Source organism: Perognathus longimembris, chromosome 12, assembly GCF_023159225.1.
Source record: "Perognathus longimembris pacificus isolate PPM17 chromosome 12, ASM2315922v1, whole genome shotgun sequence".
NCBI classification, from domain to species: domain Eukaryota; kingdom Metazoa; phylum Chordata; class Mammalia; order Rodentia; family Heteromyidae; genus Perognathus; species Perognathus longimembris.
In genome coordinates this window covers 15933461-16005549 of record NC_063172.1, presented here as the reverse complement: position 1 = coordinate 16005549, position 72089 = coordinate 15933461, and the positions used below count along the sequence as shown (strand labels likewise).

Below are 72089 nucleotides of genomic sequence, written 5' to 3'. Positions count from 1 at the left end.
ACAAATTGTTTAGCTATAGTTATCTGTATTTTTTAATAAAAGTTGGAAAACATCCTGGGTTTCAAATTTTATTACGTTGAAAGAGTAGATGACATTTAGTGAACCACACAATGATACTGCTATTGTTGGAGCTATTCTTTCTGCAGTACTGAGGTTGGAGCATAAGGCCTTGTACTCATTGAGCTAGTACTCGGCCATTTGAACCACACCACTAGTCCTGATTTTTGCTGGTTAATTGAAGATGGAGTCTCTAAGACTTCTCTCCAGTCTGTTCCTGGATCATGATTCCCCAAATTTCAGCTTCCCAAATAACTAGGATTTATTAGCATGAGCTACTGGCACCTGGCTGTTGTTGTTCTTGGAATTTTTACCTTGATCTTTAAATCTTTTGAAAAATGCAATCTAAAAGTACGTGTTCGCTGAGTACTGGTGGCTGAGGCCTTTAATCCTAGCTATTCAGGAGGCTGAGATCTGAGGATGGAGATTCATAGCCAGCTCAGGCAGAAAAGTCCCCACAGGACTCTAATTTCCAGTTAACACCCAAAAGCTAGAAGTGATACTGTGGCTCAAGTGGTAGAGCACTAGTTTTGAGCACAATGAGATTCAGGGACAATTCCCAGGCCCTGAGTTCAAGCCCCATGACAGACCAAAAACAAAACACAACAATCCATTTATATATTTTTCAACCAGCCTATTTGATATCTACACACTCTGTAAGAGCTACAATTACATGCAGCCAGTTGAAATCAGAGGACTAGATTTATAACATGGAGAAGTTGAATTTTTGTTGCTTATTTTAATGCAATTTTATTGCCAAGGTGATATACTGAGGGCTTACAGTTACATACCTAAGATAGTAAATTTCTTATTGAGTGTTAACCCCTCCCTCATTGTTGCTATTTGTGTGTAAAAGGTTTTTCTTGTTCATTAGCTGCTTTTGTCCACAGGTAGGCAGTATAAATTAAGGCCTCTTACACAAGGATTTCTTTTCCCTTTTGATGGCTTCATTTGTCAAAACACAAGTTTGATAAAAGCTAAAAGGTGAAAAGTATAATATGATAATATTTTCAGCCATCCATTCTAAAGTATATGAAGTCTTCCTGTGTTCATGCATCATATATGTATATGCACATAAGCATGTACACACTGACCTGTGACAGAATGCATATGCATGCCTTTGAGGGCAGGGGGTAGAAGGCTCTAAATAGAATGCTTAAATGGCATAGATCCACACTTGCCTGATTGACACCGGAGAGGAGAAATGATATTTTAAATATAGGCACTTTTTTCACTTTATTTTCAGAGAAATAGAGGAGGCCTCATACAAATCTGACTTATAAAAAGAGAATGAAATAGATTATCTCACATCCACGTTTTCAGAGTACAAGTTAAAGCTCCTACAATCCTTCAAAGAATGATATAAGATTTATCCGTTTCTCACATTACTCTTACTTAACCAAAGTGGTCTGGGAAAGATAATAGACATGGAATTCCCTCCAGCTGGTTAGAGCAAGTTGGAAATTTACATGAGTTATCATAATGAATAAAAGACCTTACTTTCTGTAAGACATTCATCAATTCCAGTAATACATTTGCATATACATAGTACCATTTTTCAAAGCCCCATCTCCACTCCAATCTGCAATCTAGTCCTTGCAGGATGTTGAAATTGACTGCAGGGGCATGCATTTGATCTTTGCTGTCCAAAGCTAAACGACAAGAAAGTGATACTGAAGTATCTGGCAATTCAATCGACTAAGTGGAAAATCTGAAGTGTCCCAGTCTTCAACATTTACTTTCAGATTTAACCACCGTGATTATTTTTTTAAAGTGTTAGCTGCTATTGCCTCTATTACATAATGCTTGCAACTACACTCTACTAAGAATAAATAAGCACAGAAGAACACCAGCACCTCAAACATGGGCTCCACACTTTGTGGGTTTGTGGGGAACATTCTCTGGTTAATCCCACTGGGCCACCCATCACTGTGGTCGTAGGTCAAGAACTTCTTACCTGAATCAGTTCTTGGTGTTTATCATGGTGCAATGGCAGAACAAGCCCCAGGAAAATCTTCCATTTTCTTAAAACCAATATGGGGGACATGGGCACAAAGTGTCTAAGCATGAATGTTGACTGCATCATAGCAGGAGATTTCAAAACTCCGTTTGACAACTTCCAGAGATTGAGAAGGAAGAAAATACGATCTGAATGAACTCAGTTGCAGGTTTAAGAGTTACCACAAGAGCTGGGAATATGGCCTAGTGGCAAGAGTGATTACCTCCTATACATGAAGCCCTAGGTTCGATTTCACAGCACCACATATATAGAAAATGGCCAGAAGTGGCGCTGTGGCTCAAGTGGCAGAGTACTAGCCTTGAGCAAAAAGAAGCCAGGGACAGAGCTCAGACCCTGAGTCCAAGGCCCAGGACTGGCAAAAAAAAAAAGAGTTACCACAAATTGTATCACTTAGATTCTCTGTGTATATGCAGCAAGTATAGCCACAACTCACCCTTGACAGATGGAGTCATTGGTAAACACCAAGACCCCATCTAAGATCTGAAAGACAAGCTGGTTGACAGCAAGGTTTGTAATCACTCCAACCACTCTTCACCTCTATACTCTCACTTTCCATTGGCCCAGAAGCATGCAATGTTGTCATTCATGCCTGCAGCATGGCATGTTAAGAGAACTCAACTAGACTGTTCCTACCCCTTCTCACCAAAGCCAGCAGAGATGGTTTTTTTGCCCTTGTGCCACTGAATCTTCTTCAGGACTTCATGAGGTTGACCTGTTCCTGCTTTGTGGAACATTCTACTCCCTTGATGTTGGCAGCACCAGGTTTGACACCTCAGTCCTCTTCCTTGTAAGTGGATTTGTGTTAGATGACTTTTGAACAAGTATCAAGAGGTAGGTGTCATTGTTTGTCCATTTTTGATGTGAGGAAACTATACAGAAGAGTTTTTCAATCATGGCTGTTGCAAATAACTTATCTGCGTTCAATGTTATCGCTGCCACTTGGTGGCTGTTCAGGATAGGGTTCTCAGAGAGCACACTCTGAAATAGAGATCAGTTTGTAGACTGTTTATTAAGTAGTCCTCTTGAAATAAACACCAGAGGGATTGAAGGAGGGGGTTGGGAAAGAGAGATAAATAGGCTATGAGCGCTCAACAAAGCAAGCTGAGGTGGCATTTCTGCATTATCTGTGTTTTTGTAATGTTTTATGCATTGATCATTGGCTGTAGGCTGTCCCAGAAAGAGTGGACTGAGTTTGGACAATATGTTTTCTCCCTCCGTTACTGGGGCTGAAAGCTGAGGTCTATCATGGGACACTCAGACACTCAAATGGATCCTGGTCCTAAACAGAAAAGGGAATATCACAATTTCGATTACTTTAGCTCTGTGTGCTTGGGAAAATTAGTCTTTCTACACTTTATTTTCCAAGTTATCAATAAAAATAGTAATACTATATACCACAAGGGTTACTTATGATTATTCAACAATCTCGCATATATTAAATGTCCAGAAAAATCAGTTACTATTCTATGTGTTAGACAATGAAGACATCTACAGAAATAAGAGTGTGATATGGGACTAAGTTGAACAAGTTGTCAATTGTTATTTTGGACTCATGGTCCCCTCACATTCAGTTCATAAATTTAATTCGTTCTATCCATTATCTGTTTTATTAATGACCTCTTCTTTAGGGTTAATGATTTTCCCCAATTATGATTCTTATATATTGCTACATGGCTATATTTTTGCATCATGTCTTTCTCCCTTATAAATAATCCTAAGGGAACAGTTAGCAATCTTTTATGCAAATTGAGATCTGATCATCTGTCTCTTCCTGAACATTTCGTTGACAAGAAGACAAAAGGAATGTTTCTTAGAAAAGGGAAAAGCCCTTTCATCTTGTGCCACATCTTTATAATAGCTAAGTCACTCAAAATAGATAATTGCATTGAATTCATTTTATCATAGTCTTCACTTGCTTTGCGACCTTGACCAACTGTTTGGTGAGTTCAACTTCTCTCTGCATCTAAAATATCTTCTCTTCTACAAGGCCAGAGGACAAATGTACCCAGACCTTCAGTTCTCTGCCTGTGAAGAACTCAGTCTCTCTTTTTCTTTATTTCCATGTGTCCTTGGTGATGATGTCTTTATGCTGATTCTTATATCACCTAGCACATGGCATCATCATTTGGTATGGTGGCCTCTAAAATGGAAGGTTCCTGGGTTTAAATCCTGTCTCAATTGTTAATGGAATAACCGTGGACTAATTGCACCCTTGATTTTCTCATTTTAGTTGGAAGATCTATGCCAGGATTAAATGAAAGCATACATACAAAGCTCACAACACACATAGGCAACTCTTAACAGGAATAGAAGAAGTATATGTCTCCTGTTATCCCCATTAAGTACAAGCTTTTCAAGAGAAGTAGTCTTGTTTTATGTATCTCTGTTTCTTGACATGTAGAAGAATGTCTGGCACAATAAATGAATAACTGCTAGATTACAGCTAAAGAAAGGTTTGATAAGTGTCATATATCAAACTGAAATTGCACAGTAGTATAAAGGACAGCTTTTATAAAAGTATGAAATGTCAAGTGTATAGGTGCAGAAACTTGGAGAATTATTATCTGAATGTTTTATAAGGTAAATGATAACCAATACAGGATTGTATCCTTTCAAGGAGGTAAACATTATTTTTCCATGACAAAATCATAATATATAGTTACTGGTTATGTGGAATTGATTCACTCACAAATTGTTTCTAAATCATCTACTAAATATTAATTGGAATAGGTGCAAGCAATTTGAAGATTAGCACACATAAATGTGATGCTGCTGCCCTCATGAAGCCAGTGGCCTCGTTAGGAAGATAATGGTTACAGCAATGATCAATATCAGTCAAGGTGGTAAGGCCTCTCATAGGAAATGTACTGACTTTATTGACTAACCAATTGGAGGCTGTCCATGGAGAGGAGAGTATGGTAGCATATGATTTCGAACACAGTATTCTTAAGGGACGGTGTGAACTGTATTGATCCTTTAGACATTACACAGGGGTAATCTATAGGCTTAAACAGAAAACATAATCAGTAAGGCAAGAACATCCATCAAATTTCAACTTTAGAAAGACAACTCCTACTATGAAATAGATATTGGATTTAAAGGAGAGAAACTGTAGTCAGAAAGATCATCTGAGAAGGCACAGCAGTCTGACCAATGAGAACTTCAGTCTTTGGCACTGGATTTCTGTTCAGCATTCGCTTTGGTTGTTGTTGTTGTTTTGCCTTTCAAGTCACATTGATTATGGCTTATGGTTTTATGAAAATGAGGAGTGAATATCATTGGTAGTAAGACAGTAAGAATCATTCAGGCTTTAAAAATACTTAATACTTAAAGTGTTAAGGAACTTGTGGAATTCATCTTGTCCATTATTCTTTCTTTGGGGTGGAGAAGTTAGGTGAGTATCTTACCTGAGTTCTACTCACTGAGACCTATTTGTGTGCATAGGATTATGTGTGCTCTTAAGGTAACAGATAAGAAATAGGAGACTTACTACTAATTCCAAAAAATGTACCTTAGCTGGAGAAAATAATTTTATCCAGAGTGTCTGGAAGCAAGGATGAAAATTAATCTAAGACTAATTATGTTTCTACTGTCATAACTATTTTTCAGGCCCTTACTGCTTGCTGAGAAAAAAAATTAAAGTTTCTTTAGCTCTGAACAAACCTATGCAAATCCATAGCTACCAATAGGAGTTCACCAGGAAGCCTGAAATTTTCATATCTAAAGAAATATTAAAATTCCCTCTGAGTTATAGGTATTCTTTGCAGTAATGGGAAGGGGATAGGAATTTATTCCCACTCATATTCTGGTCCTGTGTTGGGCCCAAGTCCCATTTAGATGGTAGTGTTTTTGAAGTCACTTGTCTTGTTTCCTTGACAGAGTACAGGCAGCCTGACCATGAACATGTCAGAAGACCCCATCCTAACAGAAAAAGCTGAGCGAGGTGTCATATATCTATTATCCCAACTATGACAGAAAGCATCAGAGGATTATAGTCCAAGCTAGGCCCAGGCAAAAAGCAAGATAGTATCTCAAAAGTAACCATTGCAAAAAGTGTTGGAGTCATGGCTTAATGATGAGGTACTTTCCCAGTACCCAAGTCCCAGTACCATCCAAAACATGCTTTATGAAGCATAGATATACTCTTACTTTCATAGTATATCAACAACAATCCAGTATTTTAAGGTACTTCGAATGCCTCATAGCTAAAAATCACATAATACAAAATATAAGAACATATTGGTAGTTCATAATAGTTTTCTCTGGAGTTTGAATCCTGGTTCTACTGCTGACTATCTGTGTGAACAAGTTACCAATTCTCAATTTTCACTGTTGTGATAGAGGTAATGATAGTATCCATGCCATTGTGTTTGTTGGGAAGATTATACGAATAAATGTGCATAATGAGCTTAGAGTAAAATTTGGCATATAAGCAGTGCTTAGATACAGTTTTGAAACAATTTAACAAAATGTGATTTGGGAACATAGAAAATATACTAGTGGAATTCATCGTATTTCATATTAAAGATAACTACTACTCAAACCTCTCACCTATATTTCTGAGGTATTATATGGGGAAATATTCACAATGACTAGTCCTGTGTTTTGTTGGAAGATTTTAAAGTATCACTGACTTTGGTATGGAGAGATGGAGGAAAGCTATCTAAATGTGATACCCAATGGAGCTCTACCCCAGATGAAAACCATATCTAATGGTCCAACATTTTCTTTGGAAGGAAATATGTAGCATAGTGGCAGTATTCCATCCCATTCCTTACCAGATTAAAGGTCTCTGAAGTTGTGGTTGTACACATCCTTTTCTATGCTTGTTGGAACACATTCTTCTACCAAACACAATTGAAGATTTCTCCAAAGATCCACGTCTGAAGTAAGGTGAATAAATAAATTACAACTAAGATTAATAGTCACAAGATTCTGGAAGTTCTCCATTTATTAAAACAAAGTTAGTGAGCTTATACTATCTTCCAGATATTAGGACAACTGGAAAACAAACTAAAGATAACATCAGTAGTCTGGTTAAGAAATTTCTAATCAATGGAGGATAGGGGCAAGTAAGATATTTCTTACACAGTATGATAGAGGTATACAATGAAAGGGATGAGGGATGGAAGAAGTTAATGTTAGGCATAAAGGAAGCTATCAAGAATCAAATGGATGGATTTGAGCTGAGCTGAGTCTTAAAAAACACAAATAGAAGTTAACAAACAAGACAAAGTCACAAAAGGAGAACTGTAGTTCTGACAAGTACATCAGCTGATGAATTAGGCTGATGACCATTAAAGTAGAATAAACAGATCAGTCAGCTAGATACAAAAGACTTTGCCATCCTTGGCAAAGAATGAGCCTCACAATGAGGCTTTTTGTGTTGTATTTTCTTAAATTTGGTAGTCTTTTTGCCTATGAAGTTATTCTCCCAAATATGAGGGCAAGAGTGAAAGATGAGACAATTTACAAAGGCAACTTCTTTTTTTAATTAATTAAATTTTGTTGACAAGGTGTTGTGCAAAAGGGGTACAGTTACATAATAGGGTAGTGTGTACATTTCTTGTGATATCTTACACAAGGCAACTTCTTATTCCCCTTAATTCATTGTGAATGTTTATCCTGAATTTCCATAATAGGAGGGAGAATTAATTCAGATTTGTTTAACTTAATTCAACATGCAATGAAAATGGAGCCTTCATTGAGAGGGTAATTGTAACTTTGAATATTTGTGTATATCATCACATCTTAGAGAATAGTACACTATTTGAAAAGTATTGCATTCATAATAATTAATGTTAATTTAATCTTTATTGTATACTAACCCCCGATAAGTTCTTTACAGACATTATCTTACTTAAATGTGATAGCAAATTTATGTAATAAATACCATCACTGCCTCCATTTGACAGATACAAATGTTAAGAGGGTAGCCATGACTTTATACAGGATCTTCATATGTTGTGAAAAGAGCGGGGAGCTGGAAATCCATGAGTCTGTTTAGGAGTCCTAATGTAGCTTTTTATAGGCAAGATGATAGCCACAACACTCTTCTTCATCTGTAAAATAAAAGTTCAGGTGTGGACTCCTAAGGCAGGAAATAATTGAAAAAGTTGAAAGAAAAGAGCTTTTCAGCCCTGTTAAGCTTTGAGACTCTGCAGACAGGTACATAAAGAGTGTTTGCTCTGGTAGCATCTTTCCATGAAAAGATATGGTGACTGATCTATACAGTATACTGTAAGAATAGAAAACATAATTTAGCAATGACAAATGGCGCTGCAATGAACACTGTTGTGCTGGTGGCTTTAGTGTGGTCTTGCTTGTAATCTTTTGGGTAGATGCCCAAAAGTGGGTCTGCTGGATTGTAAGAGAGCTCTATGTTTAGCTTCCTGAGGAACCTCCATACCACTTTCCAGAGTGGTTGAACAAGTTTACATTCCTACCAACCACATAGTAGGGTTCCCTTTTGGCCACATTCCCTCCAGCATTTGTTATTATTAGTTTTCCAGATAATGGATGTTCTTACTGGGGTGAAGTGGAATCTCAGTGTTGTTTTGATTTGCATTTCTTTTATGGCCAGTGATACAGAGCACTTCTTCATGTGTCTGAGTGGATCAGGAAAATGTGGTACATATACAAAATGGAATTCTATGCCTCTATCAGGGAGAACAACACTGCTCCATTCTTAAGGAAATGGAAGGACTTGGAAAAAATCATACTTCACGTCAGTGAGCCAGACCCAAAGAAACATGGATGCTACGGTTTCCCCCATATGGAATAACTAGTACATGTTTAGGTTAGTCATAGCAGAAGATCACAATAGCCCAATAGCTATGCTCTTATGAACACATAAGATGATGCTAAGTGAAACGAACTTCACGTTATGGAAACAAATGATATATCATTGTTGTATTTATGTTGAGCATGCCATGTGAAACAGTACCCTTTTTTCACTCTCATATACCCTTCCCATGGTTTTACCCCTCCTTCCCATGGTTTTACCCCTGCCATCACTGTATCTGATCTTAGTACCCTGGATACTGTATATACGTGTACTAGAACTAGGGAAAAGCAAGGGAATACCAAAATCGAGAGACAAAGGATAAAAAGACAAACCATTCCAAAAGCAATACTTAAAAAACGATTTAGTGTAAACAACTGAACAACTCATGGCGGGGAGGGGAAGAAGTAAAGGGGGAGGGCGAGGCAGGGAAAAATGAGGGAGGAGGTAACAAGATGGATAAGAAATGTACTCACTGCCTTACATATGGAACTGTAACCCCTCTGTACAGCACTTTGACAATACAGGGCGGGGGAAAGAATAGAAAACACCCAAAGGAACACAGACACCATCCAACTAGTATGGTCATTAGTGCCTGAGTGTGGCATGGCTTTATGTATACATCAACTATACTTTTGTATACTTTCAGGAATATCTACTCTCTGTGGTTGGTTGTAAAATTTATGGGAAATCTAACACAAGGAAAAGAAATAGAAGACTATGCTGGATGATAAGATCACACCTGCCATAAGAACAGCATAGGAATATACTTTGCAGGAAAAAAAAATGGCTGACCCAGCTAAGCTCACATATCTGTATACATGGGAATGCTAATTTTCAGCAAAAATCCTTAAGTGGATGCCAACACATTCTGGGAAATAGTTTTATTACATAGACTCCTTCTCTGAGGTCTTTGATGTCTAAAGGGAAACCCTTCCTGAAATGACAATTATTTTCTTCTTTGGCTCAGGTTTAAGGATTGCTTCAGTTGAGTCATTTTGTATCCAAAGACCACCACATAGTTCAGAGAGTGTAGGAGGGACCTTCCTTTTAAATTCTGGGTAGAACATTTGCATTTTCCAAAAGTTGCTTGACAATTACATGGTTGGGGACTTCCAGTTATAATTGTATGGCAAAAACAAAATAATAAGAGAGGAAACAAGCAGAGGTTATGTTAACAGGCCTCTGGTGGCTCTCAGTGACCTGTGGTTCAGCCTTTGATTTCAGATTCAATAGATTTCCATTGAACTTAGTGGACTGTAACACTCCCATTTCAGGTTTCACAAGTGAAATTGTTTCACGGACTGATTTTCTTATAAATTTGTTTCAAGGGTTGTCTCTCTCTCTCTCTTCTCTCTCTCTCTCGTCATTAATATTTTGGAATTTGAAAATCCTTCATTTGACTAAGCAAAATAGGAGTTGGAGAGTATATCTGTATTTATTTCAATTTTTATAATAAAATTATTTGAGCACATGGTTTATAAAAATAAACATAGAAAATTAAAATAGCTCAAGGGAGTAAATTCTTTACTCTAGAATCTCTCACCAAATCATTATTTAAATGATTACATTTGTGTTTGCTTGACTTTATTAAATATAAATTTTTGTTGTCCAACTACCTGTCTTTTTATTATGGTATTCATGAGCATGGTTTAGCACATAATACTGGTGCAATAGATAAAAGCTGAATTTATGCAGGAGTACCATTCTTTTTTTTTTCCTACCCTGTGTCAAAGACAACCCAAGTCTCTGGAGATGGAGTAAACAAAAAGTCAGTTCTCACTCTTTTATGCAGTTGAACAAAGAGCATGAAAAGCACATGCAAGGACAGTTGTAAACTTGGGCTTTGACACAAAACTATCATGGCCTCACATCACAGCTTTGCCATTTGTACCTTGACAAGCTTCAATATAATTCAACTTCTGTGAGGTTTCCAGAAAAATATAATGGTATGGTGTACAAAATATTAGCTTCTCTTTAATTCAAAGTGAACTTCAGACTTTGATGAAGGAATATGTCCTACAGGGAAGGTATTACATCCATGCCTTCTCTCTCTGCAGCATGTAGGCGGAAGGAGGCTAGCCCAAAGAAACGCATATAATAAAATATGAATTCTGGGAGTTTCTCCTTATTGCAATACATAATGAAATTATTTGCACAAATATGGAATATGTCGTTCAGAAAGATATGCATTCACAAATTTGAGGGGGGAAAGTTGAACGTAAAGTTCATTTTATACAACTTTATGGGAAAGATAAAAGGAGTCAGCAAAAGACAGTAAAGGAAAAGCAATTCTCAACTGAAAAGGTAAGACCAGGAAATGTGCCTGTTCATAGAGCAAAGATCTGTTGTCAAAACTGTAGCTTTGCAAGATAAGCATGTTGAGAAATACCAGAGCACTCCTGCATCCTGACCCTCATATCTAATTGTTGCTGCTTGCTTATTTCATAATCTAATCTGGAAGTCAGAGGGTGAGTGAGACTGGGAGAGGAGTCAATGAGGACAGTGCCTCTGGGGAAAAGGTCAGCACAGAGGGAGAATGACTAAGGCAGTGTGATACCCAAACACAGAGAATTGTAGTTCATGGCCCTAGCCAGAGCACATTGCCTACACAGGCCTGGATGGACCATCCATCTAGGTGATAGCAGGTCAAAGGAGAACACACAACCATGTCTAACCTACTTCTGGGAATCCTGCCAGACACAGGAATGGAGCTAGGTCTCAAACCTATTTCACTTTTCTCACTCTAGTGCATATGTTGTGTTTACTGGGCAATGTTGGGTTTTGATGTTAAATACTCAGCAAAAAATCCAGCCAAGCACAAATTCTTTTCTGATATGATTCATGAATGATTGTCATGTAGTACTGAAAAGCCAACTTTAGCTGAAGTTCTTTTATGTAAAAAAAATTATATGTCAAAGCTGAGTCCCAGTGGCTGAAACCTATAATCCTAGATATTTCGGCATCTGAGAGAAGAAAGATTTCTGTGTGAGATCAGTGAGGGCACAAAAGACCATGTAATGTCACCTAAAAATAACAGAAAATGGGGCTGGATCTATGGCTCTAGTGTAGGAAAGGTGAAATCCTGACTTCAAACCTTAGTACAAAAGACAAAATAAATACTTCAGCTAGTATACCAGTTGAGTAACAAAACACTATCAGATTGTATTTTAGATTTATGAAATTGGTCAGAGACAAAGAATACTATGTATCAGAATTGCTAAACACTAGTTAGTTGAAAATCTTTTTTTCTTTTTTAAACCACATTCAACATCAGTCTCAAATTCAAACCTGTGCCTTTCTAAAGACTGCAAAACACAATTATTTCATCTTATTTTCCACAGTGATGAAGTTGGGATGAAATACTTGTTCTGAAGTTGTTTGTATTGAATGATCTCACACCCCCAAAGTGCTTAGAAGATACTTGATATATTTTCAATATTAGGAACTCAATAAATGTTATTATTAAGTGACTGGCTTAGCAAAAGAAACCATCTGCTTTTATTCAATAAACCTTAATTAAAAATCCATATTAGGGAATGATATACATGCATATATTTCCTGTGTACTAAGAAAAACTAGAATTGGATAGGAAAAGCTGTCTAATCCATAGAGACTAGCCCACAATAGGACAGAAGAAATCAGGAATCACAGAGTTGTGGGCTCTATGAACAATCTTAATTTATTGGGGTTGTTGCAAATTCAGACTAGCCTGGTGTAGATAGGGATGTGAAGAAGGAAGGTCCTGGAACAAAGCATTTGTTTCATGAACTCTCCAGCATTTGTAAATAGTCCAGCAATTTTGCTTTACTTATGATTGAATATGCTTTCAACTTTTATTTCTTTGGGATTGCATCATTTTTTCCAGCATTAAAAAAAATCAATCTCTCTATTTGGAGATTTGCTTTAAGCATCCCAAAGACATGGGTGCAGGCCTTCGTGTACCTCTTGCTGACTTTGTCATGCTAAGTGGTCCTCCTCCATACTTTGATTTCTCAGTAGTGAAGTCAGTCTAGAACATATCCTCATGCTACTCCCCTTATTGAGTTTCATGGGGCCCAAATGTGCCCAATGAATATTTTAGTAAGAGTTTAATACCTGGAAAATTCTATGCAGCATACTCCGTAGTATGCCCCAAAGGTAGCAAACCACAGTTAAGAACACAGATTTTAGATTTCAGGAACACCTAGGTTTGAGTCCTGGCTCTAGTACTTACTAATTGAGCAAATTGGACTAAATGATAAGCCCTCCTAGACCTGAAACTCTTCATCTGGGTGATGGAAATATTTAAAACTATCCTCAAAAGGTTACTTTGAAGATTAGTTTAGATTGTATATGTAAAATCTATGGATAAGCTTGTTTTTAAACTATTATTTTGACTGCAGCTGTAGGAGGGACATATCACAGAAATCAAATGCAAATGCCATCCTGCCTCTAAAGTTTACAATATGAAGTCCAACAGGAAAAAAAAGCCATACGTGTTTCTATTTTCCTCTATGCCTCAGCCAGATGACTGGAGGAAGTTTTGAAATGTGAGAGTTAGAAAGGCAGTATGGAAAGCCAAGGAATCCACCCCAAGTTGTGCCTATAACATATGCAGAAAGCAGATAAGGTTTATCACTTATAATTTAAAAGTGGGGATTTATTAAACAGATATGGATCTGGAGTTTATGATGAATTCTACTTGTTTCTTAGCCAACTGCTTTTATGTTTTTTAATAATTCATACCTTTGTAGTTTCACAGGCTTTGTAGCTCTCTTTTATCTTCCAGTCTTTCCTTTCGGAAGACTCATAAAAAGCTTACAAGAACATGCAGACACACAGAAACAATAGCAGGAAGACCAAGAATTTTCCTAAAAACTGAAAGTGAGTCAAATAGGAAGAGTCTTTGAAACCAAGAGCAACCAGACAGCGTCTGGTTGAGACTTTGCCACATAAGAGACCATGGTACAACACCTAAGTCACCAGAATTTCAAAGCTGTAGAGATTTGCTAAATATACCCTTCAGGAAGAAAAACAAAACCATTTCCTATCTGTCACTAACTGCCAAGGAACTATAATGTTATGTTTCTGGGTGTGACTTTCAACATAGATCAACCATTTTGCTTTCTTTTCTAAGATAGCACTATCAACATTACATTCCAGACTCAAAAGCTGATTACTATTGATGTTTGGTATTTATTGGTATTTATTTCTTTTTTCATCATTTACCTGAATGTTTTATATATACACGTGGATATGTATGTATACATGAAAGTACATATACAACCCTCTCACGCACACACACTACATGTAAATTTGGAAGCCATGAAAATCCTGATCCATTAGGACTAGAAGAAAGTTTAATGTGATTTTGCCCAACATTTATGCTAATAGTTGCAAATATTGAATCCAAGGAAAGAAAATGATTTGCTGAAAGTCTTACAATTAAAAGTAGGATTTGAGTCTTTTTATTTCCTTTTATTTTTCCAATACCTTTCCACTCTATCAGAATGCCCTTTAGCTCAGGGTAAAGAAAAAATGTACAATTTAACAAACAAATTTTTTTTAAATCAATGCAGCATTCAAAAATCTACAAAATAGAGAAACATGAATACTTGAATATAGGAGATTAATTAATATTTTAGAGAGACAATCTAAAGCTAGGGAGATATATTTCCTAGTTTGTTGAAATTAATTTAAGTTTATATCCTATTATAATAGCTGTCCTATTATAATAGTAAAAACTCCCCTTTGCCCCTAAATGTTCTTGTTTGGAAAATATGTTACATGTCCATTGCAATTCAAGTACATTTTTTCAGTATTGAAGGTCAAGGATCCTATTTTACTTGCAAAGAACATAAAACATATTCTAAACATTGTTTTTGTTAAGGAAGTATGTGAATACTACCATAAGAGTTTTGGATTAAAATCAAGGGTGGGTGACACTATATACTTGCAAATGAGCAAGGTCACAAAGAATGACCATAGTAGACCTATTCCTTGTCAGAATGACCCAGTTATGTATGTGTGGTTGTATAAGATATCTTCAATGAGAATTGTAGTTCTCTTTTTATTCTTGTTTGTAATAAACAAAATGAAAGTACATGAATAAATAATAAAGTCATGCTGTAATTGGAAAAATATAGCTGAGATTTGGGAACCAAGTTCAGTTTTCCCAAAATATGACTTGAGGGTTATTACTATGTTTCTTTGTGTCTGCTTGCTTGTATCATCTTTAAAGTAAGGGAAATGAAGCCCTAGCACCAGTGACTGATGTCTGTAATCCTAGATACTCAGAAGGCTGAGGTCTGAGAATTGCAGTTTGAAGCCAGCCAGGGCAGGAAAGTCCATGAGACTCTTATTAACCACTCGAGAACCAGAAATAGTAATATGGCTCAAAGTGGTAGAATGCTAGCTTTGAGTGCAAAAACTCAGGGACTGTGTCCAGGCCAGTCCCTGAGTTCAAGCCTCATGACCAACAACAAAAAAAGGGGGGGGGGATGAATCAGGTAACTTCTATTTCTTTCCAGCCTCACAAAATTTCCATATCCTTGTTAAGAATTTCTGCAACTGTATGCATTCCCAAGACAGTGTCTTATACCCCACCCATAAATTCTGTATACGAATGTATTATTCTCCATTCAAGTTCTCCATGAAATAGTGTTTTCTCAGAAATTCCAGAAGGTAAGAGAAATAAGCAATATAATGCTACCTCCTCGAATTTGTTTGTAGTATAGTATAATCCAACAACCTATGTTTGGAACAAAGAGGATCTCACTCCCTGACAGTGCTCTCTCTGAAGGAGGCAGAGTCACTAACATGTTCCATTGCTCAATGGCAAACTAAGGCTGCCTGTGTATGTGGAATGGATCTCTGGTTTCTGTCTGGATGGTTCACATCTTGGCCAGCAACTGATATTAACCATAGAGAAAACGTAAGTGCTGGGATCAGATATGCTATAAACCTGTTTGATGGCATGAGTAGACACAGCTCCACTGTTTTCCAGTCTCCACTGCTACTTTCTTTTAAAATTTTTCTTTGAAAGTACTAGGGCTGGAACTCAGGCCTTCACACTCTTGCTTAGCTTTTTTGCTCAAGACTAATGCTCTACCATTTGTCCCATGCCTCCCTTTAAGGCTTTTTGCTTGGTAATTGGAAATAAAATTCTTGGAGAATTTTTTCTCCCCAAGTTGGCTTAGAACCACAATATTCCCATCTTGGTCTCTGGAATAACTGGGATTACAGACAGGAGTCTCGGATACTTGGCCTCCCTTTGCTGACTTTTAATGACAAGTCCAAAGCTCAATTGCTTTATGACTGCTTACCAGCAGTCATGGGAAAACTGATATCTAGGGAAGGCTGTTGATATCCGTTCTGTATGTTCAGCACGTTGGTCTTCTGTTTATAGAGAATATTTTTAACTTGTGTTTGCATTGTACATTAAAACTGGGTATCTATAAATAGTAAACAGATGTGATATATTATACCTTAAAATTCTAAACATTTTTTTCTTTCATTTGATGAATTCTAAGCCATAGCTCTCTGTTTACATGTCTGCTATTTTGGTTCTGTGTAATTCTAGAAATAACTAGTTTCAGACAGTTATGGTTTAGTGAACATGGGGAATTGCTTTAGCTAAAATTATTGTTGCTTGCTTCTAAAACTTCTACAGAATAAATCTACAGTGTTTAGAAGAGCAGCAGTTATTTCCAATGACACATACTATTTGCTAAATGTTTATATGAGATTGACTCATGCATCTTTGCATTGTACTTTGATTAAAATACTATAGCTTTGGTTGAGGAGTCGATGTGTCAGTGTCTTGACAGTTTGTTTTGATAGAACAGAGAAAGTCTGCCTAATTATAGGACAGCCATTATTGGTTCCAAAGGAAGAAAAAAAAAGTCATCTCTACATTGATTTCTCTGGAAATGAATCATGCACTTGTATGATGTTTAGCACCACTGTCTGTCTCCATCTGCAGTCTTTTCCCCCTTCTGTTTTTCAGTTAATGTGAAGTTTGTCATTTCAAGTAATGTCTGATGTCTGTCTCTAGGCTATTTGTAGATTTATCCTGCCCAACATGTGTCACTCATCTTTGTTTAGAATCTACAACCTTCATCCTAGCAACCTCTTTGTATTTTATGCTTGCTTTGGCTACATTGGTGCCTCTGTACAGATTATAATAGGCTCTTGCAGTAAGACTGTGATTAATGGTGGGCATCATGAGTCCATAAATGTACAGTAAATTGGAAATTCTTGACATGAATTTATCATCCAGCTAAGTATTGGCTGCATCTTATTTTAAGCTACTTTGCCCATATTTTATTGTGACCATGTTATCCTTTCATGATGCCTGTTAAAAAAGAAATATAAAGTTCATCTGCATCACCTCACACATTTGACCTCTCAGTTAAGAATTATTCCAAGTATAAAAAATAATACTGTGGATTGCAAATGATTACAATTTTTACTTGTAGTCTTCCATGAGATGTTATGTGATATTCTCTTGGATTGTAGGCTTACAAGCTATCAAAAAGTGAGTTCCAGCATAGTACTATCTACTTAGGAATCAAGTTAATTTTTGGTTTTAATGCTTTGCATTTTCTCATCTTTTCTCATTCAAATGTGATCCTGAGCTATAGACTAGATTCCTATAGTATCATGGTCTGTTGAATGGCCCCGGTATATATAGAAGTATACCCTTATCTTGTTAAAATAGATCTTCTTTTTAATTGAAACATAGTAATTTTATTTATGTGTAGTGTACAATGTGACAAATCATTACTCATTTACAATGGGTAATGAGCCGCTGAAGATCATCCCCCTAACATTCACCTCAGATATTTATCATTTGTGCTAGACACACACCTTAGTAACTAGGATGACTGTTCGTATCAAAAACTCACCCAAGAATGCAATGAGACCTGGGAAACACCATACCTTCAGAAAACTGATAAATGCTGATGAGCTATGAATCCTATGTAAATAAATACTTCAAGAAAAACTGTTCAAACATTGCTATTATTATTATTATTATTTGCATATATGCCAACAGATTTGAACAAGTGCCATTATAAAAGAAACAATGCATCATTTTCACAAAAGAGCAACCCATTTCAAATGAAAGAGTACTTGTATCATAACATAAGGTAAACAAATTGGGCACAATGGGCCTTGGTAAAAATGGTTTACCACTTTGGCTCTCTTGCCACATGGGTAATGGATCAGCCAGCCAGAAAATTCTGGACTCATGTGGGCTGTGGAAGCCCAGGGCGCGTCTCCAAGCCAAAAGTGTGGCCGTGGCCAGCTGTCCGAAGCCTCTGTGTGTACTCAGTAACCAACAGGACGTTACAACATATGCTAGGCCAATCGAGCCATTTAGCTTTCCAGGACAATGCAGAAGAGTCTGTCTCCATTTTTAGTTCACCCGAAAGGAAGTTTTGACGGAATATAATGGTCACCAAGTCAAAAGAAAGAGAGATTAAAGAACAAAAGGCAAATTGGATTTTTCACTTTTAGGTTTTTCATGCAACCTATACACTTTTTTTTTTGAAAATGTAAGCATTGATTTTTTTTTCAAATCTCTTTTTTATCAGTTGTAATGATGAAGTCTCCTCTCTCTGAAAATGCTTGTGTATGTAGGACATCCTAAGCAAAAACTCATAAGACATGTCTCACACTACATACTAAAGATCTCTCACCTTCTACACTTTAAAGAATTAAAAGCTGGTAAAATAAGCAAATTGTTTTGAGTGTTTGATATGAAGGATGTCAGGCTAATCACAGTGAATTAAGAAAAACACAGCCTCTCATGATGCAGATGATGCAGATAAATTGAAAGTTGGAATTACTTTTAGCTATCAGAAAAGAGAAATATGAGGAGAACCAACTTATCTCATGGATGTCAGAAACATTCGATTTTCATGACAAATTTGATAGAAGATATATCTCTCCATATGTATGTAGAGATAGAGATAAAGAAAGTATGTATACTCTCACACTACTATAGAGTAAAACCCACAGTCCCACTCAGGTGCGCAATCATCAAAACATAAATTATTTTTACCATACTAATTTTTTATGTGCTGGTCCTGGGCTTGAACTCAGGGCCTGAGCATTGTCCCTGAGCTTTTTTGCTCAAAGCTAGTATTCTACTACTTGAGCCACAGCTCCACTTGGGGCTTTTTTTGAGTAGTTTATTGGACAAACATGCATGTTGAAATAATTGCAACAATGATATACCACGTGTTTCTATAATGTGGAGTTCATTTCACTTAGCATAGTCTTATGTGTTCATATGGACATAGCTATTGGGCTACTGTGATCTTCTGCTATGACTAACCTAAACATGTACTAATTATTCCCTATGAGGGAAACCATAGAGTCCATGTGAAACCATACCCTTTTTTTTTTGTTGTTGTTGTTCCTCTTGTATTCTCTTCTAGTCATTTCACCCCCCGCTATCACTGTATCTGATCTTAGTACCCTGGATACTGTATATGCATATATTAGAACTAGGGAAGGGAAAGGGAATACCAAAATTGAGAGACAAAGGATAAAAAGACAGATCATTCCAAAAGCAATACTTGCAAAAACATTTGGTCTAAACCAACTGCACAACTCCTGGGGGGAGAGGGGAATGGAGAGGAGGGAGGCAGGGGAAAAATGAGGGAGGAGGTAACAAGTTGAATAAGAAATGTATTCACTGCCTTACATATGAAACTGTAACCCCTCTGTACTTCACTTTGACAATAAAGAAAAAAAAAAAAAAAGAATATCACAGACTTTCCTGCCCAGGCTGACTTCAAACCATGGTCTTCAGATCTCAGCCTCCTGAGTAGCTAGGATTACAGGTGCATGCCACCAGCACCCAGCTTAACAATCTAATTTAATAAGACAGAAGAATTGCACCATAGTATTTTAAAGATTTCTATATTAATGTTTTTGTTTAATAAAATGAAAGTCACAAGTTCCAAGACTAAACCGTATTCATGGTACTCTTCCCAGAGATTAGGTGATTTCATAGCACACAGTAGGTACTGGTTACCATGTGGACTTGAAATGTTCCCCAGAGATGGAGGTGTGTTGAGAGCTTGTTCCCCAATGCACTATTCAGAGGTGGGGCTTTGAGAAAGTGTCTGAATGGTGTGAGCCCTACCTTCATCCATACGTTATTCCATTAATAAAGTCATGGCTTGAAGTCATAGGCAGTGGTGGAAACTAGGTGATGGGGCAGAGGGAGAGACCACTAGGGTCAAGCCCTGGAAGGGTACTACTGTCTCTGCCTCCTTTCCTTCTACCTACGTTTCCTGGATGCCATTAAGTAAGAAGATTAAGTCCTCCACATCCTCCTACTAAGATATTTCGACTTTTCCTAGAAGCAATGGAGCCAGCTGACAATGGACTGAACCCTGTGAAAGTGAGAGACAAAATAGATCCTTTCTCCCATATGTTGGTTTGCTCAGGTTATTTTGTCACAGCTTTGAAAAGTGACTAACCTAGCACTCATGAATTCTTGATGAACCCTATGGAGTTTTCCTTTAACACCAATTATAGGAGGCTGTATTACTAGTTCTGAAGAAAAATAAATTCAGTATTAATTTCAGCTGGAAATGATCCAACCACAACATAGCAACTGTCAATGTGGTCTGTTTCCATCAATGACCAGAAAATTCAAATATTGTTTTGAAAATTTCATTTTTTTTCATTTGGGGAAAGAAATTCCTTCACTTTGCCCTAACTGAATAAGAAGAGTCAACATTGTTGGTTCAAGGCTGAAGTACATTCTCCGGAACTGACATCCTGTTTTCATACTGTGTGGGATAGGCAGAACAAAGCTACTTGACTGACATAGACCATAAGTACAAATTTTATTATTTTATTGTTCAGAGAATTTCTTTATTTTCCAGGTCTATTTCTTTTCCTTAGAAACCAGTTTCAGTCAATAGCTTTGACTGATAAACGTGTTTCAATTTCAATACTTAATCTGAAAAAAAATGTGAAAAGAAAGCATTTGTTAATTTCCTTTAAAGCATTTTTTTTCTTTTATGCCAGTTCATTCTCAGCCCTGCTAGTGGAGAGACTTCTTGAAACTTTTTAGGTATATGAAAAATCATCTGGCTTAACAGAAGGAAACATTAAGATGACCGTTTCTTCAGCTGAATGACCAGTGGCAGAGGTAAGGATTCTGAATCTGGTGGCATGAAGACGGATATCCAAGGCAAAGGCCTGGTATTCCAATCCTAACTCTGCCCATTAGTAGAAAATTGTCTGAACATCCAATTTTCTCAGTGAAACATGGTAGAGACATCAGTTGTGTTTTGGGGTACTATAACATCAAAAGAGATAGCTGAGGCACTGTGTCTAAGCCTTCCTGGGGTAACTTTTCAGCCCCTGAGAACCTAGCGATACTAAATACAACAGGATGGCAAAATTTCTTTTTTTAAACAGCCACATAGTTTATTTATAATTTACTAGACAACCGATTTTACACATCAGAAATGGTACCAAAAGTATGAATTACAACACAGACAACAATATGAAATGGGCATAAAACAAAGCTGAGGTGACAGACAAGCAATTTCCCTTAATTTATTAACACTAGCTTAAACTCTGTTAAAGAAATAAAGAACTATGATTTGGGAGAATTGCAGGGCCTTTAGTTAAAGATTGAATTTCACAGGGTAGTATCCCATGTAAGGAAAAATAAGACAAAATTTTCCCTCATACTCTAACACACTGTAATTTCACTCTTTAAACTTTGTACAGCCTTAGCTGAGCTCTTGGTGGTAGAGTAGAGATTTAGGGTGGGAGGGGGGTGCAGAATATGTGCTTCCTTTAGCTGCCAAATGTCTACATCTTGAAACAAACAGATGTCCCTAATGAGCTTCTCCGTTCATTTTGTTAAAATAGATTTGTGTGTATACCGTCTTGGTCAACTTCCCCTGCCCCTGTTTTGTTAAAAACAAATTTGAGGACAGACCTCCCAGGCCACTTTGGTCTCAGTGCAAGATCTCCACTAACTATCTGGGAGAAAAAATAGAGCCAAGACCTCTGGTCTTACATACACGGGAATTGCCTTTCTGTAGTCTTCAGGACTATTGTGTGGAAACAAGTAGGGGTCTAATCTCCTAGAAGGTAGGGGCCTTTATCCTTAAAGAGAATATCCCCAGATTATTAGCACTTTTAGAGGAGAAGCCAAGGTAATGTAATGGGGGGGGGCCATCAGTGGAGCATGAGAGAGAATGGAATATGGTGAGAAGAGAAACTCCTCAGGGGCCTTCCACTGCTCCAAGTTTTTTGTGAGATGTTGATCTGTGCTCCCTGGGTTTGATTTTGAAAAGAATTATTCCGGCAGCATGTGTAGTATTCTTGGATGATCTTTGCTGCTCTTATTTCTCTCTTCGTGTGTGTGTGTGTGTGTGTGTGTGTGTGTGTGTGTGTGTGTGTGTGTGTGTGTAATTCCATCTGCTTAGACGAATGGGCTCTATAAGGGAACCTGCTCTAAGCTTCATTGCAGCAAGGATGTAAAGGATTTATTCCACTAGGGGCTCTCATCTCACGCCTTAAGGATACGATTTCTTTCTTTCTTCTTCTTTTTTTTCCTAATAATTACTTATTTATTGTCAAAGTGATGTACAGAGGGGTTACAGTTTCATATGTAAGGTCATGGGTACATTTCTTTTTTGGAAAAATAAAAGAAAAGGAAAGAAACAAAACTGGGCCAGATTTGTTTATTTTCTATTATTTTAATGTGGCAAATTGCTTAGCCTTCCTACTCTGACCTATGTGGTTTCTTTATAATGTATCCCCCAAAGGAAAAAATACTCATGTCTCTTTACTTTGTTCCTGGATCCCTCTCCATTTCTTCCTGATTTCATCATTTGTCAGATTCCTAATTTTGGGTGTGGATAACAAATTTAGCCTTTAAGTTTCTGCCCTATACATGGAAATCCTCAGATACTGATTTTGCTAGACTGAGAGGAAACCATGAGGTGCTATCTGGCAAAATTTCTTTAAACACTGCTTTCTACACTATTAACAAAACTATTGGGATGTCTTGTCCTTAAACAAAATTTGCTTGAGTTGGTGATTACAAAACATTTTTGCCATTATGGTTTAGTAATATCTCACAGTCCTAGCTAGAACTTACAAAGTATACCTGCTTTTTATAGGAGTTCAAAAGCTAGCGAAATTATGGAGGAAACAGTGTTCTATCATTACATATATTGATCACACTAATGCTATCAAGACAATGTGTCTGGGTAGGACCTAGTTTTATGCCCTGTCTGAGGGATAAGTACTTTAAGATTAAAAATGACAATTCCTTCCATTGTCAAAAGTATGACCTGAGAAGCTAAGATCTCAATTTAATATCTGGTTATGGCTTTTATGTGCTATACAAATTTGTTATATCCCTTAAAGTTGTCAAGTCTGCATTTCCCCACAGAATGAATTAGATTCTCAGATGAAAATATTTATCTGTTGTATAAATTATACATAATAAAGCCAGGACTCCCTTCCAAGGTTAGTAGTTGACTTTATTTTGGGCCATTCCATTTATTTGACTATTGTGTTGAATGAGATAAACCCATCTCAAAAGGCAAATATTGCATGTTCTCACTCAGTAAGAGAATAAAGACCTGAAATGGTGGTGGTGGTAATGATGATGATGACAATCATGATGATAGTAATATTAATAGGACATGAATTTAAAAGGCAGGACTGTCCAGGAGGGGATCAGTGGAAGGAGGGAAAATGGGGAGAACCCTGAAAGGTGAAGAGACTCAAAGGGTATAACATATGTACACATGACCCTATAATAAAATGCACACAATGCAATGGGAATATGGGAGATGGGTGAATTGTTCAATGCATATGTAGTATGGCCATTAAAAATAAAATAACAAACATGTCATATTAGCTTACCATGGTGAAACCTAAAAACAAAAATCACTGTATTTACAAAAACAAATAAATCTGTTTTCACTTTTCCTATTTAATTTCTCATCAAGTATACAAGTTTGTTTCACTGATTTGGAACATTATAGATGGAATATTATCTACCCATATAAGAAAACTCTTTATTATTTTTTTAAAAACTTGAGACAAATATTTGGGGCTGGCTTTCATCCTCATATAAATAATGTTTAAACGTGCTCTGGTTTAACTTGCTTCTTAATTTTGTGTTGTAAACTTCATTATAACAATCACAAGCTATTCCATATAATTCAATTCTTAGGAATTACTGATGGTTCTAGCTGTCAGTCTCTTGCCTTTGAGTCTTATTTCTCCCCATAAGACCCTGGGTCCTATTGGAATTCCCTCTTTGTTATGTAGTAATAGCTAACTATCCAAATGGCATCAGAAACATGATGTCTGATTATTGGAGAGGTGATGGTCATGCTGTAAACTCCAAAATCATCCAATCTAAGTTTTGTTGGAAAATAAAAAGATAATATTTTATGGCTGATTACAAAAGGGTAAAAGAGCTAGGTTGGAAGCTGAGTACAATAGTTCTGGGCAGATGATTTGCAATTACCCTTGAGGGTTAAAGTCAGTGAACCCCAGCTTCACACTTTCCCATGGAACCTTAGGGAAGTGACTACACCCTTGTAACGTCAATTCCCTACTTTTAAAATGCAGATAACACCTGCCTCTTTGGATTGCAGGCAATAAAAAAGCAAATAAAAGCCCCTAGGATGATGGCTTACACACAGTTGAACTCACAAAATGGCATCTATTCTCTCTTTCACTCTAGATCTAGTTAATTGCCTTGAAACCATTGATTCTGAGCATGCAACTTGTGAATGTAATTACTCATCCGGGGAATTCTTCCATAGCAACAGAGGGCTCACGGGGTGTGTAGGGATGTTTGTACTGTATTTTAACAGATAAGGGCTGACGATATTCATACAGAAGGCAGTAACAGATGAGACATTTAGCAGAGACCCCATCGACTTGGATTGATTCAAAGAATGGAACAAAACTGAAACTGAGTTGAACTCACTGATATAATCCTACAAAATAAACCTGCCCAGGAATCCTCAGAGCTGCCAGAAGCACTCAGGGTTTTGTTGTTGTTGTTGTTGTTGTTGTTGTTGTCGTCGTTTTGCTTTGTGTATAATTGTGACTCCTTAGATTCTAGTTTTCCAGTTTCTATGACATATTCTGGGAGTAACATCTGGCCTTGCAAGGTGGCTCACATCTACTATCCAGGGATTCCAGAGGTAGAATTGAGAGGATCACAGTTCCAGGTTAGACTGGTCAAAAAGTTCAGGAGTGTTTATTTCAACCAATAAAAACTCAGTCTAGATCATACCTGTGCTCTCAGCTTTGTAGAAAGGGTAAACGGGAAGATTGTGGTCCAAGCCTACCTCGTTATGAACACCAGGCTCTATTTAAAAAATAATTGAGGCAAAAAGAACTAAGGGTGTGGCTTATGTGCTAAAGTGCCTGCCTCGCAAGTACAAGCCCCTTGGTTCAAACCCCAGTCATCTCCCCACCCCACCCAATTTTTTTGCAGCCAAATGCTCATTCTCATTCAAAATTTGTTATTTTGTGTTAAATAAATTAAGACATGTCCCAGTAAGCTCGTGGATTCTTTGAAATAAAAATAATTTTACAAGAAGGTTATGAAGTCAAAATTAGAGTCACTTATGGGAACTTAGAATAGGAAGAATATCTTTTTAAGTAAGTTTTTATCTCTTTTAACCTACTTCCTGAGAATATATTTTGAGAATTATTTGAGATGGGAGCATGCAAAATAATGTGAAGTCTCTAAAACATAAACAGACCATTTCAAACCAAGCACACACACACACACACACAACTCTGAATATCATTTGCTAAGCACACACTGAACATCATTTGCACACACTTCCCAGCAGAGCTGAAATAAATATTTATCTCCATAAGGCAGAAAACACTTTCCCAGAAATGGATTCTATTCTGTGTTTTATCAGTCCAACAATGCCTGATAGTCTCTCTTCATTCCTCTGTGCTGTGTCCAACAGCAGGGCTGGCCAGCAGCATGATGCTGTTGGGTCTGTGTGGAACTCCTCCTGCCACAGCTTCTCAGCAGCAAGGGAAGATGGGAGCAGGCATTGTCCTGAAGGACATGTATCAGTGACCTGTGTCAGCCAACAGAGGCAAGGATGCTCCTTAGCAACTTAACTGTTATCTGCCCCTGGCTCTGAGAACCACTGTTTGACCTGTTCTGTCTCTACAGGGGGAGACTGGGCTTCAGTCTCTACATTTGAAAAAAAGAGAATTCAGACTTAAATAGATCGTCATCCCAGAAGCAAAATATAGAGGATAGAATTCAAAGTGGGATCCAGGCCACTAAAATATCAAATCACAATGACTAACAGAGTTTCTATTAAGTATATTCAATTTAATCATCTTTTTTTCCAAATTTTTATTATCAAACTGATGTACAGAGAGGTTACAGTTTCATACGTTAGGCATTGTGCTGGAGACTATAAAGCAATTTCAAAGCAAGCATATGCTTCAGCCAAGTACAAGGAATATAAAGAAAAAAGAAGCACAAGTGCTATAAAGTATCAGTTTCCCCTTTTGGCTGCCACAATCATCCAAGAATCTCCTAGTTAGTTATAAAAGGGGAACTTCACTTTCTCCATGGGTTTGACAAATTACCAAATCCTACTGATTTCTTTTCTGAACTATTGTGACCTTTTTTTCCCTTCTCACTTATGTTCTTACATCTCATTCATTGCAATGGCTTTAGTTACAGTGGCTATAGAGATAAGGTCTAATATGGAGCCTCCAAATATTTCCCTTTATTATTTCAGAATGCTAAGCTCTACCTATCCAAAATGTAATTCACTTCCTTTGCTGTACCATTTACATTCGTTATGTTAGCAAATGACATCACATCCAGTTTCTCAAAGAAGGACTATGGGAATTATCTTGACTTTGCCTCTTTCTTCCCTTCCGTTTTCTAAGAATCACTAAATCTTGCCCTTCCACATTGGTTCACAGCCCTAGAGTCACCTTGTTCCTCCAAATCCTTATTGCTACTGATAACATTCAAGACACTCTTATAATCAAGACACAGATAATGTTCATGACATTATAGGTTCTACTCAATAGACATTCCCAATTCCAAAGCCCGGGTTTGTCTAATTAAAATATTTTATCTCCTGTCCTCCTGGCTGTTATCACAAAACATAATCTGTCAATGGAATGCTAGTGGATTTCATACCACAAGTTTGGTGTTTTTTTTTTTTTAACAAGTTGGTTAACTTATCTGTGTGGTTTGCTCATCCTTTCTTCCACAATCTTCTCCTTCATCTTGCTTTGGATGTAGACGCCATGGCAGACGTTGTAGCAACCTTTGTATGACTATGAAGAGATTAGGTACAGTAAAGCACATTTTAGTTCATTAAGCTATTTAGTCTTTCTTGCTGGGATTCTATTGCCAAAAGGCACTGAAGTTCTATTTCTGACACATCTGTGTGTGTGTGTGTGTGTGTGTGTGTGTGTGTGTGTGTGTGGTGTGGTATGATGTGCTTGCATACACACTGTTCCTTGTGTTCTTTGAACTCATGGCCTGAACGCTGTGTCTGAGAATTTTGTTCGAGGCTAGCATTTTACCATTTGAGCAAATGTACACATCTGGTCTTTTTGTGCTTAATTGGAGACAAGAGTTACACACTTCCCTTCCAAACTGGCTTCAAACTGCAATCTTCAGATCTCAGTCTCCTGAGCAGCTAGAATTACAGGCATGACCCACCAGCATTCAGCTCCTTTCATTTTTCATAATAGCATCTTTTCCCTTCAAATCCCTCATGAGCTCCTGTTGCCTTCGCAATACTTTCCTAACTCCTGAGCAGCATGTCACAGCCTCCTGGATCTAGACCTCACCTGAAGCTTGCTCTGCATCTGCCCTTCCCAAACTTCAGCCTTGGTGAACTGCTTTCAGTGGCCCCCTCACCATCCCTCATCCAATACCATTGCATGTGTCTTCTCTGTGCTCTTCGCCTCTACTTGGCTGATTCCAACAGGGTTTGCAAAATCGGTCTTAGGAAGCAGCTCTTCAAAACTTTCCTGCTCCACCACACTTAGGTTCAGAATCCATTCTCTAAGTCTCCATGAGAACTACAGGCACAGTGTTTGTTCTGAACATTTCCCACATTATTGGCAACTCTTCTATACCTCTCTGGCTCCTCCACATTTGAAAATGACTCTCTTAAGGCGAGGACTCCCTTTTTTTTTATCATATTATTCCTATCATTCAAATTCAAAACTTACCATTACATGTCCATATGGTTATTCAGTCTAATTCAACCACTATTATTCACAGCATAGCTATCTAATTAATCACTGAATAACAATAATGAAAATCAATTATTTACCTCAAATTCTATTAGGACCTGAAGAAGATATTGATCTCTTAGCAAATAAAACAGGTTGGGGGGTGCTGGTAACTCTTTTAATATAATTAATTTTGTAATTAACTTTATAATTAGACACATCTACATCATACATTTTAGTTATGCATATGTGTTAATGTTTTTCCTTTAAAGGTTTATTTTATATCAGTCATTTTGACTGCAAATGCCTCACCTAATTACATTGTGTGTGTGTGTGTGTGTGTGTGTGTGTGTGTGTGTGTGTGCTGGTCTTGAAGCTTGTTTGGGTGCTATCTTTAAGCTGTTTTGCTTAAGACTAGCACTCTACCACTTGGGCCACAGATCCATAGTTGGCTTTTTGATGGGTTAATTGAAGATAAGAGTCTCACAGCCTTTTGTGATGAGGCTGGTTTTGCACTGCAATCCTTAGATGTCAGTCTCCTGAAGAGCTAGGATTACAGGCATGAGCCACCAACACTTGGCTTAAAGAAACTTTTTTGGTGTGCTGAATCAGGCCATAGAGACTGGCTACAATCTCAACATTGCTAATTCCTTTAATCTATAAAGATTTCTCTCCAAAATAGAGGAAAAACCGAATTTGCTTATTCACTATTTATAGTCTTATAAATAGTGCTCAAAACTTACAAAAGAATTATAATCATTCCAAGAATGTTGCAATGCATATTTTTATGCGGGCTTTTTACAGTTTTGTGGAGCTGTAAGTTACCTGTCTCATAATTAACAAATTATAAGTGAAGAATTGGATTCTTAGTTTATTTATAGAGTTGTGCACTTACCATAGTAATCTCATTTAATAACACACTGATCACCTCCAGAATTCCCTTGATGTCCACTTGCAAACAACCCCTCCCTCAGCCTCAAGAACCCACACATCTCCTGTCTACGACTTGCTTTGTCAAAAACTTCATACAATGGAAATCATAAATAATCAGTGACTAGCTGCATCTCCTTTTACTTATAATTTAGAGAGGCAATCTTATCTATCATTTTGCATTTATCATTAGCTGGTTTATATAAATGATAAATAATATTCTCTCATACCAAAATACCATGAATCTAACATTTGCATTTGCACAGCATTAACAAAACTGAAAGAATGTACAGTTTCTATGGGATTGGTGCATGGAAAGCTATTGAAAAGAAAACAACACAATTCTTCAGTCTACAGGAACAAAAATAAGTACAAGAAAGAAAATGTAATTATAATGTACTGTGTGACTCAGTTATGAGTAATTCATAGTGTGTCACACAAAATAAGCATTCGATATTATTAATATTATGCTATTATTAATTTACAAATATAGAAAACATGGAAATACATACAAAGGGAAGTGATACAGAAGAAAAAGAAATCTCTATCTTCTATGCTAAAAAGTCAGTGAGTATGTAAATTTTAAAAAAGAAAATTATATTAGCTTATAGTTGTAAAATGCAGAGGAGATAACTTTACAAATGCTATGATTGTAATAGTTTGCTTATAGGAATAGGATTCAGGAGTGGGAAGGAAGGAACGAGCCAGAAGCTTCTGTTTGTATCTCATGTGCCTGTTAAACCATTTAAGGTTTACAAAGTATGCTTTATAAACATGACATTTGAAATTAAAAAAACAACGATGTGTGTTTGCATGCTGCCTTCTAAACATGTTATTGTCGTAGCCATTCTTCTAATTTCCATTTTTTACAAACTAATTTCTGTTTTTTACAAACTGCATCAAGTTAAGGTAACCCAAGAGAGAGAACATGATCTAATAAGATACTTACATGAATAGACAGAGCCAAAGCCACGTGCAAAGTTGAGTTATATCACTTAGTCAGGAAATCTCTAGGAGATTAGGATGCTATTGTATTTCTATCCTGTTTTAACTGGTAAAGCACTCCTGCCTTAGGATATGCTCATTTCATACCCCAGATTTTGTTTTCCCTTCAGATATCATTTAAGCTGGATGCATGATAATTAAAATGCACAGGAACAGATGTTTCTAGGCCTCTGTCAGACACCGGGCAAATGTTTTGATGTGTCATTTCTTCCAGTCATGGGGCATAAATATCACAAGAATGGTGTATTAGGTTCCCAGTGCTGTTGTAACAAATCATCATAAACTCTTCTGGATCAAAACAAAAGAAATGTATTAGTATATGTCACAGTTCTAAAGTCCAAAAGGCCAAATTCAAGGTGCCAACAGGACTGAGCTCACTCTGGAACACTTTCCATGCCTTTTACAGCAGCTGTGGTGTACAACTGCCCTTAATGTGTGATTGCTTAACTCCAGTCTTTGCCCTTGCCCTGTTTTCCCATGTCTTTCTCCTCTTGTCATCTCTCATCTGAGAGATTCTCACAAGGACACTTACCACTGGATATAGGGCCCACTCAGATCTTGCTCTCCTCTCAAGACTTCTTTTTTTTTTTTTTTTTGGCCAGTCCTGGGCCTTGGACTCAGGGCCTGAGCACTGTCCCTGGCTTCTTCCCGCTCAAGGCTAGCACTCTGCCACTTGTGCCACAGCGCCGCTTCTGGCCGTTTTCTGTATATGTGGTGCTTCAGAATCGAACCTAGGGCCTCGTGTATCCGAGGCAGGCACTCTTGCCACTAGGCTATATCCCCAGCCCTCCTCTCAAGACTTTTAATATATCTGTAAAAAATCCTTTTCACAAATAATGTCACATTCCCAGGTTTACAGGAAATGTTATGATATGAATGTGTTTTGTGGAGTGTCTCTATTCAGCCTACTCACCATGGACAGAAGAATAACAGGAGGAAAGTACTACTTGCTATTCACTTTGGGCTCATGAAGCTAGACCTGGAATGTCAGGGCCCTGAGAAACAGAAGATGGTAGTGGTCAGGAGAATGGGAAATTAGGGAGACAACTTCATCAACCAGCTACAGAGCCATCCTTTTCTTTTTCAGATGCACTCTGTAGCTCCTCCATCCATTTTTATGCTAGCTGTAAATTTGTTTGGTTTGTTGCCTGTTTTATTTTTTTCCTCATTTATTGTCAAAGTGATGTACAGAGAGGTTACAGTTTGATACATTAGGCCTTGGGTACATTTCTTGTACTGTTTGTTACCTCCTCCCTCATTCCCCCTTCCCCCCTCCCCCTCTCCCTCTCCCCCCCATGAGTTGTTCATTTGGTTGTTGCCTGTTTTAAAAGCAAACACAGTGTTGACTGGAAGTTCCGGTGGCATCATATCTTAGATAACTAAAAGTGAATTCTTTTAAAATGCCAAATCTCTCTGGGGTAGCATGGGATATTTTTAACACACTAAAGAAAATACACTTAACATAATTTGACAACCTTCATTTATTTAGTCATCTTCCCTTAACATTTTCAAAAAGTTATATCATCCCATATTTATTGGGATAATAAGGACCCTGAAATAAAAATTCACAATATTTGTACTAGGCTGATAATTATCAAGTTATTAGCCCAGGTACTTTCTATTGCCTCATGTAATACCATTTAATTTTAGCCACATTTCTGTTTAATCCTACTTTAAATCTCATAAAGAAATATAGTGCTTATATATACATACATATATATGAATATATACACATACATATGTTAAGAGTAAGTAAGTGAATAAGACTTGAGTCTAACACAAAGATACCCACTTCTGCCTTTATTATGTTCTAAACCATGTTTCTTAATTTAAGGTTCATTATCTACAGAGTATATATAATTGCCATCCTCTAAAATTTATTTTAATTATTAATTATTCAATGGCTAATAAACCATTAACAGTGCTTGACACATGGAAAGCATTCAATACCAACTGATGTTATTAATTCTTTTAGTTAAAAATGACATTCCTTGTAATCAAGATATTCTTTTAAAAAAAGAGAGAGATTTTTTTTCTCAGCTGGGCATGAGTAGCTCACGTCTAATCCCTAAATATTCCCACTAGATGCTCTATTTCATTCATAAAGTTGACTCCTAAGTCCATAGCTTCATGCTTAGCATTTACCTTTTGCTTCTCTATATTAGTTGGAATCAGGAGGTACCTGAACTTCCCATCTTTTGTCGTCCATGACATTTTTGCTACCTGTCTATTGGTTTGCTGTCCTTTCCATCTTCTGATTCTTGAATGTCATCTCTCTCTCAACATTTATATGCTTGAATTTCTCACTCAACATTCTGTCTTCACTTATAAACTCCATAATCTCATGCTAAGTTGAAACTTCAGATTCTAGACTTCTACCTCTACCCTTATTTCACACTTGCTGCTTATAATCTCGATCTTGTTATTTCCCTGAACCCAAAGAGTCTCTAACACTCTCCCTTCCAAACTAATTCCATGCCAGCTTTCTTTAAATCTAGAAATAATACATTCCTGAGTTATATAGATTTAAAAGTGGAATAATTGTGCATATGGTATTTCTTGATAAATCCTGGCCTAAAAGTAGGACAATGCTCTCTTGTCCATGAAAATTCTCCCTTTTTCAGTATGTTCCTATTTACAACCCCCCTATGTTTATCAGGAGGAAAGGAAAAAAAACTACAGCTTTCAGGCTAAGCTGGAAAAAAAAAATCAACCCTGGAGACCAGTGGCACGAGAGAGATAAAGACAATATAATTACAATAATGTTTCTCTTTATTCGTTTCCTCAACTCATAATTATTCAACAAGCTGTATACATTTGTCTTACTCAAGGGACAAAATGACTGACCGAGAAAGATGTTCACCACAGTCTTATTTATATTAACGACACCAACAAGATTTCATTTTACAACAATAAGGCACAGATTAGTGGCTATCTCATATATAAAATATTTGATGAATACTTTGCAGCGATTTAAATTTTGATACACTGTTCTATTAAAAGATATAGGAAGGCATTTGCATGTATTACTGAATAAAAGTAGGGACTAGAAGGAGAAGAAATATGATGTGCCAACAAATACTAAGGAATATTATTTCCTTTACATTTTTGTGGCCAGCAGATTTTCTATATATAAATGCAACGATTCTACCTTCATTAGGTTCAAGGAAAGCTTGGAAAGAAACATAAAGAATGAAATAGATCTAGAGCGATCAAAACATTGTAAGGATCACCAATTCCCCAAGAATTGTACAATTCAAAAGGAACATGAGATACAAGCCCCAGATCACTTCATGTGCTTTGTAGCAAGTGAAATTGAGTGATTTTCTCCATGCCACATGCCCGGCCATGACCCATGTAGAATGCAAGCCTTGTAACTTCAATGTATTAATTCTCACTATTTCCTTATCACAGATAACCTGGCAACTGCATCCACCCTGGGAATTTTAAGTATGTATGAAAATTTATGCATCCTCAAAGCTTGAGATACTGTCTTCATGAAAACCAAATGATATTTTAAGAGTAGAGATTTGAGGAAGATTATTTATATTTGATTTTTGTGACTTCTACAGTAGATGATTTTATGCCAATCACTTCACTTTTCTGAGCCTCAGGTATTTTGTCTGAAAAATGGGCTAGCTACTATCTAATTACAGGGAGGTTTTGAAGCTTAAATAAGACAAAATTAATTTGAGACCAGCCATCAGCTGCTAAAGTGTCTTTCTAATATAAATGACTCTGGTTCTAATATTCTGCTACTTTACTGAGTTGGTAGAATAGATAGATGGAGAGAGAGAGACAGAAATATAAATGCAAAAAGAGAGAACACATCTGTATCTATATCAAAGCTATATATATAGTCCATGTGTAAATCTACTCTGCTTCTTTTTTTTTTTAAATTTTTATTATCAAACTGATGTACAGAGAGGTTACAGTTTCATACGTTAGGCACTGGATACATTTCTTGTACTGTTTGTTACCTTGTCCCTTATACCCCCCTCCCTCTTCCCCCTTTTCCTTCCCCCCACCCCTCGGAGGTGTTCAGTTCACTTACACCAAACAGTTTTGCAAGTATTGCTTTTGTAGTTGTTTGTCTTTTTTTTAACCCTGTGTCTCTCAAATTTGGTATTCCCTTTCAATTTCCTACTTCCAATACCAGTGTACACAGTTTCGAATATACTCAGATAAGATTACAGAGATAGTGTAGGTACAACCACAGGAAGGTGATATAAGAACATCATCAATAATAGAAGCTACAGATAATAATTTAAGGAAGCAACTTAATTTTCTGGAGAGAGAACAGCAAGCCAAACCCCAAGTCAATAGATGGAAGCAAATAATTAAAATCAAATCAGAATTAAATCAATTAGAGACGAAAAAAACCATCGAAAGAATCAACAAAACAGAGTTGGTTCTTTGAAAAAATCAACAAGTTAGACAGATCCCTGGCAAACCTGACCAAAAAACGAAGCCAGCACACTCAAATAAACAAGATAAGAGATAAAACAGGTAACATCACCACAGAAATAACCGAAATTCAGAAAATAATAAGGGACTATTTTGCAAACCTTTATGCCAACAAATTCGAGAACTTGGAAGAAATGGATGATTTCCTAGAAAAAATTCATATCCCCAAACTCAACCATGAAGATTTAAACCTTCTAAACAGACCCATATCCAGTATTGAAATAGAAACGGCAATAAATGATCTCCCATCCAAGAAAACCCCAGGTCCAGACGGATTCACTGCAGAATTCTACAAGGCCTTCAAAACAGAACTCACACCAATATTTCTCAAACTCTTCAATGAAATTGAAAGAGAATGTTCACTACCAGACTCATTCTATGAAGCCAGTATAACCCTCATCCCAAAACCAGGCAGGGACTCATCACGGAAAGAGGACTACAGACCAATCTCCCTGATGAACATAGATGCAAAAATTCTCAACAAAATTCTGGCCAATCGACTTCAACAGGTCATCAAAAAAATCATACACCACGATCAAACTGGATTCATCCCAGGGATGCAAAGCTGGTTTAATATATGCAAGTCAATTAATGTAATCCACCACATCAACCGGAGCAAGCTAAAGAACCACATGGTTTTATCTCTGGATGCAGAAAAAACGTCGATAAAATCCAGCACCCATTTATGCTAAAAGCCCTGGAAAAACTGGGATTCCAGGGAACATTCCTGAATATAATCAAGGTAGTTTATGACAAACCAACAGCAAGCATAACGCTAAATGGTGAAAAACTAAAGCCATTCCCTTTAAAATCAGGAACAAGGCAGGGATGTCCACTCTCTCCCCTGCTCTTCAACATAGTACTAGAATTCCTAGCCAGAGCAATCAGGCAAGAAGAAAATATAAAGGGGATCCAAATAGGAAAAGATGAAGTTAAACTCTCTCTCTTCGCAGATGACATGATCCTATACCTAAAGAATCCCATAGACTCTACCCCCAAGCTACTAGAGCTGATCCAAAACTTTGGCAAAGTTGCAGGATATAAAATAAACCTTCAAAAATCAATGTTCTTTCTCTATGCTAACGACCCAAAGACCGAGGCTGAAATCAGGAAAGCAACTCCTTTTGCAATAGCCCCCAAAAACATAAAATACCTAGGAATAACCTTAACCAAAGAAGTGAAAGACCTCTTTGATGAGAACTTTAAAAGCTTGAAAAACGAAATTAAGTCAGAACTAAGGAAATGGAAAAACCTCCCATGCTCCTGGATTGGGAGGATTAATATACTCTGCTTCTTAAGAAATGTAATAGTACAAGTTTCCCCACATTTCATCAAAAACTTGCTATAAACACTATCCAAACAAGTCGTTTTATACTCTCTAATACATCACTTTGTTACTATAATTTGCCAAATATCAGAGTATTTAGATCCCTCTCTTTTTTGCCACTTCTTTCAAAAAAAAAGCTTTGTCTACATTTCAGAATATTTTCTTGAAATAGTATGACAGAAGGGTAATTACTAAGCCAAAGGTTAGAAGTATTTTTTTAATATTCTTAATGCTGCATGCCAAATGGCTTTGTAGAAACTCTGATTATTCTTTCACTTTGGGCTTCATCCCAAGATAATGGTTGGTAGGGAGGAGAAAGCGATTTGTCCTGAGAAGCGTTGGGGGCGTCTATGATCAAGTGCCATGTCAGGTCATGAATTTCACATCACAACGAGCTCTAAGCCATGCACAGGGTTTGCAAAACATGTGCAGAGAGCTCGGGTTCATAACCCTACTGAAACCTACTATGCAAATGCAATGCAACCTAACTCAACAGCTCACATACCAGCAGCGGATGTCTCTCCTCCACTTCGCTCTTGAAGATGCTCTGTGTGACCTGCGCATTTGAGTGTTTAGTTCAGAGATAACGTTCTGTAAACTGTTGTCACTTGAAAATAAACAGTCTGGACAATGTATGCTCTGCTTGGGAGAATGGGAAAATAAACCATCCGGGCTAGGCCTTCTTCTTCATCTTCGTAGCCCTTTCTGGAATGTAGGCTCCTGATCTTTTCTCTTGCTTCCCCACCAGGGAAGGTTTTACTTCAAGCTGTTTATCTGGCATTGCTGAGAGACCCTTTTGGGGGAGGAACCACAGCAATGAGTGTCTTTGGAGTCCTGCTTCGAAGCAACCAGTTCATCCTTCTCCTGTTCTTTCTCTTGCAAATTCAGAGTTTGGGGCTGGATATGGACAGCCGGCCGACCCCAGAGGTCTGTGCCACACACACGATTTCACCAGGACCCAAAGGTGAGACAAAAAAATCTAAGATTTCATACAGTAAATATGATCTTGGTCCTCATCTCTTAACCTCACCCAGCTCTGCAACACATTTCTTTCTCCATCTGCCTCAACTTCTTATTTTCTTTCTATTTTTGAAAATCAATGTTCTGTTACTTTAAGCTGGAAAGTAGAGAACTCCAGGCAGGCATCTGACCAAAGCTACCCAGAGCAGCCAAAACTCTTTTTCTTCTTCCTTTGCCTTGGAAGAAAAGCATTTTCTTTCAGAGGACTTTCAATTTTTTTTTTTAAATGTCAGTATTAGGGTTTGGAACCAAGGCCTTTACCCTCACACCTAACTTTTTCACTCTACCACTTGAGCCACACTTCTGGCTTTCTGTTAGTTAATTAGAGATGAATCTCACTTGGCTTTTCTGCCTGGCAGCCTTCAGACTGTGATCCTCAAATCTCAGCCTCCTCATTAGCTGGGATTATAGGCATGTGCTACCAGCACCTGGCCAAAAGGACTTTCTTTCAGACTGTGTCTACTCTTCTCTCATGCAAACTCTGAAAATGCTATTTAGCTCCCCCAAATAGATCAGTAAACTAGAAATAAATCTGAAACATGTTTCATCAATTAAACGGTTCCTTGTTTCCAGTGGAGAATTTTTTTCTTAAGTCAAGGAGTGAAAGTGGAATACAAATGAACACGTCTTTATGTGAAAGTGAAATCTTGGAGGCCAAGTGCCTTCAGCTGATGAAGGATAAAATTATTGCGAAGCTTTTTTTTTTCAAGTAGAGCCAAGGTCTAAGGTCCAAATATGCTTCAAGCAACTAGTAGATAAAAAAAAAGTCTGTTTTCCTAGTTTCAGCTCTTACCCTTTTGTTCTGCAAGTGTTCGCCGCACTGCAGACTGGTCCTCTTATATTAGTAATTCATGTTGTGTTTCTGCAGGCTACAGAGTGAAAAATTGTGGCTGCTTAAAATTTCAAGTAGAAAAAGGGTTCTTTCCAAAAATAAAAAATAAAAAAATACATGGCCCAATTGCTTGTCAGTTGTTTAAATGTGTATTGCTTAAAGTGCATTTTTTCTTAATCAGTGAATTAATGTCCTCCTAAGATTGCAATCCAAGCTTTAACCTTTGCTACCATAAAATAAATGCAGGAAGAACTAGGAGACCTTGGGGCTTCCAAATAATTTATCGGGTGAACAAATGAATAATGTGAGTGCAAATGGGCAGAAAAAGAAAGTTTGGGTTAGAAATAAAGTATTTTACTTAAAACTATTACTGAAGTTTCTCTAGAGTATGGAAAAGTGCAATATCATGGAGAATGCTGAAAATTAAAGCATTCTTGGATTGTGTAGATGAAGGGATTCACTTGAGAATAGCATTGTTGAACAATTTTCCTTGAAGAGAGACAGAACCATTCAAAGAGGAATAATGGGGAGTATGTGAAGACAATATCCCAAATATGGTGCACTTTAACCTAACAATTCTGTTCATTGCAATTCAGCTATTTCACACCAAATACTTAACTGTCAGATACTATTTTAGGCCTGTGGCTATGAGCAATGGAGAAATAATTAATCGAGGCAAAGGAAGAGATTAGAGCAGATTTTCTGAGAAAGTACATTGACATAAGCATGGTTCAGAAAGATGAGAAAGGGGCACATTATTTGTTTAGCAGAAACAAGAAGAGAATGTATAAGATATGTTTGGGATACAGAATCATTAATCCTCGCTTTTAAGAGTTTACAAAACATAGGTAAAAAACCTGTATAATTCTATAAAAAGGAAGGCCATTCATATCCTTTGTAAAAAAAATGAAGCCACTTTATTTTGTCTTGTATAAATCTATATGCAATTAATATTTGTCAAAAAATAGAGGTATCTAACCATGAGTCTTCAGATCCCCATTTCTTCATGATCATAGCTTTTACTTTTCCTGTTAGAAATCATGGTAAGATTCCCAACTATGGAAATCTTGTTGGTGCTCTTCCTGGGCCTGTGTAGAATTACAGGAAGTGTATGGCAAGCTAAAGACTTGAATGCCCTTGGGAAAGAAGAGGTGCTCTAGAATCCTGGGTTCTATAACTAAGTCTTGCTAGTTCCCTTGTCTTTTCTGGAGCATGAGAACCTTGAACCAAATACATTCTAAATTCCCTTCTTAACTCAGTAATTGTGGAATTTTTCTGAACACCCCCCCAAAGTTTCAGGCAATGAAGGTTTGAAGCTAAGGAATTCATCTTAAGACTAGTATCTACTTGTCAAGGTTGGCATTGGACCATAAACTTTAGGAGTCAACAGCAGTTGCTTTGGTTTATTCCTTGCTAATTGCTTATACATGAATGTGAAACAATGTTCTCTCCACTTTGGGTACTGTGATAGAAGAGAGGTAACCAAACATGGCGCAACCAGACATGGCACTTTCTCCCAACTATAATCTACAATACCTTATTTCTTTATAATCTAACAGCTCTTCTCCGTTCTCTTACATGACAGATTTGTATGTTTAGCTCCCCCTGCCAAATCCCACAAATTCCTGATGGCTACTATTTGAAAGGATTAAGTTAAGATTTTTGTTCAATATGTTTTTACTAATAAAACCAGTCCATACTTTTCTCAATGGCCAATCATTTCATTACTGTACTTCCTTTAGCACTGAGCTTAGAAACTTTCAGATACTCTGGGAAATATGCAATAAAAGGAATTTACTCTAAATTAATTTGAGAGAGTGGAAACTGATAAATTGTTCAGGTTCTGATGAAAAATACTATCAAGTTATAAAATTGTTGTCAACTATACAAATATTGTTTTACACAGTGGAGAAATAAGTAAAGTACTAGATTTAACCTGGGTAGTATTTATATCTTATTACATCTTCTTATGTTTGTTTATTTACCAGATGGGCTTTAATTATAAACTCCTCCTATTATTATATAAGATAATCACTGTAAACTTGAGTAGATATCATAGATGTTTAACAAATTCTGTTTGTATTCCCTTCATCTTCTGTTTGTATTCCCTTCATCTTCTTACCTACATTTATTAACAGTTTTTGGTTATCGAGGCTTTTTTTGTTCAATGGTATCTTTTTTCTTTTTAGACCTCAATTTATTATTTAATGCTGCTTACCAGGAAAATGCTGTCTCTCTCCCTCTGTCTCTCTCTGTCTCTCCCCTCTCCCCCCCCACCCGCCTTTCCCTGTCTTCCTCTCTCCTGTTTTCCCTCTTCCCTCGCCCGCTCTCTCAGCAATTTATGTGAAATTCTGACCTCTAGTGGTCTTATTTAAAAACAACAATGACTAAATATTTTAACAAACAGGATTTAAAAACTAGTATGGAATATTAGGGTTGTGTTACAATTTTCAAGGAAATTTTGAAAGCATTTTCATCTTCTGTTTTCACAATTCTCCTGTCCAGCCATAATATTTCAAAGTTAAATTTCTAGAAACATCCTCAGTGAGGCCCATTGAAGCCCCCAAAGTCTTTCAGTTAAAGCTATTTTGCAAAATAAAATGTACTCACTGCCTTATTATGTAACTGTACCCCGTTTGCACAACACCTTGTCAATAAAATTTAATAAAAGAAGTCTAGTGCTCTACCACTTGAGCCACAGTGCCCCCCCCTCAAATACAATCCATTGGTCCCCTTTTCAATGAAAATATATGGAGAAGATGATGCCTAAGAATATTGAACTCCTGCAAGCTCACTACCCTATGGTGCCATTGGACTCTTAACACATAGTAGAAAGGATGGCATGTCTTCTTCTTTGTGAATAACCTCATGAATTCACTGGTTTTGCTTAGCACTTACCACTACTTTGCTGTGATCCTTATTTTTGCCTCTGCTAACTTTTCAGTTCGTTTCTGATGTCATGTTATATGTGTGGCCTGCCAGGTCCTTTTTGATCTGACCTCTCTCAACTTCAAACTCCTGTATTCATAGTTTGCTCAAGTAGTCAGTTTCCTGTCCTCTTTGATAAGAGGAGCTACTCCAGGAGAAGGCTTGCACAGCTCAGCACTAGTTTCTGGGATCATTTCTCCCTCAGCAAATCCCTAGCCATGAATAAATGGATTTCTATTTGGCAACCCCCCTCTGTTACTAGATATGGCTCTGTAACTGTTTAATGGACACAACTTGAGTTATTTCTCCAGATACTTCTCAGCTTCCAAATGTCTTCTTATGATTTCCAAAAACAGAAGGCCAGGAAATAGTCATGACTCTTGCATTTAAGTTGGACGTCATATTACCCGCCAAGATCATTCCTGTAAATCAACACACAACACAGTGTCAAAGACTCTGCAAATAGGTTAGCAACACCCAAAGGAGAATGAGACTGAGCATCTTCATTTTTTGTTGTTCCTTGGACTTTCTTTAAGAAACTAAGCAAGCCAGTGAATGTAGTAGCTCAGTGACAGTGTCTGCCCAGCATGCACCAGGCCCAGCATGCACCAGGTCTAACATACATAATATTCTTTATTCATTCCCTGGCACATACACACAAAGAAGAACTTTTCTTTTAGTTACTCTTTGGCCTCAGGCAACATATCCTATTGGTCTTGAGCCACTGATGAACCCAATTTATGTCTATGACATGTACTTGGGCAAAGTTGGTAACTGTTAGAATAGATTTATTCATTCTTTCCCCAGATATATCTCATTATGTTCTGGCCCATCACACATCTTTATGCATATTATCTGTCACATATATAATCTGCAATATTTTATAATTTTATAAAACTCCTTTAAATTAGACTTTATAGCTTCCTTTGCTCTTTTAGAAAATAATTATAAACATATGCTACTTCACTCAACTGAAGTAGCATCTAAGTAATTTAATATTTTTGTATCAATCATTGCTGTCCTTGATATGAAAATTCTAGAAGCATTATTTTAGGCCTCTTGTGGACACTTGACAATACTCATATCTGTTAAGCAAATTACATGAACTCAAGTATTTATTTATTATTTCATTTTAGCTCTGTTAATATATATATAGGGATCATTGTACCTACTTGAAACGGAAGGGAAGGCAAGCCCACTGTTCTTGCACGCGATGTGATTGCACATCCGTGAGCCAAGTATCCTTAAGAAAAATCCTGTGCCTATTCTACTTCCCTGAGTGTGAAGGAACCCTAACTGACTTGGCTTGGGAAAGCTCTGCTAGATGGCATAGTGTCATCTCAGGAAAATCACTCACATCTTAACAAAGCAGGTTCGATACCCTGATGATACAAAATGTTTTGATGACGACACTTCTATCACTTCTAGACTTCAAGAGTTTTTGATTCTGAGGATTGTTGATTTGATACTACTCAGGGAACAGTGTATGTGCAAAACATGATAATAGTGAGTGTAGTCAAAAGTATCTTCAATAGTGCTCTTGTACCTGGCTTGAGAAAGAGCAGTAACTTGGAAGAATTCTGTTCTGCTCCAAAAGCTCTTCAAAATTATGCCAACATGTAATCTCATCTCTCATCAGACTATATGTTGCGTGACCCAATGACAGGACAACCAAAAAGAGGGGACCCATATGTGCAACAGGAAGTTAGGGGTTGGAGTTGTACCCTGGTGATATGTACCATCCAGACCAAACTCTTAAGTCCCCACAAAAGTACACCTGAAGTATACCTGACCTTTTGCTTTTCAAATTAAAATAAGCTTAGGGCTAGGGGTGAATAAGTATTTACTTAGAATGTGCAAAGCACTGAGTTTGATCCCTAGCACTGCACACATACATACATACATACATACATATATACATACATACATATATACATACATACATATATACAGTATGCTTGCTAGTTGATTGACCTATAGAATGAATGTTTTTTTGTCTCCCAATAATCACAGGAAGGAATATCATGTTGGCATTGTGTCAGTGTGGCCCAATAACAATACCAGGATATTTTCTGCTGCTTTCTATTTCTGATTATCCTTTTCTCTCTTTTTTTCCTTTCTATGTGTACATGTTACTGGGATTTGAACTCAAGGCCCATGCTGGGTAGGCTGGTACTCTACCACATGTTCATGCTTCCAGCCTTACTTTTTCTTGGAGGTTATTTTGGAGATAGATTATAGTGAACTTTTCTCTCCAGGCTAACTTCAAAGAATCCAGACTTCAGGCTCTTGAGTAGCTAAGATTATAGGCCTGAGCCACTGACATCCAGCCTGATTCTCTCATAGTTTAATTCTGAACAGATTATTGTATGCAAAACTTGAATGTCTTGCATTCACTGCTGCCCACGGTGTTCCTACATCATCTTCACAAACAGATACTGAGTGTCTCAAAACACATCCTATCCCTGATTTTCCTGTAACCCTTACTGTCTTACTTTTGGGAATACAGAATTATGGATGAGGAGAAGGTGTTATCTTTAGAGGGATAAACAATATAGATTAATATAAGACTCACCTTTTCCATTGACTTTTCTGAAGGCTTATCTTGTAATAGGCCAATACAGTTCACTGAAATTTCCCTTAAGTAACTTTCAAACTTCTAAGTCCTTGTTCTGGGTCCCTTTGCCACTAAACTGTTAGGCATTGATTATGTCTTCTTACAGATGGTGTTGAATCTTAGCATCATCACAAAGAAATGCAACACGTATTTTCTCAAGTGAATCAATTGTGAAGCTTTGAATAACAAAGTGTTATACTCTTACCACCCCAAAAAATGTATATTAAGTAAATTAAGTAGTTGACATTAATATGAAAGTTAACTAAGAATGTATTATTTAAAGGATACTTCAAAGCAGCAATTAGAAAGTAGTAACAAGGAACCAGATGGTGAGCTATGAGGAAATAATTCGAGCAATAAATTCAAAGAAATAGGAAATTAACTTGAGACAAGATCACAAGAAGGATTGAGGAAAGGAAAGAAGAGCTTTAGTTATTTTAACATTATTTATTGTATGTATTTCAAATTGAAGTATTTCATGCTTTGGGTAGCATATAAGATGTAAAAATGTACAAAATAAAGATGTGTTAATGAAAGCTAGTGGCTTCTCTTTTCCTGTCATGCTTCCATTTCTGGACCCATTTCTGCCTTGTAGTACTCGTCACTCATATCTTGTATTAATACTTTTATCCATATTGAATTTTCCTTCATTCTAAACAGCGTCTCACTGTACTCAACCCTTCCTGAGAAATAGTCTACACATAACAGAATATGGAGCTCACTCAATATTTAAAGGGCCTATGCTGACCCCTTATTTTGGTCTCCCCCTTATTTTGGTCTCCCTTTACTTTTTTTTGGGGGGGAAGGCTTGAGCTCAGGACATAAACGCTGTTCCTAAGCTTTGTACCCAAGGCTGGCCTTCTACTCCTTGAGCCACAAATCCATTTCTGCATTTTAGTGCTCAAGTGGAAATAAGAATCTCATGGACTTTCCTGCCCAAGATGGCTAAAATCACAATCCTCAGCTCTCAGCCCCTGAATAGATAGAATTTCTGGTGTAAATTACTGGTGCTTAGCAAGCCCCTTATTCTTACTGAGAACATAAAATTGTGTTATCTTTTAATGCAACGTGTATCATTGTAATGTAACATTAACCATTGTGTTTTTAATCAACCTTCCAATTATTTTAGAATGCTTACATTTTTTTGTACTATATACTTTGTATATGCAACTTTTCCTATTGTTATTTCTAGAAAATAACTTTACTGTGGTAAATTAAAGTATGTGCATTATTTTAATCATTTCCAACAGATTATTTTCCCGAAATGTAGTAATTTACATTGTCAAAAGCAGTGAATGAAATCATTCAGGTCTATGCATCTAGACTGTCTTTAGATCTGGTGGTAAAACATATCATCCTTATACACACACACACACACACACACACACACACACACACACACACACACACACACCAGTTCTTTGACTGAAATTGAGAAATTGAGACTGGGCATTTTTATCTGTTATTTTTGTTTAAATATTTGGACAATTGTTTTATTTTGTTTTTTGCAAAGCAACTTTTTCAAACAAACTTTAAATATCTTGTGTGGGCATACATATTTGTCTTTTACAATGGTGGTTCTTTTCTAAATGGAAAATTTTCCACTAGAAAGGAAGAGCGTGTGCTATTTCATGGAGTCAGGGACTGAAAGATCCTTTGATGTGCAGTGAGGAGACAGAAAGCTATGACAGGAAGAGAAGGTTATGCAGGTTAAGACCAGAAAATGACATAGGAAAGTCTCCTTGATGCTGACTGAAAGTCCGCATACTACATAAATGAGTTAGGATTTGGCCTGTGTACACTGAAGAACTATTGAAACATTTTTAATGGGGCAGTAGCATATGAAAACACAATTTTATAAAGATTGCTTTGCAACATGGTTTGGAAAAGTGAATTTCAAATCCAAACAAACCAATATTCTGGCAGCTATTTAGTGAACAGAAACAATATGAATTGAATATTAATAACATTATTACCTGAATTGCCATGAGACTACTCAGCCACATGGGACAAGGATTAGGGCAGAAGGACAGGAATAGGTAAAATAGGGTAGTAGGAATGGAAAGGTAAGGAAAAGGATGGATTTGAGACAAATTAATGGATGTGAGGAAAGAAGAAGAATGATTACGGTTGACTTTGAACTCAGGTGTGGTAGTGCACACCTTTAAGGTACAGGGAGGACAATGGTAAATCCTGTGTAAGGAGACACTACATAGTGAGCTCAAGTACAGCCCGAGTTATCTCATGAGACCCTGACTCAAAAATCCAAGGACCAAAGATGAAGCTTAGTGGTAGAGCAGTTGTTTAGCAGTCACAAGACCCTAGGTTACATTCACTCTATATTAACAACAGAAGGAGCTGATTTGGATGTAGAGCCCGAAAATTAGAGCAAGGCAAAAATATTGGGAGATAAAAATAAATTAGAGAAGGAAACAAAAACATAGGGGTACAGATGAGCAGTAAAAATGGATTTGCATGTTTTTCCTGGGCTGCTGCACTAGATGATAGACTGTCCCCACAAACATCCCAGGAGATCAAAATCAACTCATTAATCCAACTCTATTACAAATGGCACTTCAATCAACTACAGATTCATTTGACTGAATTGTCATTAAGTTCACATTTATCCATCTTGCCATTAGAGAGGCTACTCCTTTTGCTTTGAGAACATTTATTGAGCAAGAACCTACTGTATCCCAAACTCTGTGCCAAGTGGTAGAAACACAAAGACAATATTTCATCCCAGACCTATGTCATCCCCATGAACCCAGGTGGCAGAATGCTATGAAGAGCAAGAGGAGTGCGCTTCAGAGAGTGAGATTAACACTGTGAGAAGGGAGATAGAGGCAGAAACACATAGAGTTCAAAAACAAAAGATAAAATATACATGAGCTTTTATTGAGGGTACTTTAGTGCCAACTTTGCCCTTACTAGAGCAACAGATTTTTAAGTTAGTTACTTCTTTGCACATATCTTGAGATAGAAATTTATTCTGGTGGAACTCAGTCTGAAAGATCCCATTTATTCTTCTCTGACAAAGACAAGATGAGAGTCTGGGATATGGGAGGATAAAAATAGTCACTTCCCAAAACAACTTCAGCAACACAAACTACTATTTGTACTGGTTAGTCAAACCACCAATCAGAGGTGAAAGTTTATAGACTCAGGAAACTGGGAAGGTTTTGAGCTCTGCTAGATGCAAGTGTTTGCATGATGGGTTTTAGATTCAGCCTTCCTGACTTGGCTCTGCCCTCCTCTACCAGGACTTCAGTATAAACCATTCTTTCTTCACTGTGTCAAGACAGATTCCAGTCTTCATTGATAAATGCTCCTTTCTGTGACCCCTGCAGACAGTTCAACTCTCTAGTTTTTTTTTAAAGTTCTAGCGAAGCACTGGTGACATATGCCTGTAATCTTAGCTACCCAGGAGGCAGAGATCTGAAGATTGCCATTCAAAGCCATCCCAGGCAGGAAAGTCCATAAGACTCTTACCAGCAGTTAACCACATGGAAGAAGAAAGAAGAAAGAAAGGAAGAGAAGAATCTTGTAAGAATCTCAGGGAGTAGATACCAGGAAAGGGAAAGCAATAGATGCCCACTACACACTTAATACATAATATTTATGAAGAGTGAGACTTTCAGGACTGAGCCTCTGTTAGGACTTTGACTGTCCATAATCTCATTTAATCGGCAAGTAACTCCATGAGCAAGGGGTCATTATCACCATTTCCCAATATAGGAAAGTAAAGCAAGTAGGTTAATTGTTTCGTTTATGATTTTATTAATCTTTAAATAATTTATTAAATAATTTGACAAGATATTTGTTAAAATTATTAAAATTCAATTATTTATTGAATTCAATTATCTATTGAAAGGGAAGTATAAATTATTTAACATAGGATTAAAGAGCTGTTATTTGACAAATTCAGAATTTTAACCTAAGTTTGCATATGTGTGTGTTTGCATGTGTGTTTGTGTGTCTGTGTGAGTGTAAAGATAGTTAGAGAAAGAGAAAGAGAGAGAAAGAGAGAGAGAGAGAGGTATAGTCCTATACCATCTATTAATTAATCTTAATGAATGCCTTGTGAGCTAAGTTGCATATAATTTCTAAAGGTGGAATCCCTTGGCAAATTATACCTTTCTAAAGAGTTGCTCTCTCTTCTAAGATCCTCCTTTGGGCAGGTTTCCTACTTAAAGGCATAGTTCCTGTTGAATGAGATGCAGTTGATTCGTTTGAACAGAACAGACAGTGTTTCTGGAACACCTGAAATGCACTAGGGCAAGTTTTCTCTAGTCTATGTGAATGATCTTGTCCACTCTACATTTACAATAACTGGGTGAAAATTGTGGGAGGAGAGAATCCCCTAAGTTTCGGAAGCATATTTCTGTTTCTTTTTGTTGTTCTGAAGTGCAGTTGGACAAAATCAGGGTCTTCCTCTGTCATACCTAAGTGGCCATACAACAATAAAGGTGGCAAACGTGTTATGTCTTCAAGCCACTCTTCATTTACTAATCGTGCTGCTTTTCTGCTTTTATTAAATATGCACAAAATGCCCACTTTGTGTGTCAAATGAGGAAAGGGAGAGGAAAGCCACTGTTACCTCAGATCAGAAGTCTGTGCTTCCAGGGGCCTAGTTTGAAGTTCCACACCACCGTCTGCTGGCCTCCATTAGCCAAGCTATCAGTGCCGCTTCTGGGTGCAACATCATTTAGACAGCTGAAGGATTCCACCTTCACTGTAATCCTGGCCACAAAGAGGAAGAAGAATTGAGGTTTGTGGCCAGTGGTGGCTTCTTGTTACCCCAGCTGCACAGGAGGCTGAATTTGGGGAGGATCGCATGGCTAGGCCAGTCAAAGCAAACCAAGTCCAGGGAGAGCTTATCTTATGAGGAAAACCTGGGTATCATGGAAAACCTGGCCATCTCAGCTACAGAAGAAAGCATAAATAGTAGATCACAGTCCTGGCAAAAGACTCCAGAGCAGAAAGAAGCAAGATTCAAGCAGTGGGGTACTTGCCTAGCACACACAAAACCCTAAATTTATGCCCTCGCCCCCGAACCCCTAAGACAAATCCCACCCTTAGACAACAAGCAGCAGCAACACAGGTCACAACGGACATTCGTTGTCACTTCAGTTAACAGGAAATAAGGATAGCAGGCAATTGGTTTCTTCCTCAGTTGGCAATGCACATCACAGAACTACTGAAGCTAAGCAAAGAAACAAATGTCTCACCTTGGGTAGGGGCGATTCTAGCAGAGGTAAGTACTCAGTCATTTCCAATTACTTATGGGAAAAGAGAGATTGTGGGAAATTAATGATGACACCTAAACCCAGCCTATCAGTCACCTTTCTGTTTCAGTGACAAAATGCCTGACATCATTGATATGTAAAGAGGAAGGGATTATTTGCACTCTTCTTTTCAAGGTTCCATCCACAATTGAGTCAATGAATTGCCTGTAGGTGTCTGAAGGGGGCATGAGTGGACCAGCTAAAAGGGCATACATACCCCAGCAAATTTTATCTCGCAATCAGGAAGCAAGAGAAGAGGAAAGGGCAGGGGCTCTCACAATCCTCCTCCAGGTCATTTCCCAGCGACACACAGGCTACATCAGCTGGTAAGCAATTTAGTGAGAACATGGACTTAAGACATATAAAGTTATAGCCCATGGGCTTTATCAATATATTACTAGGTAACTATAGTTTTCAATAAATGGCCAGTGGAAAATTGTCCTCCTCCAACCACTCTGTTCAAGAGAAGTTTTTTTTTAATCTATTAGTAGTTCTTTCTGATGAGAAAATTGAATTCTTTATCGTGATTTGTTCCTGAAGAACTTGGTTTAGTCTTGTGGTTTTCTGCTTCTCTTTCTAAGTGCTTGAATTTTATCTTTTATTAACCAGATCATATGTAGTGTAGGTGTCTCAAGATAAATGAGATCAACAGAACTCTATGAAAGTAATTTTAGCAAATCTCTGCAGCCCATTAAAACATAAAATGGGGGCTGGGAATATGGCCTAGTGGCAAGAGTGTTTGCCCCATATACATGAAGCCCTGGGTTCAATTCCTCAGCACCACATATATAGAAAAGGCCAGAGATGGCGCTGTGGCTCAAGTGGTAGAGTGCTAGCCTTGAGCAAAAAGAAGCCAGGGACAGTGCTCAGGCCCTGAGTCCAAGGCCCAGAACTGGCCAAAAAAACAAAACAAAACAAAACAAAAAGAACACATAAAATTATTATAATGGTAGTATGCTTGAAGAGAAGAATGTTTCTGTCTTTTAGAGACATTTACTGAAGTATTTAAGGAAGATATGCCATGTGTATAATTTGAATTGTTTCTAAATCAGCAAAATAAACAGGTAAAAGTAATGACACCATGCTAATTGTTATGGTTTTCATCTATAAGAGTGAGAAATTTTTCATAGTACAGAGTAAAATACATAGTCAAATAAAAAAGTAAATAATGGAGTTGGGTACTAGTGTCTCATACCTTTAATCTTAGCTCTTCAAGAGGCTGGGATTGGAAGATCACACTTCCAAGCCAGACTGAACAAGAAAGTCAGTGAGACTTCTATCTCCAATTAGTTAAAACAAACAAACAAACAAAAAAAACACACCCAGAAGTGGAGCTGAGGCTTAAGTTGTAGAACGGTAGCCTTGAGGGCAAAAGCTCAGGGATCGAACCCAGGCCCTGAGTTCAAGTCCCAGTACTTGAAACCAAAAAAAAACAACAACAAAAAAAACCCCAAAGTAAGTAATAGATATAGGTTAGGTTGAATACAAAGAAATAATCACTGTTATACATCTATTCTTTTCTAATTAGAGCCAAAATCAGAGGTTTGCTAAATGAGCTATGTTGAATGCTTTTCATCCATTAAAGGAGTTACTGTAATTGACAAGAATCCCGTGAATCAGGTGTAATGTGCTTTAGTCTGTGGATGAGGAGAAGGAGACTCAAAGAAGCAATACCTTGCTCCAGAGAGCTTGACACTACACTGCCTGGGCTGTTAAGAGAGTCATGAGGAATGACTGAGGTGACAGACTCAAGACACGTAGGGAGGTGAGTGAGGGCAACAGAGGAGTGATAAACAGAGTGAATGGGGAAAAGACAAACATCACAAGTTTGCAGGAGGCCCAACTATTTCATTAGTGTGAACGGAAAGAATAATGTCTACTGCATGCCCCATTAGTATATCTAGTGTACATGAGAAGTCTGTACAATAATGATATGACTACTGAAATTTCCAAATCGAATCTGCAGCTGGCATATTTGGAAAGATGATGCAAATAAACCTCAGGAGGATATATATTTTAGACCCAATTAATAAAGGACACCTCTTCCGTTCTGTTCTAAGGTTGATCAAGAGAAAGATTGCTAACAACTTTCCCCTAGTTTCTCAATTATTTCCAGTGAATTATCTTCAGCATTTCCAAAACCAGTGACTTATCTTCAGCATTTCCAAAACGAATGCACTATTTTTTTTAATAATTACTTCCTTTGAGTACAGGGCACCAACCTGAGTTTTCAAAAGAATATCGTTTTAGAAGAGCTTTTTTGTATGTGTGGGAAAAACAGAAAAGAGAAAAAAAAGTCCTACCTAAGAGAATTTTGTCAATTGGGCGCTCTGCTGGAATTCTGAAGAGATTATCACAGCTGGCAAGCTAGTGGCCTGGAGGGTCCAAACAAATCATTTGTATGAAATTGAAATGAGTTTATATCTTTTCATCTAATTTTCAAATGTAAGTGGCTATTTTTAAATGAAGGAAAGGAAGTCTAAATAGCCCTACTAATCCAATGAAATATTGCCAAAAGGATAAAAGCAGACAACTGTGAACCATGTAGGGGATCTTTTCCAAAGCTCGCTTTCATGTCTCTCTTCTGTTCTCATTAAAGCAAAGTCCCAGAGATCAAATGAACAGGACCTGGGCTGAAGGCAAGGACGCAAGTTGTTTGCTTCACTTCTGCCAGCCTTTTGCTCTCCACCAGGCTGGATGTAACCACATGGGTCATAGGTCACAAGAACAGTAATTCCATGTTCCCCTGCCCACATTTCTATCTGGAGCCACAGGAAGCAGCAGATGCCTGTGTCTCTCATCTGATCACCACCCCCAGCTAGACATTTGCTTGCAAATCTCCTAGGGAAAAGGAGGAGGGAAACGTATAATGGCACCAATATCCACATCCATGTGGTGTTAAAATCCTGCCCTTTGGTGAACAGGGACACGTCTTTAGGTCCAGTACACCGCTACCAAACCACCATACAGAAATAGTAAGCTAGGAATTTATTCCAAATCACACAGCTTGTTCAGAACATGGATTTCTTCTAAAGAAAAATGCCTGGGTTTGAATCCTGTCTTTACCAATTATAAGCCATGTGACCCTACATAAATTAAGTCACCCGACCTTGACCCAATTTCCTCCTTCATAAAATGGAACTAAGAAGGATCCATCCATCTCCATGGTCATAGAAGGGAATGAAATGATAGAGTGCATGTCAACTGCTAAGAACACACTGAACCATCGTACTCCGTCACACCATTATTACATTTGTAAAATGGTTTGTGGTTCACACAAAATATATCCAACTGTGCTACACTTATTGAACAATCAGACTCAATGACTGTGCTAAATGCTTGATGTGCTAGGATGAATTATTAGGGTCCTAGCCATCCATTGGACCACAGGAGATTGTGAGGGATAAACAGATCCATTGAGTTCTAAGTGGTATCTATTTTTTAAATATATTTTATTGTTATTGTAGAGGTGATGTACAGAAGGGTTACAGTTATGTAAGTCAGGTTGATATCTTAACCAACATAAGTCATTAGAAAGAGAATATAGCTCAGCTTATAGTTTGATAGGAATTGCTTCCTAAAGGGGGGAAAAAATCACTTCTGGGAAAAAAAATGTTATCTTGTTCATTTTACAAATGAGTGAAACAAGGCTCAGAAAAGTAAAGATCTCTCAATCTGATAGCAGCAGAGCCAGGTCTCAAAGGTGAATATCTGCCCGGAGGTGCATTTCTTCTGAATTAAATCATTGAGATAATAGCTAAGTTTTTTTTTCCTTTTCTTTTACCACCATCTTTCTTGTTTCAAAGATTACAAAACAATGTTATTATTTTCTATATCTCCCCTTTTCTCCCTGAAAACTTAACCAAGTGCCTAATTCTCTAAAATCTACCATCTGCTAAGTGTCATGGAGCCTGGCTCTAAGACCAAGTGATTTATGTTAGGGATCTGGTGAGGCAGAAATATAAATGGTCTTGAATCCCCATTCAACCACTATCAAACTCCAGAATTAGCAGGCACCATAGGGACTTTGGGTTCTTTTTTTCTGTTTATAAAATTGAACAATGGCTGTGTCCATCTCCTAGAACTACCATGATGATTTCATGCCAAGTCTTTAACTTAGTGCCTAGCACACATTATCATTGCTCAATACACATTCATTGGTAATTTTGGCTAGAAAAGTGTCCCATGGTTCAACCTTTCACCCTTCTGGGTTGACAATAGAAATCATCTGTGCATCTTTTTGAAAGTCTTTCCCAGAAAGAGCTCTTGTGAAACACTATGATTGGCCAATCTTGCAACATGCAAATCCAAGTCATCATTCACAAAATTTTCACATTCTGCTCTCAGAAAATACAGAGTGTCACTATGTATGTTTTTCTTTTTTTGCATTTAATTTTATTGTCAAGGTGATGTACAGAGGGGTTACAGTTACATACACAAGGTAATGAGTTCATTTCTTGTTACAATTGTTACTCCCTCCTTCATTTTTATTCCACTTTCCCTCTCCCCTATCCCCTCCCACACCACGTTGTACAGTTAATTTCCAACATATTGTCTTGTGAGTATTCTTGTTGCACTGGTTTGTCCTTTGTCCTTTATCTCACTGTTTTTCTTTTCTGGAGAATTCAGTGAACATCTTTTCTTCCTTTCCTCTGAGCTGTCTAGCCCCAGGAACTTTATTCCTTTTTGTCTTTGGAAATTTCTCCATCTTTCCTACAGTGGTGAATAGAAGCACTTCATGTCCTGAGATTGTCATGGTGATAATGTCAGTATAATATTGTGAATGTTGCACTCTGTGTTTTCAAAGCACATTCAGATGCTTACTGTGTTTATCCTAAAACAACTGGGCAAAGTGAAGAGGGCAGGTAATATTCCACACAAAGGATGTGGAAACTGCAGAATACGGAACACAATAACTTTGCAGAGTCCTAATCAGGTCCCAGGTCTTCTATGTATTATCTGACTTCAACTTCTGGAATGTAACCTACTCTGGTAACTATTATTAATTCAATTTACAAGGAAGGAAAGTGAGATGAGAAAAATAACGTATGCTCAAGTTCTTCCAAAAAGCACCTGGGGAGCTGGGACTTATGTCTATATTTCAAAGTCAATAAGCCCAAGCAACAATTTACCAAAGATTTGCTCCATATATTAATGACTAATGGAAACTTCTGACTCATAATCCAGCATACCTTTCCTTAAGTAATTTATTCAGTCTGTTTTTATTGTGCAGGCACTGAAATTCACTCTGCTTACTATGCCTACGACAGTCACGATTCTCATACAACTGCATTGTACAAACCTGTTCCCTAGTCCCAGTCTCCTGTGTTTTTGCTACTTGATCCATACTTATAATTTTAGGGTTTTCAAACATACAGCGAATGTGGAGAAAAGTTGGAGAAACAGATGTCATGTGAGTTTCCAATTCATGTGACCTAGATTCATTGTCACATCTGAGTTTCTAGGTGGAATCTAATGATATTCACGTGCCCTCAGTGAGAACTTGCTTAGGATTACATTACAGCTCTTCAATTCTCTCTCATTTTCTATTTTTTTAAAAGGAGATGATGGGGAGAAAGGAGATCCAGGAGAAGAGGGAAAGGATGGTAAAGTGGGACGCAAAGGGCCAAAAGGTAGGTAACCCCATGTAAAACTGACCCTGTAATATGGAAATGTTCTCTCTCCTGGCCCTGATGTTGGAAATCAGCAGTTTGATAATGCCCTTTGCCCTGAGGACACCTTTAATTCAGTCACCATCCCAGAATTTCTAAGCTTTCCTGTCAATAAAAATAAAACATTTTGCAAGTCACATCACTAGAGCTGCACAGAGTAGGGAATTCTATGAACCCACCAAAGCATTCTCTGGGAATATCTAAGAAATGACATTTTAAGAAACATCTCTATGTTCCTAGCTGGGTCTCCTGTCAGAAGCTGCACCCATGCTAGTGCCTCTAACTGGCCTAGAGTTAAAAGAGGGATTTTTTTTTTTAAAGGGTGACAGACAAAACTATCTGATCCACTGGTACATTCATCATTTCCCAAGTTCCCTTTATTTAAAGTCATCTTCTTTATAGAAATGGAGAGCATAGTGGGGGAAATGGGGGGGGGGTAGTGGAGGGAGTTGAAGCAAAAGAGATCAAAAGAATATGTAATCTATTAAGGGATATATTCACTGTAAAGCCAACAGCAAAGCTCACTGGTGCGTTGCTCTGAGTTAGATTATATACGTATATATCCTCTGAATACTTGATTCTCTGCCAGCCACTATCCATATGGTTTGCCTGGACCACATGTTAAAATCTCAAACTAATGGTTTTTATTAGCTTGTAATAATTGTTCAAAAGGGTTTCATTGTGCCGTGCCCATACATGCATACAATATGCTTTAATTAAATTTGCTTATCTCTAACATTCTTTTTTAACATCCTTCTCCCTCTCTTTTTAACAGGCAATTTTCGTGAGTTTTATGCTGATAATGTACTTGAGTCCTATTCACCTTCCACCACTCTCTCCTTTCTCCTTCCTACTAGCTCCCTCGCATTGATTTCCTGCACCAAGAGTCCCACTTTTGAGTTTATGTCATATTTTTATCTAGATTCTGCACATGAGAGAAAATGTGTGAAGTTTGTCTTTCTGAATCTTTCTTAGTGTTTCAAGAGGATTTCTGGCTCCATTCATTTTCCTGCAGAGAACACGATCTTATTATTTGTGTAATTGAATAATACTTCAAAGGTGTGAAGATTCACTGCCCTACTAAAGCCGCATGTTGAGAAATACTGATTTCAATTCATTACATAAATGTCTATGTCAAACTCAGAAGGTTTTTGTGGTAAATATTGTAAGATTTTCATTTTTAAAAAACAAAATAAGAAGAAATTTTAGAAGAGCTTCAGGATACCAGAAAATAAACTTCTTATTAAAAACTCAGCAAGGCCAACAGACAAAGGCCTCATATCTAAAATATATACAGAACTAAAAAATTTACCTTCCTCCAAAAGAAAACCGCAAAGAACCAATAGCCCCCTCATCAAGTGGGCTAAAAACTTACAAAGAGACTTCTCTGATGAGGAAATGAGAATGGCCAAGAGACATATGAAAAATTGCTCTACATCACTGGCCATAAAAGAAATGCAAATCAAAATAACATTGAGATTCCATCTCACCCCAGTAAGAATAACATATATCAAGAATAACATATATCAAGAAACTAACAATAACAATTGTTGGAGGGGATGTGGCCAAAAGGAAACCCTACTTCATTGTTGGTGCGAATGTAAACTGGTTCAGCCACTATGGCAAGCAGTATGGAGATTCCGCAGAAGGCTAAATATAGAACTCCCCTATGACCCAGCAACCCCACTTTTGGGTATCTATCAAAAAAACCACAAACAAAATCATAGTAAAGCCACCAGCACAACAATGTTCATCACAGCGCAATTTGTTATTGCTAGAATCTGGAACCAACCCAGATGCCCCTCAGTAGACAAATGGATCAGGAAAATGTGGTACATATACACAATGGAATTTTATGCCTCTATCAGAAAGAATGACATTGCCCTATTTGTAAGGAAATGGAAGGACTTGGAAAAAAATTATATTAAGTGAAGTGAGCCAGACCCAAAGAAACATGGACTCTATGGTCTCCCTTACTGGGAATAATTAGCACAGGTTTAGGCAAGTCACAGCAGATGATCACAAGAGCCCAATAGCTATACCCTTATGATCACATAAGATGATGCTAAGTGAAATGAACTCCATGTTATGGAAACGATTATTATATCACAGTTGTAACTACTTTCAACATCCCATGTGTATCTGTATCTTCTACTAATGATGATGTTCTTGTATCACCTTCCTGTGGTTGTAGCTACACTATCTCTGTAATCTTATCTGAGTATATTGGAAACCGTGTATACTGGTATTAGAAGTAGGAAATTGAGAGGGAATACCAAAATTGAGAGACACAGGGTAAAAAAAGACAAACAACTACAAAAGCAATACTTGCAAAACTGTTTGGTGTAAGTGAACTGAACACCTCATGGGGGGAAAGGTAAAGTGGGAGGAGGGAGGGGGGAATGAGAGACAAGGTAACAAACAATACAAGAAATCCAATGCCTAACATATGAAACTGTAACCTCTCTGTACATCAGTTTGATAATAAAAATTTGAAAAAATAAACCTCAGCAAGGCATAATTCACCATTGTTATGCCCAGTCTCTCTGAAATGGACAAATGGATCAAAAAAATATGAGATATATGCATATATATGTGTATATATACATATACACATGTATGTATATTCATACATATTTACATATATACTTACATATGATATATATATATATATCATAGATGTGTGTGGATATATGCATATAATGGAGTTTTATTCATCCATCAAGAAAAACAATATGTCATTTGCAAGGAAATGGATATATCTAGAAAAGTAAATTGTAGAGTAAATTGATGATCTCTCCTCTCTCAGTTCACTGGGTTTCATGATCGCACACACATTCTCTTCTCCCATTTTAAAGTGACCAAAACTGTCAAAAGAGAAGAGAAGGCATCCCAAAGCAAGACCCAGATGAATCTAGAAATGAATAGCTCCAGAACAGAGTAAAAAACCTCTCCACTCATCCCCATCTCTAACCTTTAGAGCATTTTCTGATGGGTCATTCTAGAAATACTGCATCAGTAGGGACTGCAACATCATCATGAACAGATTCTCATCTCCACTGACATTTCAATACATAATTATAACTTTGGAAATAGATGATAGAGCAGAGTGTGTAGATTGGCTATCACAGTTGGGAAAACATACTTTTTGCTTTTTCCTTTTAGTGAACATCTTGTTATTTGCATGTTTAAAAGAAACTGAAAATCTTATGATATAAACATGTCATGCTTTGCTTTTTCAGGACTCAAAGGAGAACTCGGAGACAGAGGAGAACAGGGCAGTATTGGCAAGTCTGGGCCAATGGGCCAGAAGGGTAAACTGTCTTTACTATTTTCCAGTAGCAAATGACATAAAATTGTGCACATCACATACTTGTAAGCCTTTTATGTCACGAAAACACTACTTTGTTCTTTCTTTTTAAAAAAAAATATTTTATGATTATCTTTAAGTAGTTGTATAAAGGAGTTGCCATTTAACAAAGCACTTTGTGAAGACAATATATCTTGATCACATTGTCACTGCTTTCAACATTCTCACCTAATCCTCCTCCTTCCACACCTTCTCTTGCTCTTCTCAACTTTGTATGTTATACATTGGATTCTAGACTGCATTTCCTATCTCCACTCTTCTTCATTCATCTACTCTCTTTTACCTTGTCCCCACCCTTTTTGAGTACCCACTTCCTGGTATTTTATTTTGCTCAACCTCGATTTGGTCTTTCCAAGGAATTACACTATTTGAGATCTCTCTTTAATCTACCATATTTTAGTTAATATATTTGTATACACTTGTATACCACCCAACATACTTACTTATGAGTTTGTAAGCTAAATCTACCTTCCAATATAAGGGAAAACCTGTCTTTCTGGGCCTGAGTTACTTCACTTAATATAATTTTTCCAAGTCTTTCCATTTCTTTTACAAATGGTACAATATCATTCTTTCTAATGAATGAGTAAAATTCCATTGTGTATATATACTGCATCTTGTTGGTCCATTCATCCATTGGGGGGCATTTGGCTGGTTTTCTACCTTGGCTATGGTGAATAGTGCCACAATAAACATGGCTGTGCCAGTGAATCTGTAATGGATTTGGTAAATGCCCAAGAGTGGAATTGCTGGAATATAGGGTAGTTAGTTCTATGTTTAATTTCATGGGCAGTGCGTAGGCCCTGAGTTCAAGCCCCAGGACTGGCACACACATATAAAAAAGCTAAGTCTTTGTAGATGTAGAAGAGTTACAGAAGCACTTCATAACCCACACCTCTGGCTGCAGACTGTGCCCAGTGGTTTTATCATGAAGCTAGGGAAGCCAACCCAAAGTTTACTCTTGCATTGCACGGATTCTTATCAAAAACTAGGAGAAGCCTTAGCAATGGATTCACATAGCCATATGTCTAGGTAAAATTTGTAAAGTAAGACAGTATATCCCCAACTAGTTAAAACAGTGACTCTCCACAATTTTATGAATAGACTGCTTAGACCTATCTTTCCTAATTGACTCTCCCCATGGTTTGATATTATCTATAGCCTTTATGTTTATTTATATATAATATTTTTTCAATTGAAAGTATAATTTCATTAATATTTTGACTTTAAATAGGAAAGTGAAAGTACCTTTAAAAATTTTTATACTTGATTTTGATTATTGTTGTTGTTGTCTGTTCTAGGGCTTAAACTCAGGGCCTGAGCACTGTCCCTGGCTTCCTTTTGCTCAAGGCTAGCACTCTTATCACTTGAGCCACAGCACCACTTTTGGCTTTTTTTATGTGGTGCTAAGGAATCGAACCCATGGCTTCATGAATGCTAGGCAAGCATTCTACCTCTAAGCCACATTCCCAGCCCTATACTTCATTTCTTTTTGGTAGAATTGTTGTAGAACCTATGCTTCATATACTTTTAAAATGGAGATATATGTATATATACACACACAATCAACTCACATTTACATCTTTGAGGTAATATTACCCACCCCTGAACATGGATTAAGACCACCACCTTCTACACCAGATTCCTTCCATCATCTGAGTAGTTTGAGGCAGATACAAGTATTACAGGAACTACCTGAAATGAGTTTATGTGGTGAAATATTTGATTTTAGACCAAATGAAATATATTTATGTAGTGTCAGGTTATTTCCATGCACAGTTAAGTTATTGAAAACAAGTGCAATTTTAGTAAATAGCCTCCAAGAATTCTACTACTTACTGTGTAGATTTGTCCAAAGCCATAATATGAAAATGCTAAGCCAGAGTTCTGGGACATCCAGAACAAGAAATGCAGTTGTATAAATAGAAGCTAGTCTTGAAAATTGTAGGGCTTTCTTCTGAGATTTGACTATATTCTTAATTTACACATCAATAACAAGTTGCAAATGTGAGGATAATTTTAATGCTTACTATTGGAGATAAAATTCAGACTTCAGCTACAGGTTTTGAGAGACTGGCCTACTTAGGTTAATGACTCTGATAACTAGGACTAGTTGATCACCCCCCACATCAAATCATATTTGAAGGAATAAGGGAATGTCCCAAATGAATAGGACTTTAGGAGCCATGCTCTGGAATAGGAGGGAACCCCACTAAAGTAAGCTATGTGTTCTACACTCTATTTACCACAAGATACATATGAATTCCTAAGTGAGCAAAGAATAAAAGGCTCGAGTAGAGAAATGTTCAATGTGAGTTGATATTTGAGGCTTTCCAAGAACAGTATCCCAAGAATATGTCCAGTATTTTATTATAACTCCAGAAAAATTGAAAAGCTTTAATTAGTCATATACTTTTTCATTTGTTAAAAGTGTAGCTAAAGTTGGGTAGTAGTGGCTCACATCTCTAATCCTAGTTACACAGAAGGCTGAGATCTGAGGATCTTGGTTCAAAGCCAACTGGGGCAGAGAAGTCAGTGTAACTCTTCTCTCCATTTAATCACTAGAAAACTGGAAGTGGAGATGTGGCTGTGGTGGAGCACCAGCCTTGAGCAAGAAGAGATCAGGGGTAGCACCCAGGCCCAAATTCAAGCCCCATGACTGGAAAAAAAAAGTGTAGCAAAATAGAAATAGTAGGAAACATACTTAATCATAAAAGAAATATCAGTAATAACAAAAATCTACTTAAATTATATTCAATAGTGACATACTAAGATTGGGAATGAAGTCAGCACAATCTTCTATCACAAATTCTAATCAGCATTTGGCAATGAGATTCTAGACAAAGCAAGAAATATGAGAAAGAAAAACGTAAGAACAGGATCATTATCTGCAATGAATTCCATGCCTAGAAAATTCAAAATGATCCACAGATAAACTATTTGTATAGAGAAGCTTTTTGAGATAATCAAATATACCGAAAACATCTATTTTTGTTCCTATGTAGAAATAAATCAAACAACGAATTAAAACAAAACATTTATCATATTATGAAATTACCAAACCTAGTAAAACTTGAATAATGCCTCCACAATAGACCCAACAAAATAAAGTATTTTTGAGAAAAAGTAGATAAATCTATGTTATTGATTACAAGATTGAATAATATTAATATACTTATGCATCTCAAATTGATCTATAGTTTCAATAGGATTTCAATCAAAATCTCAGAACTATTATTTTGGCAATTGATAAGCCAATTCAAATTTTATGCATAAGTGAAAAAGATTTAAAATACCCAAGATAGTCTTCAAAAGTAAAAACAAAGGTGGAAGACATAAATTACTGCAGTTGAGCATTCATTATAAAAGCAAACCATTAAGATGGTGTTGTGATAGACAAATAAAACAAAAGATATTGATAGAAGCCAGAAACAGACTGCCAAACTTGACTTACACAGTTTGAGTTTATTCTGCAATGGGAAATGAAGGTCCTGTGTTAACAGTATATTCATGTTAAAAATAAGAATCTGAGCACATAGGTAGCACTCTAAAAGTCAGTGATTTGTAGACATAAACTATTTAAAAATTTTATTGTACAGGTGTTTTACAGAGGGGTTACAGTTACATAAGTAAGGCAATGAGTACATTTCTTGCCAAGCACTGTTACCCCCTTCATTTTTCTCTTACCCCCCCTTCCCCCTTCCGCTCCCTCCAAGTTGTAAAGTTCATTTCCAGCATAGTGTCTTGTGAGTATCACTGTTGCATTGGTTCACCCTTTGTCCTTTGTTTCACCATTTTGTTATTCTCTTTCCCTTTGTAGATATAAACCTTTATAGATATGAAATTGAAAAGTTAAACAATAATGCTTCTAGAAGTTGTGGGGGGAGGGATGAGAGAGAGAGACAGGGGCAGGGGAGAGGGAGAGAAGGAGAGAGAGACTGGGGTGGGGGAGAAGGAGGGAAGGAGAGAGAGGGAGGGAGAGTGGAGGGGTTGTAGATTTGGGTGTGCATGCTGGTCCTGGGGCTTGAACTCAGGGCCTGAGTACTGTCACTGAGCATTTGTGCTCAAGGCTAATGTTCTACCATTTGAACTACAGTGCCACTTCTGGCTTTTTCTGAGTACTGTACTTGAGATAGGAATCTCAAGGACTTTTCTACCTGGGCTGGCTTCAAACTTGAATCCTCAGTTCTCAGCCTCTTGAGTAATTAAGATTATAAGCCTGAGCCACCAGCACCCAATTTTAAGTCTGTATTTGATCCAAGGAGTAAGCCATGTTTTTTAGACAAGACATGAGAACAATAACCAAAAAAGAAAACTAACCAGCAGGAATCTGTTAGACTTTCCATTCATTAAAGAGCTGTCTGAGAATGAACAAGAAATCACAGAAAGGGTTACAAGATTCGTGGGTATCCAGTAAAAGATTTACATCTAAACAGATCAGGAATGGTGGGAACAGCACTGCTGTAAAGATCTCCAGAATTTAAGACCTTCATAGCTCAGTGACTCACTGGATATTGCCTTTTCCTCGATTTGGATGTGTCAAGTTTGAAATTTGTCTCCAAGAAGAGTTGGGGGGGGGCAGTTATCTTCAGGTAAGTTTTAATACTCACAGGAGAAAATGACAGAGAAATAGATTACAGAAATCAGCTAAACTCTTGAGAAGGAAACCATCTGGAAATGATAAGGTTAACTAAATTTGTCTCCTTCAGGCTAATTCTTCTTCTAAGTCTCAGGTTCCTAATACCTAGTGTCTACCTCTGCCACTGTCATGGTGGGTTAGCTTGTGTGTTTCCCATATAGGTTGTGAGTTTCTATCAAAAAGAGTTAATAGGTATGTTTGTTTATATATATATATATATATATATATATATATATATATATGCATATCTCCCATCTTTGAAATCCTAATTTTATCTTAATGCCTACTATGTACTAGAAACTTTCTAAAAATTTGTGGAACTGAGTGTGCCAAAAAAAAAATGAGGTATGTGCCAGGCACTTGTGGTTCATACCTATAATCCTAGCTACTCAAGAGACTTAGATCTGAGGATCACAGTTTAAAGACAGCTGGAGCAGGAAAGTCTGTGAGACTCTTATCTCCAAATAACTACCAGAAAACCAGAAGTAGGGCTGTGGCTTAAAGTGTAGAATGCTAGACTTGAGCACAAAAGCCCCAGGACAGTGCCCAGGCACTGAGCTCAAACCCCATGACCAAACAAAAAGAAAATAGGAATATAGCCCAATGGTAGCATGCTTGCATAGTCTGCACAGTGTCCTGGGGTTGATCCCCAGAACTTTATAAACAAATAAGTGTGTGTGTGTGCGTGTGTGTGTGTGTGTGTGTGTGTGTGTGTGAAAGAGAGAGAGAGAATGGAAAACATATTTCCCAAACTGTGGATTCCTTTTCTACTCTTATTCCTATGAATACCACTTTCCCTTAACATGAATTTCTAGCAATGACTACTAAGATTTCCTTATCCTCCAGACACCTGCCATCAAAATTTACGAGCATGTCTTGAATTTAAAAAAAAATGAGATACAGTGCTCTGGCTCACTGGGATTAATTTCATTTTTAATCTGCACTTCAAAATTTATTGTGTTCATTCTGACTATGGTCCTTCGAAGTTTTTCACTGACTCAGATTAATCTCAACTTTCTAGGCCAACCTTACTGTTGGCCCTTGTAGGGTAGCTTTCTGGATATCAATAGTTCATCTCGGGAGTAAGAAATAAGAATGATTTAGATGGGTAAATTCAGTCCCATAGCAAAATAAATGTTTGACTTAAGGTCCATAATCTTTTTACACTGTAAGTATTATGATTTTTTTAAATGTGTTTGGATGTGAGCTCTAATTCTTCAAACTTAAGACAGTTATTACAGACATATTCCCATTCATGGACCAAGATAAGTTTCTGTGGATGACTTCACGCTATGATTAGTTTTTCAGAAATGGGCCAACAAAGCCCAAACCCTCTTTGAACTAGCTAAATGTATGGAATTTCATCCTTTACCTTAGCTCAGAGTTGGGGAACCAGTGCTAATGTTGAGCATCTTCTGAGTCAAGCCCAGTACTGACCTCATTGTAAGATAGTCTAACGTAGTCTCATGTTATCTTACCATCTGAGGTAGCATTATTTCCATTTAAAAGATGAAGGGATGGTGACTTAGGGAAATTAAATAACCTGTTTACATTTAGCTATTAAATGATAGAGCCAGAAGGTAAACTTTATATTCTGAGACTTCCTGGTCTCTACCAATCAGATTGCTTTGATGTACCAGTTTTTCAGAAAGGTAAAAGAATTCATATCAAAATACTGAGAAGTAATCACAGTCTTTCCATCTTCTCCGGGGGCGAAAAGAAAGAAAATACATACTAATTCAAAAGCTCTTTCCCATATTTCTTAGATCAGGATGAGTGCCTACGCTTTAACATAGCCTTCTCTGCTGTAATCCAGGCCTCCTTTTCTTTTCTGACTACCTCAAGGACTTTGAGTTGATTTCAATACATTAGCACATGACAGTGCCAATCTTTTTGTTCTTGTCTGTGTATTTTTATTTCCTTAAAAACACATGATCTTCCAAAGCAAATATTGCAGTCTCTTCTCCCAATGGAAAATCCAAGGATTTCAGTGTGGGGAGTGGGCAAGGGGCCCCGAGAGAGAAAATGCAGAGAGAAAATGAGGGAAGGGGTGACACTATCCTAAAAGAAATGTACTCAATGCCTGACTTGTGTAACCCTCTGCACATCACCTTTACAGTAAAAATTATTTTAAACATTATTATCATTGAACAGAGTGCCGGGCATCGGTGGTTCACCCCTACAATCCCAGCTACTCAGGAGGCTGAGATCTGAGGTTCGCAGTTTGAAGCCAGCCGAGGCAGGAAAGTCCCTGAGACTCTTATCTCCAATTAACCACCAATTAACCGGAAGTGGCACCATGGTTCAAATAGTAGATCACTAGCCTTGAGTTGAATTGCTCAGGGACAGAGCCCAGGCCCAGAGTTCAAGCCCCATGACTGTCAGAAAAACAACTGAACAGGGTAAGAGTGACAGCAATACCAAAAATACGACGATTATAACTATAGACTCTAGTAAAAGCTATGTGAGTGCAGTTCTTTGTCTTTACCCTCGCTCTCAAGTATCTTATTGTGATGTGTTCATCTTTCTTGAGATGTTCTGAGATGATGCAATGCCTGCATAATGAGATAAGTGCAGTAAACGACATTGGCACTGTGGCATCGGATGATGCTGCCACATAAGAGCTCGTTGTAATAGGATGAAAATCTGGCTGATGACTGAAATGATTGTAAATGGACTATGGGGTGGAAAGCATATGTGATATGGGTGCATGTGTGTGTCTATATGGATCTACTGAGAAAAGGAATGAGTCCCATTTCAGGCAGGATGGACCAGGATGGCCTTGAGCTCCTCCGAATGGTATGCAGTTTCAAATGTATAAATTATTTATTTCTGGATTTTTCCATTTCACACTTTGGGACCATAATTGACCACAGGTAACTGCAACCATGGAAAGCAAAATCCCAGGTAAGAGTGGACCCCTTATTTATGCTTATTATAGAATTAGGCAAAACTAGGATCACAACAGAACAAGAATCAATATTTAATCCATATTGTAATAAAAGGAATACACCTACAAAGAAAATTTAAATGATAAGAAATAACTTAATTTTTTAACCTGATCAAGATGCACTGTACTCATAGCCTGGCATATGGAATTATATAACCTATTTGTACAACCACTTAATAATCATAATAAATTTAGCCTCTATCATTTCCAAATCTTTATTGCTTTTGCTGATAAGGACTGGTATTTTTTCAAAGTTTTTGTTTTATTTTATTCTTATTTGACACTTAATTATCTATATTTATGGGATACAATGTGATATTTTAGTATACATACATATTGTGCAATAATCCAGTTTGCATAATTAGCATATCCTTCACCTTAAACATTGTTTGTTGTGAGAGCATTCAAGATCTAGCTATTTTGAAGAGTACAACACATTACCATTGGCTATAGTTACCAGGCTGCATAATAGAACACAGAACTGATTCTTCCTCACTGTGAATACACTTCACCAATCTCTCCCAACTCCTTTCTCCTACTCTCTTCACCCTCTAGTAACCATTATTCCACTTTACATCTATGAGACCAACTTTTAAATTCCATTTATGAGTGAGATCATATGGTCTTTGATTTTTTGTCCTAGCTATTTCACTTTCATAACTTTTTTCAAACATTCTGCCTTCCCTGATTATGGGATCGCTCAACTCATTTGGAAAGCACCATAACCCAAGGGATCAGAACTGACTGTGTTTGGATATCAGCACTGGAATTTAATTGTTGGCTGTCCTTGAACAAATCACTTACCTCTCTGACCCTCAGATCCTGCAATAGTAGAATAGAGATAATCACAGTACCTAGCCCACAGGCTTTCATAAGATAATATATGTAAAGTGGGCAGAATGATAGTTGGCAATTCATTTGCATTTAGGAAACACATGTTCTCTTTCTCTTTCTTCCACTAATCTATGCTCAAAGTCTGTTTTGATCTTTTCTAATTTACATGTAAGGAAATAAAGGATTTGTTGGCAAAAACTGTGAGCAGATCAATCTTCCTCTGAAATGTGTTTGTCATATTTCCATACTTATTCCCTCAGTTACACCGTTAGACTTTCTCATGCCCTCTCTACTAGTTTCTACTGCTGAAGCTTTCGTTAGCCCAGTTCAAATGTCAATCATTTCCTTCATCCTTACAATTGAGCATTAACTCTTCTAGCTCACTCTTAGGGTATATTATCTTTGTTCAGTATCTCTTGCAGAACTGATCACATTCTATTATCATAGACTTTACTCCTATCTTGTCGAATCTAAGTACAAGTGCAGAGACTTTCCCTTCCATACCAAAATCCTTTCAGATTTCAGCGTGGAAGGATTTTTTTCCTTCTATTTGGGAAGTACCTGAGTATCTTCCACACTGAAATCCACTCGGGATTTCAAGGACCTTTTTCTTTGTTTGGGAAGCACCTGAATGTCTTACATCCCTGGAAAAATAAAAGTTCCACATGAACCAGTTTTGAAAGGCTCTAGAAATGCATACAGCAGCAGCAGGCATTTCTTCTTTAATATGTAAGGGATTTCAAATAAAAGCACTCATCAAATGGTGCTATGAAGAATAGGTAATGGGCCTCCTTAATACAAGTGACACAAAAAACTGTACAGTTCTTGGAGGGGAGCTTACACATTCTTCCTGTTGCTCCAGAAGAGTGAAATTTGGCAGAACCCCCATGCTCGCGCACCTCTCCTTCATATTACCTTCTTGGATCAGGTGTCCAGTTCATTGACTTGTATCCAATTGTTATCAGAATAACTCCACACTCTCAGCCTAGCTGACTGCAACCTATGTTTGCTTTTCAAAAGTTTTTTTCTTATTCTTCTCTAGTTCCCCATTGACACCTACAGCTCTGTTTCACTTCTCTTTTGATCCTAAAGCAAAATATTATTTCTTATAAATAAGAAGCTTTTTTTCTTTCAATTATTGTGTCTGATGTGAATTTCAAACACAAAACAAACAAAACAACATACCTTTCTCTCTGTTTCAAAAATCCTGATTCCTTTGAGAATTGCTTTTTAGATGCCTCCAACTGACTAAGAAAAGTGCCAGATACAGAGAGCAGAAAAGAAAAATCACCAAGTTTGACATTTCAATACAATATACTCCATTTGATATGACTTTACAGTACAGATATGTGCCTATATCACAATTCTTCTGTAAATTGTGAACTCTTTCAGAGAGTTTAACCTTGTTTCTCTGTATATGTTCTCCAGGCACTGACCCTAATGTCTTTCACAAAGTAAATAGTAAATATTTGTTGAACTGAAAGAGAATAATGTGTGTGTTTCTAAATCCAAGCACAAAAGCCACATAGAATAAATTGGTGCATACTAAAACTTAGACACTGAAATTTACTAGCCAATTGATCTGTATTTGTAAACCAACAGTATCTTTTAAATTAAAAACATGCCACGAATTGTATTAGCCTTGTTAAAAATCAGGATACATTATGTTACTAATTCAAATGTTTCTTAAGCACCTTGCTGGAATTCAACATTCACTCCAAATAAATTAGGACTCCTTTGATTAATTCTGTCTGTGCAACCAATTCTAAAGCAAATTTTATATAGAACTGAAGCATATTAGAGAGACAGCAAATGAAATCTGGAAAAGTATTTCCTCTGATATTTTAGATAGGTAAGACCTTAACTACTTGATGCAGTTCACCATTTTAATGCATCATGATTTTTCACAATTGCTTTTTTGTTCTGCTTTGTTTTTATTCAGGTGAAAAAGGAGAAAAGGGTTTGCTTGGTGTGCCTGGAAACAAAGGCAAGGCAGGTAGGTATTGGCAGGTTCATTTTCTGGCATCATTCAGAATATGTTGTTCATCCCCCAAATGAACATCCTTTTATAGAAAAACAAAACTCCTTTCTGTGTCCAATGTTATTTACCTTGGACAGAGGAAAGGAAGGAAAAGAACCTTCCTTTCTATGTATGGATGGTTTTCCAAGTCCTAAAGGAGGAGAGAAGGATACTTTCCATCCCAGACTAGCTCAGGTGAGAAGCTGACTGGGCCCTTTGTCCTCTCTAGGACCCAAAGGAGTCTACACCAGAGCCTGCCCATACCTCATAATGCCTAGCCTTTCAACCAAATGCTGGCCTGTGGTTGGCCACCCACAAGCTGGCCTGACCCAGAAAGGACCCCTGGGTACAGTGCCTGCTCTCCATGACCAGGGAGATTCCCTCACTTAGCCCACGTGTCATCTTTTCAATGTGTTGCATGGGGAAATAAGGCAGATTGTTTCTGGGCATTTCCCTTGTTTCTGTTGACCCTGGCCTAATGAAGACTAATTCATTTTTACATTCTTTGTATTTATCTAAAACTGTGTATAAGTTAAGACTGATATTTATTTTCTTTCTGTCATATGCTGTATTTATTCTTTTTTAATTTAATGTTATTGTCAAGGTGATGTACAAAGGGGTTACAGTTACTTATGTAAGGCAGTGAGTACACTTTCCCTCCCCCCGGCCACTCCCCCTAGTTGTAAAATTCATTTCCAACATATTGCCTTCTGAGTATCACTGTTGCAATGGTTCGCTCTCTGCCTTTAGTCTTACCATTTCGTTGTTTCCCTTCCCTTCCCCAAATGTCATACTACTGATGAAGGGAAATGGGAATATTTACATGTAACAATCAGGAGAATGGATTGCTGTTATGTAATTTGTCCCATCACTGCTCCTCTCTCATACTAATGGTGCTACATGGTTGGAAAGCTAGGTGAGTAAAGAAAATGAATGACTCCTTAAAGTCACAATCAGCTCACAAACTGAACTAGTGGCTTTTCAAACAGTAAACTCAATCTACATACAGAATTTACACAGTCCTTGAAAAACGCAAGTTATACTTCGTATGGGTAACCCAAATGAACCTTTGATTCAATCATGAGAAGTTTCTTCTATCTTGGGAGCGCTGTGTGAGCTAGTGAATAATGCAATAACAGAACAAAAGTCTGGTTGCAAGCATGTTTGAAGGAAGCTGTAGAGAATTTCATTCTGAGGTTGAACAAACAAGTTCTGTGTTCAACAAAAATGCCAAATGGTCTAGGAAGTGTGTGGGGTGGTTGTAATATTTATTCTTCTTTTTAAAAATTCTAGTTCAGAATGCTTTTTACCTTATTTCAAGCATTTAAAAAGGTATTTTCTGAATTCCTAAAACATAATATAAATTAAGGAATCATATTTAACAAAATGATCAATGTGTAGTCATTCGTAGAACAATCTGGCAAGACATGAAAAAGACAGAAGATACTAGAAAGAGAGAAAATGTTCATTCCATCTAGTCTGCATCCCAAGTTGAATTACCCATTCTTATCATTTACAAGGTACTATCTGTGACTGTGGAAGATACAGGAAAGTGGTTGGACAACTAGAGATAAGTGTTGCTCGACTGAAGAAATCCATGAAGTTTGTCAAGAATGGTAAACATATTTTTTTCTTTTGCTTTGTATATCTTACCAGTTTAGTCTTTCAAAAGTTCGTTTGCTAGACTGAAATACTTGGGTTGGGCTAAGGCCCATTGAAGCTAATATCCTTAGCTGAAAGGCCTCTCGCAATGCTAATTATCCACTCAGACTCCAGGATTTTCAGGTCCACTATGTAGGTTCATGTATTTGTGCATTGCCTACTAACACAAAGGGATTTTCCTAAGAGAAGGGAATGGAGAAAAGAGAAGACTTTAGCAAATTGTAACTTAGGAAGAAAAAGGGATAACTAGGATCACATCATATTTGAAAAAAATGGGAAATGGTAATGACAATAATAACTACTTTGTTAAGTAGTTACTTGGGGTTTTTTTTTATAACAAATACTATTGTCTCAGAGTCTTTACAATAATTGTCATGATATGGGTTCTATGCTTACATTGATACTTTGTGGAAAATAGACACACATCTAATGAATAGTGGAATGGAAATTTGTTCCTGGCTCTTCGACCAATAGTACAGGTATCATGAATCGGTGCTTCCCTAAGTTTTTCAACAACCATTTTTATTATCCTTTGTCTGTTTCCCCACAATAATAAGCAGTAAAGTCTTTAAATTAGAATGATCATAGGTATTTTATTCTGAGACAGTTCTTAAGGGCCCTGTTATCACTATTCTTATAACTGATTTCATTTTGTGATATTTTTAGTTAGTGTTATCCTGGTATATATACTGTACATTATTGCAAGCACGGGAATACTGTCTCGCATTCATAGCCATCTTGTAATGCTAAAGACATAGTAGATACTCTATATCAAAGTCACTTTAATTAAAGCTCTGATGATAATGCATATTGAATTTTCTATGTCTGATTTGACATAGGCTGCCAAGAATAAGCCAGTCTTAATAGATACAACGTAGAAAATCAGTTTGCTACATTTTACTGGTTGTGGATTTTTGTATGAATGAAAGTTATGGATTCCAAAATGTATGTATATAGGGGTCCAAGTGTGCATGCCCTCATAAGAGCTCAGGATGATTCTGGGCAGCTAGTTCTCACCTGAAGCTCAGTCCATAGCTCAGTGTTCCTGTTGTATCAGGATGAAGTAAGGATGATCTCAATCCATGTACATGTTCCCAGTCCAAGAACGTGCCCCAGAGCAACTCATACTAACCTCTATATTATTTGATGTCAGTACAATAAGCATGTATACTCTCCTGGTATGTTCCAAGCACTTAAGTTGAAGAGATGCAAAGACATGGGCATCATCTTCAAATATTCACAGCTGGGTAGAGGAGAAACAAATGCAGACAATTAATGTGAAATGTGCTGAGTGCTGTATGAGAGGGGAAAAAAAAAAGCACAAGGCCCCCGGGGAAGAACACATGAGGCCCCACAACTGCTAGCAGCAAAATCCAGATAGCAGCTCTAAAAGACAAATCAGAATTTCCCAGGTGAAAAGGTGGTAAGAAGACTTTCCAAGAATAAGAGTAATGGAAATGAAAGAAAGCCAGGTTGGGAGACAATATGGATGAAATACAATAAACGTGATCATGACAAAAAACAAGAAGAAATCAAATGAGTCACTACCTCACAACTGGGTCTTGTAAAACGAATTCCTGAATCCTAAACTAGTTAATTTCGATCTGTTCATAGTATAGATACCTATGCCTTTTCCCTTTTCTAGATGCCTAATGGTATTTTTCTCCTCCCTGCAGTCATAGCTGGGATCAGGGAAACGGAGGAGAAATTCTACTACATCGTGCAGGAAGAGAAGAACTACAGGGAATCTGTGACGCACTGCAGGATCCGGGGTGGGATGCTAGCCATGCCCAAGGATGAAGCCGTCAACAACCTCATCGCTGACTACGTTTCCAAGAGTGGCTTCTTCCGGGTATTCATTGGGGTAAATGACCTTGAGAGGGAAGGGCAGTTTGTGTTCACTGACAACACTCCACTGCAGAACTATAGCAACTGGAAGGAGGGGGAGCCCAGTGACCCCTACGGTCAGGAGGACTGTGTGGAGATGTTGAGCTCCGGCCGGTGGAACGACACGGGGTGCCATCTCCCCATGTACTTCGTCTGCGAGTTTGTCAAGAAGAAAAAATAATTCCCTTTACTGCTCACATAATTTCATCTGTCCCTGTGACTTACCACCACATTGACTTTTATCCATCCTTGTCTTTCCAATGACACTAAGTTTGTGCGGGTGCAGAGCTCCTAAGACATTTGAAGCTGACGTTTGCGTTCTCCGCGGCCATGCCAGGCTGTGACAAATTGGACGTTTTCATACAAATCATTGACCCCACAGCGCCCCAGGTCACAGAAAGAGAGCTTGGATGGATGAATGAATGAGTGAATGAATGAATGAATGAATGAAGATCTCTGTCTACATCTCATACAGAATGTTCTGGATTCACTAGTTCTGCCAGCTCTACTTAGAGCC

General features: G+C 37.4%; 1 protein-coding gene across 1 annotated transcript; it reads left to right on the top strand.

Annotated features, from left to right (window-relative positions):
• The first annotated feature begins 36597 nt into the window (after nucleotides 1-36597).
• Nucleotides 36598-71794, top strand: Colec10 (collectin subfamily member 10). The gene is made up of 6 exons (XM_048358903.1): nucleotides 36598-36817; nucleotides 54100-54171; nucleotides 57453-57524; nucleotides 67946-67999; nucleotides 69544-69639; nucleotides 71362-71794. The coding sequence occupies exons 1-6, from the start codon at nucleotides 36670-36672 to the stop codon at nucleotides 71751-71753; spliced, it is 834 nt and encodes a 277-aa protein (XP_048214860.1). The 5' UTR covers nucleotides 36598-36669; the 3' UTR covers nucleotides 71754-71794.
• Nucleotides 71795-72089: the final 295 nt, after the last annotated feature.

What these genes read in the sequence shown, in the direction of transcription:
- Colec10 (XM_048358903.1), top strand. Translation starts at nt 36,670, where the DNA reads ATGAGTGTCTTTGGAGTCCTGCTTCGAAGCAACCAGTTCATCCTTCTC. An exon ending in GGGACGCAAAGGGCCAAAAG is followed by an intron (nt 54,172 to 57,452) that starts GTAGGTAACCCC and finishes TTGCTTTTTCAG; the next exon opens with GACTCAAAGGAGAACTCGGA. An exon ending in CATGAAGTTTGTCAAGAATG is followed by an intron (nt 69,640 to 71,361) that starts GTAAACATATTT and finishes TCCTCCCTGCAG; the next exon opens with TCATAGCTGGGATCAGGGAA.